This window comes from Mirounga angustirostris, unplaced genomic scaffold (assembly GCF_029215605.1).
Source record: "Mirounga angustirostris isolate CCGP_5_RB_7025 unplaced genomic scaffold, mMirAng1.0.hap1 SCAF_9, whole genome shotgun sequence".
In the NCBI taxonomy this organism is placed as follows: Eukaryota; Metazoa; Chordata; class Mammalia; order Carnivora; family Phocidae; genus Mirounga; species Mirounga angustirostris.
The window spans coordinates 9,845,183-9,914,720 of NW_026991717.1; the positions used below are offsets into that span (position 1 = coordinate 9,845,183).

Genomic DNA, 69,538 nt, shown 5'->3' on the forward strand with positions numbered 1-69,538 from the left:
ACACCGGCTGGACATCAGAACCAGGCCCCCCTCCCCACCTCACTGAGGCTCCTTTGTTTTGGAGATCTTGGTTGGTTTCAGTAACTGACCATTTGGGCCACTTCTTTTTTCTCTTCCCGCTCTTTAAATTCCAGCTTTTATGTTTGGAACTTACCAATAAAGAGCGAGCCCATGAAACCCCAGGCCGCCACCCTGGACCCCAATAAACACAGAACCCCTATGCTTGCTTGCACTCACACTCTCTACCTGCAACCTCTCTGTGTGGCCCCAAGGGTGCTGTGTAATTTCCATGTTTTGCAAGTAATAAACTTAGGTTTTTAAAGTTTCCTGATGGTTGTGGCTGAAGGGTATCTTGCCACAAGGGCCATTCCAACCATAACATTGGGAATTGACAGGAGGAGCAGGGTATGTTTTGCAAGGTAGTGTAGTGGGAGCTCAGCGGGGGCATGTTAGGGTGAGGTGCCCCTAGACATCCAAGCCGAGACATCGAGTAAGCAGTTGTACCTGTGGGCCAGGAGTTATGGAGAAGTTGGGGAGGGAGTACAGATTTGGAAGATCCCAGAGTTCACACGAACAGAAGGCACATGAAATCACCTAGAGTGTGAATGTAGGTAGAGAAGAGGTCTTATCTTCTGGAGGTGACTCCAATACCTGGTCATCTGGGAAGTAAGGGGGAGTCAGCAGAGGAAACTGAAAAGGAACATTCCAAAGACAGAAGAACCAAGAGTTCAATTGCCTACTAACAAGTTTGCATTGCATTCTGCACATCATCTCAGAATTTCTAAGACTTCAGATTCTGAGCCACCAGAAGACTGGACAGATGACAACGACAGGAGAAAAAGAAAAAGGTGTTGGCTGGAACTGTCCCTTGACATGAAGAACCTATTCCCTCTTTTCTTTCTTGGTAAAAGACCCTTGACTGTTTTGAGAGGCAATACGCTCAAACGTAAATGGAAGTGCTTGTGGGACTTCTGCTTAAATGGAGCTAACACGGTTGGGAGGTACACATCTGCTCTTCTACTCTATCCCCTCTTGCCTCTGAAATGTGGATGTTATGGCTGGATTTCCAGCATCCATCTTGGAACATGAGGCAACTGGAAAATGAAGCATTAAGGTTGGCGGGGTGGAAATATAACTCATGTGCTTGATAATGTGGAGTTGCCTACCAGTTCCGGATTACTTAACTTCAGATTTATTTTGCATGAGCAAGAAACAAATTTCCGTCTTTTTAAAATTCACAGTTATTTTGGGTTTTCTGCCACATGTACCAAAAGCTAATTCTAACTGATATGAGATTTGTTCATAGGATTTCAAAACTGTGTAGACAACTTGTGAGAGGAAGCAAGGATTCAGAGAAGTCATGCTCCCTGCTCTCCCAGAACTCCCTGTGCGGTGGGGTGGACTAACAGGTCATAAGTGGGTCATTACAACACGGGGGTAGGGTCAGCTGTAGTGTCAGCCCTGACAGTTGGGTTTTCTCTTTTCTCACTTTGAAGGCAGAGACATCCACTTCAAAGATGGCTATCCAGAATAAATACGTCAGCAGCCACACACCGGCTGGACATCAGAACCAGGCCCCCCTCCCCACCTCACTGATGGTGGTGCTTGAAGGTGGTTATGCTCCTGGGTCCAGAGTGAGGACTGAGACAGATGGCAAAGCAAGCTTCATCTCCTCTTTTCCTCTCAAATCATATCTAAATTCAATAACTCAACACGTGTTCTTGGTCTGATTTTGTTCCAATGCCGGCATTTGATTTTAATATATTCCAGTACCTAATTTAAGCTGTGGAGTTGAGGAGGGGGCGAATGATAATGCAAATTCAATTTTATTTTTTGTATTTCTTTTTCTTTTTAATTAACATATAGTGTATTATCTGTTTCAAGGGTACAGGTCTGTGATTCATCAGTCTTACACAATTCACAGCGCTCATCATAGCACATACCCTCCCCAATGTCCATCACCCAGCCACCCTATCCCTCCTACCCCCCTCCACTCCAGCAACCCTCAGTTTGTTTCCTGAGATTAAGAGTTTCTTATTGTTTGTCTCCCTCTCTGGTTTCATCTTGTTTCATTTTTCCCTCCCTTTCCCTTATGATCCTCTGTCTTGTTTCTCAAATTCCTCTATATCAGTGAGATCATATGATAATTGTCTTTCTCTGATTGACTTATTTCGCTTAGCATAATACCCTCTAGTTCCACCCACGTCAGCAGACTCGATTTTAGATGCTTGGCACTTATAAACTCTCAGAGAACGCGAACGGAATAATAAACAATGGTTATGAGCTTGCTAGGAATCCATTTTGTATGTGGAGCTTCATCCAACCAACAATTATATAAATACTCTAGCTCTAGAAAATTGGTGGGATGCTAAAACTACAAATGTGATCTGTGTCATTTCTCTAATGGGCCAATTATTTTGATGCCTCCTTTTTCCCTTGGAGGCACCTTAACAGTACACTTGGCCAACTTCTTACCTCTGGCCAACACTGCTCTTAAATACCAGAACCCTCCTGTCTTAACCCTCTCCAGATCTAGGCCAAACAGAGACACAAACCTCTACTGAGCACTGACTAGATGCCAGACCCATTACATATGCTCTCTTATTTAATCTTTTTTTTTTTTTTTAAAGATTTCATTTATTTATTCATTAGAGACAGAGAGAGAGAGAGAGGCAGAGGGAGAAGCAGGCTTCCAAGGAGCAGGGAGCCTGATGCGGGACTCGATCCCAGGACCCTGAGATCATGACCTGAGCCGAAGGCAGACGCTTAACCATCTGAGCCACCCAGGCGCCCTCTTATTTAATCTTTACGGTAACCCTGTCATAAGTTCTAGAATCCTCCTTTCACCAGTAAGAATCGGAGCCTGAGCAATCTGCATCCAGCCCTCTCCAGCTCCTGAGGGTAGAGTCAGGATCCAAATCCAGATCAGGTTTCCTCTGCTGTCCTCTCTGTCTGCAACATATAGTTTCCCCCAGATGTCTTCCCTGGTGCTACCTTGCACCCCGAAATCTCTTTTGTCCAAACAGCTCTCTAGGCAGGGGCTCTCCTTCCCAGCTTCCGCCAGTCAAAATCCCACCCCTCTTCCAAATCTTCCGTGTGCTCCCCTCCCCCTCTATAAACCTTCCTCAGACCTCCCGTCAGGTGTGACCTCAGCCTCCTGGGAATTCTCCCCGCCCCATAATGGGCTCCTACAGCAGTTGGGACTTCCACTTTACCGGGGCTTTTCGTATCCTTAAGTAACCTATCTTATTATCAATTTTCAGTAGAAGAGAGAAATGACATTTATTGCACACTTACCTTGTCATAGGAGTTCGTGTTCTTTAATTCCGGAAATAGGACTTTTTTACCCACCGCGTTACAGATGAAGAAATTAGACGCACAGCAACCTGAAGTCGTGGAATGAAATGCAAAACTAAAAGACAAGACATAGAAATTATAGATCATTTCTCCCGTTCAGAAACAAGCATATCGAACAGGCGTGAAGCAAACGTTTGTGGAATGAATTAATAAATGGGTGGATGAATGAATGAATGAATGTATTTGAAGCCTGGCTTGCATAAAGAACTTAGTGAGAAATGGTATGGGTTGGAGAGCTGAAGTCCCTGAAAAATACATATTCCAAGTACCCAATGGGGTTTAGTGGCTGCAGAAAATCCCAAACATTGAAATAAGCCCAGAGTAAAACGAAAGAGTTTCCCTAACACTTCCACAAGGAAAAGTGTAGCTCCGCACACTCGGTAGAGAAGAGGCATTTGCGATCTACAAAGTTCCCTCCCTCGGAAAGCTCTAGAACCCCGGAGGGTTTTGTTCCTAAACTTCGGCCGCGGGGTGGGGGGGGGGGCGGCGGGCAGGGCGGGCAGGCGCCTGTCCCTTTAAGAATCTGGTCAAAGTCTTTTCCCTCTCCCCGCCCCGCCCCCTCGCGGAGCCGGCGCGCCTGGGCGCCCACCCCCTTCTCCCGCTGCGGGCTGAACTACGGGTTCGGCCGCCCATCCGTCACAGAGGCGCCGCTTCTGATTGGCGTCGCGCCGGGAGGCGGGGCGGGAAGGCCTGAGAAACTAGTTTGTCGGTGGCGCCCGGGCTGTACCGCAGCGGCAGCGCGCTCCGGCTGTGGCGAGCCGGGGGAGGGGAGCGGCGGCAGGGGCGGCGGCGGCCCGGGCTGTGGAGCCTTGCGCGGGGCCTCTGAGCGCGGCGGCGGACGCGGGGCGACTGGCGCGGCGGGCGGCGGCGCCCCGAGCGGTGAGTGGTGAAGCCGGGCCGGGCTGGGGGCGCCGGCCTCGGGCCGGGCTGGCCGCGCGCGCGCCCCGACCTCTGGGCTGGCACTTGTCACCCCCCCGGGCGGGGACCTGCGCGCCCCGCCGTGGGAGCCCACGGCCGAGAGAGCCCCCGCGGGGGCGCGTGTCCCGGGAGCAGCGCCGCGGTGCGCGGGTCCCCGGACCGCCCCGACCGCCGCGGGGTCTTGGGGGCTGGAGTCGGGGACAATGGTGCGGAGGGAGGGGACTGGAGTCGGCCACCTCCTCTGCAGTCCGCGCGCCTGCTCCCGCCCCGCGCGTGCCTGGGGACCCGGCGAGGGTATTTGCAGAGAGCTCCGGGCGAGGGAATGAATTGCTTTTGCAAATGGATGTTGCGCGCGGAGCTACAACTCTTTTCCCTCGGGAGTGGTTGATTCATGGAGTCCGCAGACTCTCTTTAAAAAATCGCTATCGATCCTGGAAAGAGGAGCTGCTGGGTTGGAGGATGTGAGCGGCCGGGCTCTGCGCCCGGGTTGGGCGAAGTCCCCGCGCCCTTGACGCCGAGGGCCAGATGGCCGCCTGTCTCGTGCGGAGCGAGGGCCGGGGGTTCACCGGGGCGGTGTCGTCCCCGCGAGCCCGGCCCGCGTCCGCCGCCCCGGTGCCCCCGGCCGTCCACGTCCCGCCTGACCGGGCCCCTGGTCTCTGCTGAGAAAGCCGTGGAGCAGCGGAGCAGTGGTCACACGCTGTTAGGCCCCGCCCACCGCAGCAGGTCCCGAGCGAGCCTTCTCCAGCCCCACAGTCCCCTTCCGCACATCCTGCCCTGGCTCCTCGACCGCATTTGGGCACGCCCTCCCCTCCTTCTTGTCCTCCTCTGTTGCTTGAGAAGCTTTTCCTTTGAGAGACTGTACCCCCAGGGGCAACGTACATTTTTTTGTACCGCTGCCTCAAAGTCCCCAGGGGGCAGGATCACTCTCTTTGTGCGAAGAAAAGTCTTTCTAGAGACCTGATCAAAGGGATTGGGGTGGAGGGCAACCCAGGCCCCTGCAGGTTTAAGCTGGGCACTCTTGGTTCCTGCCCACTTGCTTTGAGCAGGGGAAAGGCTCCCTGAGCTTTGGCCCTTCCTGGTGAGTCAGGGCGGAGAACACCAGGTGTCTGGGCCTTCTGGTTTCACTCTGGCCATGTGAAGAGTGAAGTTGCGGGTGGCACTGGGGGAGGAGGCAGGAACCCCCCGTTCTTATCATAGACCAGGCTATGGCGACAGTGATGTGGGGTCAGGCCCTTTGGGACCCTGGACCTGTGTCTCCCCCTGCATCGGTGGGACTGATGCTCAGTGGGCCCGGGTGTGCTCTTAGGGTTCCTAGGGGCTGTTGGTAAAGACTTGCATTTGGGGGCTGGGGGCGAGTGGGGAGTAGGACATAAGGTCCACCCCACCGGGGGCCGATTTGGTATCCTTCTGAGACCAGGGGTCCTGGGGTCCCCATGCTGTGCCTGAGGAGGGTGATGGAGTCAGACCTCTGGGTCTGGCAGCTCTCTTGGTTTGAGTCATTCCATTTGTCAGGAAGTGACTCCAGGGAGGTTGTTAAAAGGAAGGTAGAGAGAGAAATGGTAGAAACCTTCATCCTGGGGCTGGGGCTGCAGCTGGATTTATGTTTGTGGTGCAGAGAGAGGAGCTGTGGGTGAGCTGCACACTCAGCATCCGAGGCAGCTTCTGCAGCCTGATGCTCCTTAAAAGCCTCTCAAACCTCTGGGCACCCAGTGTGGGCAGAGGAGAGCAGGAAGACGAGGAAGATTACCCAGGCCTGGGACTTGGTGGCCTGCAGCAAAAGCCGGCTGGCTTCTTCCCTTCTGCCGCTCTGATGCACAGGGGGGCTGGGGAAGGAGTGTTATTTAGTGAGTGGTCTGTTCATTCATTTGTTAGTTGACTAACTGAGTCTTTGAAGGGTCTTGATCAGGGCCCTGTCTTCTGGGAGCTCCTAGCCAGGGGTGTGCTGGCACGTGGATAGGGGCCCTGCCACATGGACACACAGGTGTGTACACAGAACCCCAGTGATAGAGGCAGCAAGGGGAGCTGAGGGGAACGGGTGGCAAAGGCTTTTTGGAGCCATGATGCCTTGACAAAGTAAAGATGAGAGTGGCATGGCGGAGCACTGATTCCGAGCCCCAGGCAGCGGCCTTCTCCCACCACCCACCCGCACTTCTCCCAGAAGCCAGGTGCAGGTTGAGGTCAGGGAGCATGCAGATGGGAGGTGATAGAAGGGTTCATCTGAGACTGTGGAGTCAGCAGCCCCCGAGTCTCCAGGAAGAGGGATAGCTTCTGGTTGCAGCCTCTCTGCTCAGGGGGTCCTGGGAAAAGCCACCCCACCGGCCCCGAAGACCAACCCATCGTCTAAGCCCTCATCCATCTGGAGCAGCCTGCAGTGTGCATGTGGCCTGGCCAGGGAGGGGCAGACAGAACTGGGAGGAGGAAACAGAGTGGCCAGACGAAAATGAATTGGCTGATTGAGCTGATGGTTTTCATCTGATGTGGTAAATTTCGTAATTGAATTGCCTCAGGCAACCAGAGCTATTGAAGCATTTTCCCAGCCAGAAAACACTTAGTTTGGGACAGCTTGGGGGGGGGGGGGGGCGCCACATGTGCATCCACAGCTTTTACTCACCTCATCCCAGTAGGGCTTTCCCCCTTAGTAATCTGGGTCTTTCCCCAGGTGATTGAATCCAGCCCAGCCTCCACAGCAGGTTCCAGCCTTGTTCCTGGACCACCTGGCCCCTGAGCATCGAAAATTCGCGAAAGCTGATACCTGTCACCTGCAGGCACTTGCCTTGCGAGACTGACTCCAGGTCCCTAGGCTGTGAGGATGGGGATGGTGGGAGCAGAGAGAGAGCTCAAAGATGGGAGGGCTTCCTATTAAGTCTGTTCAAGCACAAGATTGGGGAAAAGAGCATGGCCTCGGGAACCAGACTTGAATTCAGATGCTGCTCGTGTGTCTGTGATCTCTTGGGCCTCAGCCACCTCCATCCACCCCTTTCCCCTCCCTCTGGTGCCAGGAGACTCTGTTCTTTCTCATTGCTGGACCTTTCCTTCTAAGCCCTGTCCTTGCCCTTTGGAGGAACAGAGGTAGGCATGTGTGGCTCATTGACCTGTTCTTTGAAGCGCTGGCTCTGCGACCTGAGAAATCCAGTTTAGTTGGCGGATTTCACCATATTTCCTCACAATGGTCTCTTGCACCCTGCGATGCATACGGAGTCTGGAAGCGGCTCTCCGGGCCATACTTTGTTACAATGTGACTGAGGCCCAAGGCCAACTCCACCTCTTCACCATCCTACAACAGGTGGAGCGCTCACATCTGGAACCTGTTGCCAGAAAGAGCGCTTAAGTGGGGGGTCTGAAAGTCCTGCTGTGCCTCTGTGTGTGCGATGCCATGTAGGTCCCCTTACCTTTGTGGGCCTCAACTTGCTCTTCTCTAACATGTGTGGATGCTTTTCTGTACTATGCTTCTAGTAGATGTTTTGCTATAAAATCCCAGAAGTCCTTGCAGCCTCTGATGTCATGTAGTCTTATAGGCTTGAGTTATTTGCCTAGCCCTCTTGGGCAGGAAGAGAGAGAGAGCAGCCAGTGGAGTGTGGAGGGGCAAATTGGAAGTGAGGAGTCTAGACTTCCTGCTCTGCCTCTGATGTGTGCTGTGGGGCTCTGGGTAGGTCGCTTTCCCTCTCTGGGCCCTAATTTTCCCTCCTGTAGAACGGGAAAAGTATACAGTAGGCAAGCTCCAAATTTTCTTTCCTTTCTTGGTGAGTGGAAACTGAGTCAGACTTTCCAGTTTCTCAGGCCTCCCTCGGCTCCCTGCCTCCGCCCACTGCCTTGGAGTCCAGGGCCCAGGTGTAAAGGGCCTGCAGGCACTGGTGCCCATGGATGAGGGGCTAGTGACGGCAGAGGACTGGGTCAAAGAAGAACAAAGCTGGGCCCAAAGGAAGGTGGCATGTGGATGACTTACTTCCCAAGGTTGCTCTGGTTGGTCCGAGGCAGCCTAAGCTGACACCCCCGCCCCAATCCCAAAATGGATAGGGTGGGACCTAGCCCACAGGTGTCCCCAGGGCCACTTCCAAGAAGAGAGATGGGCACAAATCTGCCAAGATTGGTAGGGATCGTGAGGGAGCCCAGGGAGACAGGAGGACGCGAGCCTCCTACACACCAGACTTTGCCAAGGAGGTGCCTGCAAGACCAGTTGGATCGCTCCTCCCGCAAGAAGGCGGGGGCTGAGCAGGGCCGTGGGAGAACCGTGTCTTTGTTGCCAGAGGGAGGATCACGTTCGCCTTGGGTGTCACTTCCCACCCACCTCTGCCTGCCAAGAAGATACCTTCTGTCAGCCAGTCCATCAGAGTAGGATGCAGGGATAGGATAGAAACAAAAAGCCTTGCTTATTTTCTGCCTGTTCTCGTTGGGCCCCCAAGGAGAGGCTGACCACAGATCAATCTAGGGTGAATGTAATTAATTCCCTAATTATGATAAGAGGAGCTTTGCTCACTCAGTTCCAGGATGAGCTGCCTGCCAGGTTTACAGTTGGCCAGGCCAGATTTGTGTGGGCAGGAGCGAGGGCCAAGAGACACAGGAGCTCTTTTTCTAGAAAGCCATTAAATCCAGCATCCAGAGTTCAAGTTCTGCTGCATGCTAGCCAGGTTTATGAGACCCTGGGCCGCGAGTCCCTTAACCTGTGAATGCCTCTTCTCGTTCACAGCTTTGAAAATCCAAGGGAGAGAGCAGCACAGCTCCATTCATGCAGCAAGCTTTTATTTAGCACCTTCTGAATGGCTCATCCTGGACTAGAAACTGGGAAAAAGAAGTCACGTTCAAAGAGAGTCCTTTCTTGGAAGTTTGGCCTCTGATGTGTGAGGCAGACAGGTAGTTGGGTCATTGTGGCACACTGCTAAAGAGTGAGTGGCATGTCAAGAGTCTGCCTCAGTTTCCCCATTGGAGGGATGAGGAAGTAGACTGTTTCTAGCATCTCCATTCCAAATGGGCCCAATGAATATTTTTTGCCATCTGTTCTCTACCAGGCTCTGGGATGCAGCAGAAAACGAGGCAAGGTCCCCACCCTCCTGGAGCCCCTATTCCACGGGGGCCAGATAGACAAAATAAATACAACTGCCATTAGTGGATGAGGAGGAAAAGGTCAAGGTGGGGGACTGAGGGGGCCTAAAGAAGGCCTCTCTGGGCTGGTGACCTTTGAGCCAAGACCTGCAAGACTGGACTGGGGCTCCCATGGGAAGATCTGAGGAAGGGCATGCAGGGCAGGGAGCAAGCAAGTGGACAGTCTGGGAACAGCATGGGCCGCGGAGGGGGATCTAGCCAGAGATAGCGGCAGCCATCACCCGCTGTAATCTTCTGGTTCCCAGGGAGGCCAAGGAAAACACGTTCCTTTAAGTTGTTTGTTTCCTTTAACTTCAATAACACATCAGTAGATTCCTTTATAAACAGACAACGTGAGAGAAAATGCAACATGGCCTGGAAGTCCCCCTCGTCCTTGGTATCTGTCGATGGTTTGGTGCATACCCTCTGGCCGCCCTCTTTCTGGGTTTGTGGCCCAATGTGTGGTGGCGCTCCTGCCCATCTTACAGCTGCATGACACTCCCGTGTGGCCCGGTCACCAGCTTTCATCTCAGCCCCCTGGGGGAGACCGTTAGGTCCTATCTGATCCATCCCCCTTCATACAATCCAAAAAGTCGTGTATGTGCTGGATTGTGCATCTTTCTGATTTTTAAATGTTCACTGTCAAAGCCGAATGCCTTTCCCAAAGACAGGCAGCTCACTCACGCACCGATGGTGTGTGGGAGCTCATTTGCCCACACCCTCACCCATAATGATAATACTTGATATTTTCCACATTGTCACTCTTAGCTCATGTGATGGGGGGGAAGGGGGTAAAGATCTCATTATTCCTTTAAAACAAGCAAACAAACAAACAAAAAAAGTGATCCAGGCTTCCTCTTTTTGTTTTCATTCATCTTTGTTTTTTTTCCAGAATATCGAGGTTTAGCAGTTGCTGGCTCTGTCTCTAACTGGTCTCCTGACCTCCAGCGAAGCTTCATCTGTAAAATGAGGCCCTTTTAATCCCTGCCCTGCCCCCTGCCAGGCTGCTGTGCATTGCTTGTGGTGCATGGGAAAACATTCCTGAAAGTTCATTTGATGCTGAAAAGTTCTGCAAACATCATGGGTTTTACTAGTGAGAGCCCGATATTTGAAGCTCAGAACATGTGAGTGAATCCGAGTATTTCTGAATGGCCAGTGTGTCTAGGGGAGGGGCTGGGGTGGCATTAGGTGGGATGTCTGCCTGGCATCCCTCACCTGGCCTGAGAGAGAAGTCAGAGGGCTAGCCGAGTAGGTATGTTCCTCCCTGTCTCACCTGCAGGAATGAAGGAGTGAGCCAGGAGGGTAGAGAAAGATCTCTACCCCATCCATAAAAAGGCTCTGAGAGGGGCATTGGTCACCACAGGCTATCCCTCTATTTAGCTGCTGGTTAGACCAAAAGCTAGAGCTCTTAGAACTTTATGGATTCCCACGTTTATTACTTTGGGGGTCCTTGTCTGTTTTCCTTTAACAGGAGGCTTTAAAACAAGCAAAAGATCGACAAAAGGGCCCTTGTACTTGATTCGGAGACAGAAGGATGGGGAAGCTCTGGAGATTGGTAGAAAAGGAAAGGAGGAGTCTGGGGCCAGGGAAAACCACTCCCATGTGGTTCCTGGGTGGCATCAGGCCCTATGTTGGGGGACCCAGGAGGCTGGCAGCCCTATATCCTGGGCCCCTGGAGGAATTCATGACTGCCGGGATTCCGGTACCTGGGGACACTTTAGCCAGGCTCTCCTGTCATTCCCCAAGTGGGCTGTAATACCTCACCTCCTCTGCTCAAGGGGCAGCATCCAGGCTGGCCTGAGCCCTGCTGCCCCAGGGATGACATAAGCCCTGGTGGAGACTTCGACTATCCCCCCAGTACTCGACCTGGTTAGGGCAGCTGTAGGGGACAGGAGGCCACAGAGAGAGAGGTAGACAGACATGGGAGAGGGTAATAAAGAGCAGATGCACAAGGGGACCGTGGGACCCCCCAAAGGGCCTTGGTAGGGGGCCTCCCCTCTCTGTACTTCTGCAGCTAGTGAGCAGGAGGGAAGGAGGCTGGGGAGCCTGGCTGCTGGCAAGTTTGTACATTTCTCAGACATCCCCTGATGCTGAAGGTTGGGATTTTCATGAAGGGAGTGAGGGGAGCATCTTGGGAGCTGATTTGAGGGTGGTCCACCGGGGGCAGCGGCACGAGTGGGCTGCCCTCGCTGGGTGCCACCTGCTGTCAGCCTGAGCCCAGCTCGCAGGCATTTCCCGGAGCTAGCGTGAGACCAGATCACCAGGTTTCCTTTCAGGCCCTGAGACAGACTGGTGTATCTGTGCTGCAGGAAGTCTCCACTGCTATTTTTACCACTCCAACCAGGACTTTTTACTGGAAGGTACAATTACAAGCAAAATGTCAAGGTTTGGTTGGCCAGTCAAGCTGTGGGAGGCTGCCACAGGCTGAGACAGGGGCCACGGCACGGTCGGGTGGTGTGTAAAGCAAGACCCTTTACACGTGGACGCCTACCTCCCCTGGTTGCTGAGTGGCTTCCTCTGACCCATTGCAGTGTCTGGAGTTCTCCTCTAGGCCAAGAAGAGGCCTGTGCTCGGTTTTGCCCAGATAATTGCACCTGAACACCTTGTAACTGGCTGGTCATGGGACTGAAGCTAACCAGCTAAGCCATTCCGTTCCTGAGTGTCCCGGAAGTTGACATTATTTTCGGTGAACGTATTTTCGGTGAACCTTCTATATGATACCTGCACTACTAAGTGCTAGGAGTAGACATGGGTAAGATGGTCCCCAGACCCTTTGGACAAGCACCTGGTATGTTTTTCCTCCATATGCATTATGGTTTGAGGCCAGGCAGGGCTTATATTAGATCCTGTTGCTGCGTAACAAATCACCACAAACTTAGTGGCTTAAGCTGTACCTATTTATTAGCTCATAGTGCTGTAGGGCAGAAGCATGAGCTGGCTGGACTGGGTTCTCTGCTTAGGGTCTTGGACCAGAAGTCCAAGGTCAGTGTATTGACTGAGTTCTTACCCTGAGGCCCTTGGGGGAGAGTCTGCTTCCTGGCCATTCAGGTTGTTGGCAGAGTTGAGTTCCTGGTGGTTGTAGGACTCAAGTCCCCCTGTCCTCTCTGGCTGTCATCTGGATGCTGATCTTGGCTCCTAGAAGCTGCCACATTTTGTGCCACATGGCCCCCTCCATCTCCAGACCCAAAGTGGGGATATCAAATCCTCTCCTGCTGGAAATCTCTGGCATCCACTTCTATGATCCGATGGAGAAAACTCTGCTGTAAAGAGTTCCTGTGATTAGGTCAGGCCCACCCAGATAACCTCTCTGTTTCTAGGTCACCTGAGGAGTCTGCAACATCATTACTTATATCTGCAGATTCCTTTGCCACGTGGGTAACGTGGCAAGCATACCATGTGGGTCACAGGAGTAAGGCCAGGGTGGAGCTCAGGGGACCGGCTATCTGCATGTTCCCACCACGGGGCTTATGCCTCCAGGGGCTGCACCAACAGTATGAAGAACAGCAGCTCTCACGAACGGAGTGAATTTTGTGTGCCCCGTTGTGCTAAGCTCTTTACCTGGATTCTCTCCTTTCATTCCCACGATAGTCCTTTGACGTCGGGACAGTTATTTTCGCCCCCCTTTTCGAGATGAGAAGACTGAGGCTCAGGGAATGGATGTATCTGGGGCCAGTCATACAGGTACAAACAGCAGTACTGGGATTTGGAACCAGGGGCTTAGAGCCTAGCCGCCTCGTTCGTTGGCATCTCCAGTTTGATTCCTGCGATTTATGGAACACCGTCCAGGGCAGGGTTGAGGGTTGCTCTTTCCCATCTAGCACTTGAAATATTTAAATATGAAACATGTCAGTCATATTGCAAGTTAATTCAGCAGACAGCAGGAACCTCTCACGTGGGTTTGACAGATGTCTGGATCTTTCTGATTCTTATTCCAGTGGATGTTGTAGTTAATCCATTCCCCTTCGGCCATATTTACTAGCTTTGCATATACTCTAGGCAATAAAAGTGACACAGATTACTGTCCTCTAGGAGTTGGAAATTAAAATAAGGGCACGATATACAATGACCTGAAGGAATAAAGAGTGCCAGACAAGAAACACCAGAATGCTATAGCAAAGAATCAACGGGTATCAGAATGTTAACTTCAGGAAACAACACAAAAATGTGCATTTACTCACTGCCGTGTCCCTGGTACATAGCACAGAGTCCTGCACATAGTAGATGCTCAGATTCCTTATCTGGGTAATTTTTTGAGTATCTTGTGTGTGCAGGGCCCTCTGCACACCAGCTGCCAAGTCCAGAGGGGGTGTGATGGTGAGGTGAAGGTCTCATGGAGGAGTTGAGACTTGAGGGCAGAAAGGGGAGAAGGGAGAGCTGGAAAGGCCAGGCTGTGTCTGTGCGCTTGGTGGCGGGGAGAGGGGCTGGGGTGGGCCATGAAGCTGGAGCCGGGGACAGACTAAATAAGGCTTGGATGGCCAAGCCTCATTGAAGGCTTTCTGAGCAGGAGAGACTGGTGGTCCGGAGCAAAGCATTTGGCCTCAGATTGTTGGGGGGGACACACTGGGGACAGGGGCCCCTCACAGTCCAGCGTGCAGTGGGGAAGGCCTCACCTTGTCTCCAGCATAGGACTGGTGACACAAGGAACCCAGAGGAAGGAAGATTTAATGGAACTTGGTGGCCAAGCGATGTGCTAAAAATGTATATATGAATGAATCACAATTTCTGGGCACCGATGTATTTGGCTATAAATATACACACATATGTAATTTCAAGAGACCAAGAATTATCAGCTGCAAAGCCCAAAGGCAGCAGCCCATGCATGGCCCCTGTAGTTTGCTGTCTGAGGCCCTGCCCAGTACAAAGTACCCAGATCTGTTATTTTGGGGGAGAATGAGGGGGTCCTGTGGGAAGAAGAAAGTGGCTAGTAATGAGGGGAGGAGCAGGGCAGGCCAGAAGGGAGGTGCCAGGGCAGGTGGGGAGGCCAGCCAGCCGCAGGGTAGAAGGTGCTGGCCCCTGTGACCGCACCTCCATCACTGCCCACCGTGACTGCAAGCTGGGGAGGGGACCTAGACCCGCAGGGTCAGGTGATCCTGCGTCACCCACCCTGTACTTTCCATAGAAGTTTTCCTCTGACTTCTTAACAAAAACGTGGCTAATGTGGAGGGTAAGGGAGTTCTTCTGCTAACCTGGTGTTCTCAAAGTGTGGTTAGGAGGATCCCTGAGTTTCTTTTAGGGGTCCCCAAGGTCAAAACTGTTTTCATGACAATACCAAGGTGTTATTTGCCTTTTTCACTAATCTCTCCAAGTGCATGGCTTAGTGAGCTGATGTTTTCCAAATGACCATTGCACGGTGTTACCAAAGCATGCATGGGTGAAAACTCCATTCAGAGTGCGAGATAGACCAGGACTGATCGGAATGTCACAGTGTACAAAAGTTCACAGATTCAGGCTCAGGTTCCACAGTGCAGTTAATCTTTAACAGGCTCCTGCTTGTCAGGTCTCGGTGAGATATCAAAGAAGAATACCCTAAATTATCTGAAAAGGCTCTTACAGTTTCCTTCCTTTTCCGACAGGTCATCCCTGTGAGGCTGGATTTTCTTCACATTCTTCAATGAAAACATTTTACAACAAACATTTTGAGTGCACGGTGCTGCCCAGAGAACCTGGGAACCTGGAACCTGAGCCTAGCTCTCTACATTAATTCCCCCTTTAGTCCCTCAGCAGGCAGGTGAGGTGGGTGTGATGATTTGCATGCCCATTTGACAAATGTAGAAACAAGGGCACCGAGCATTTGAATACCAGCACGGGTCTCACATCACAGACAAGGCAGTAGCAGCCAGAGGGGAGGTCGCAGACTGATGGTGGCTGTTCTCCAGGCAGGGGGGAAGCAGGTGCCTGACAGAAGGCCTGTATCGCAGGTCTGGTCTGTCCCCAGGTCATCCGCTGTCCTCTGTAGCAGGCACTCTTCCTGGCAGTACTAAGCCTGGCAGGGAGACACACCTGCGCACGCTTCCTCCTTTCCTGATGCCCAGGAGGGAAGATGCAGGTTTGCTAAGTGGAACGGGGGGTGCTCGAGATATCAAGGGTTTTCATTTAAAATACCATCTCCTGTTCAGCTGCACACAGTATTTGTGGCCAGGAAGGTTCTTTGTCTTCATAAATAACCCACCTTGTGCTATTTGAGCAGGGACTTGGGAGCAAAACAGCTTTGAATACTGAAGATGTGTGCACATAGTTTCTTTTTTTATTTTATTTTATTTATTTATTTGACAGAGAGAGACACAGCGAGAGAGGGAACACAAGCAGGGGGAGTGGGAGAGGGAGAAGCAGGCTTCCCTCAGAGCAGGGAGCCCGATGCGGGGCTCGATCCCAGGACGCTGGGATCATGACCTGAGCCAAAGGCAGACGCTTAACGACTGAGCCACCCAGGCGCCCTGCACATAGTTTCTTAATCTTCTCTGAGCCTCAGTTGGCCCATCTGTACAATTGGGACCTTGAAGAGGTGTCTGAAGGATTAACTGAGAGAATGCATTTAAAAGCACCTGGCACAAAGGTTCGTGCAGGGTTTTGAAAAAGTGATACTGTATCTGGCACAGAATTCAGTTCAGAGGGGTGGGGGTCTCCCCTGTTGTCAGTGGTACTGCTGTCAACCAGTTTCAACACAGCCTCCCAGAGGAAGTCTGTGCACATACCCACGGGCGTGTGCATAGGTAGTCTGGTTTCCAGCAGACATAAAAGCCTCCAATTCACAGCATTTCTTATGGCAGCATGGAAAGCCACCTGCTTTATATATACGTGTATGTATATATATTTGGCTTTATATATACGCGTATATATATATATTTGGCTGCATCGCATTGCACTGTGAATGAACCAAGGTTTATTTGACTAGGACTCTTAGTTATGAACATTGAGGTTGTTTTCCAGCCTTTTGCTTGCAGCCAAAAGCTCATGTGCAAATGGGACTGAGGGCAAGGTTCCCAGGCGTGGAAATGCTGGGGCAGAGGGCACCTGCATTTGTCATTTTGAAAGATACTCTGAGTTGCTCTCCATCTACACTCCCCTGCTCTCGGCCCTCAGTGGGAAGAGAAAAGACAGCTTATATCTTGGGCTTTAGGAATTGAGGAGCATTCTGATTCCAGTTCAACACTCACGCTGACAGCCTGGAGAAAAATGAACAGGGAGAAAGACCCACTACGAGGAAATGGCCAGTGCTTTACTCTTGGTGTTTTGTTGGTTCCCCCCCCCCTTCTATTCTGCATATTCATTTTCCTCCAAGACTGTTGCTCCAGGTGGCTCATTGAAAGTGAGATCTAGGCCAGAGTGCTTTTAATGGCTCCATCTATGGGGCTCTGCGAATCTTTTAAGGGACCAGACAGGAAAAGAGACCGCCTTGCTCCGGGTCCCCAGCCCCCCTCTGTTTGCCAAAGGCCAGGCCAGTCCTTCTGAAGAGGGAGGAACCCAAGACCATGATGCAATGTTTGCTTTGGAGGGGACTGTTCTCTCTGCCCCTCTTTGTTTCTCTCTGTCTCACTCTGCATCAGTGAAAGGAAACAAGTTATTTCAACAGATGGGTGAGCCTGAGTGCGCTGTTCTCTGGCCCTTGTCTGATTAGAGCAGTGGTGTCCATTTCATTGGCCCTGCTCCCAGCTGCAGCAACAGCTGGGCTTGCAGACTCCCAGCTTCGGGGGCCAGAGACGGTCCAGGCGGCCCCCAGTGAGCTGAGGGGGAGCAGGATGTGGTAACTTCTGTCTGTCCGGCCCTGATGAATTTGGTGCTCTCTGCACCACTACCCCCCTTAGCTGTAAGAAGGCGCTTTGTTGCAGAGGCAGTTTAAGCGTGGTAAACAGAACTTTTAGGACAATAGGACATCAAACATCTGTGATTCTTCTCCATAGATTTTATCCCTAGAGAATACAGTAATTCAACATAAGCAAAAATGTTATTCTTTGGGTAAAAATTTTTAAAACTGGATGAATGACCTAGACAGTCCTTGTATGTTTCACAGACATTGAAAGTTACATTTGGCAACCACAGAGAGACCCTGGGCTATTTGATGAGGATGCCAGAAGGCTGTGGGTCCCAGTGCCTGTAGGGAGCAGGCACTTAATTAACCTTTGCTCAATAGTGAGTGAAGGATAGGAATTTGGAAACTATGTAAATAGGTAAAAACAGTGTAAAATGGGATTCCATAACTGCAACAATGTAAACTGTTTGGGGATAAAAGGGGAAAATAAGCCAAAGTGAAAATAGTTCCCAGTGTTTCTTAACCTTATGGCCTTCCCTCAAAACCTTTTTAGACCTTTTTTCCCCAATTGTGCTTACCCCCTCCCATAAATGTTAATACCAGATGTACTGTAAGTCAATGTACTGTGTGTGTATCTGTGCCTTGTATATAAAAAGAACAAGAGGGGCGCCTGGGTGGCTCAGTCGGCTGAGTGTCTAACCTCAGCTTAGGTCATGATCCTGGAGTCCTGAGATCAAGCCCTACGTTGGGCCCCCTGCTCAGTGGGAGTCTGCTTCTTCCTCTGCCCCTCCCCCTGCTCGTTCTCTCTCTCTCTCTCAAAATCTTTTTTTTTTTTTTAAGATTTTATTTATTTGTGAGAGAGAGAATGAGAGACAGAGAGCATGAGAGGGAAGAGGGTCAGAGGGAGAAGCAGACTCCCTGCTGAGCAGGGAGCCCGATGCGGGACTCGATCCCGGGACTCCAGGATCATGACCTGAGCCGAAGGCAGTCGCTTAACCAACTGAGCCACCCAGGCGCCCCTCAAATAAATAAAATCTTAACAACAACAACACGAGATTTTTATCCAAGAACCAATTTTTGCCCCTTAGGGCAGTGTCCTCAGCCACAACCTCCCTATCTCCCACCCTCAGGAAAACGCCAGTGTTCAGGGTTGTAATTCCGGGGGATTTACATCTTTTGTATCTTGTGCTTCACTCTTACCTTGTCTTTTCAGTAAAAATGACTGAGCTCCTGGGTGTGCCTCTTGGCCTGTCTCACTTGGTCCGTGGAGCTCACACCGTGGGAAGACAGGGCTCTGGGCAGAGAACTGGGTGCCGACTGCCCAGGGCGGTAGCTTCTGTGGGCTGCACATGTCGCCCAGACGGTCTCTCCTGAGGGTCTGCTGCTCTCCTGAGCAAGATGGCTTCTCCTAAAATGCAGACCCTTGCTGGTGCGGAGCTGGCAAAATCCTTACATTGTCTTGGAGTAGCTGGGCAAGGCATGGGAGACTCCTGGATCCTTTCCCTGAGGCAGCCTTGCTCAGCTGGGTGTCCTCACCTGAACAGGACCCACAAAATGACCCTAGAGGCTGTTTTCTCACTTGGACCCTTTGCAGCACATAGCAGAGAAGTTAGTTCGTTGCCCACATTGGATATCTTGGGGCACGGAGGCTTCGTTCTCCTCACGATGGCACTGCCCCAGGCGCACGGAAGCTGGTTGACAAGGGGTAGACGGAGACGAGAGTGCCCGGTGGCTGGAACCCGGGCTGTGGCCCCTAGATCTCTTCTGTCCTTTGGTGCATGGGAAAGAGTGACAGGGATCTGCACCCCAGCAGCCTTGTGACGTCGGGCGCACAGAGGACAGTGGTGGGAGCTCATCGCCCAGTGTCCAGCAGGGGAGGTACCCAAGGCTGCGGGGAGGTGGATGAGTTAGCACAGAAAGCACGCGGAACAGTGCCTACTACGTAGCAAGTACTCGAGGACTGCGGTTCAGTACTCATAGTACTGTTCCTGCCCTGAATCCCAGAGCTCCTGTTCTTACGTCCAGATGACAGAACTAGTGGGGCGTATGGCGGGACTGTACTTCTGGTACTCGTGGGTGAGTGAAGCTGTGGGCCTGGTTTTGGCCAGTGAGATGGGAGCAGAAGTGCTGTGTGTCTTCCAGGCCAAGCACAGGGTGGTCGGTGCTCACGGTCCAGAGCGCTCTCCCTCTTCCCATTGGCACTACCGACTGATGACATGGTGCTGCTCTGTCCTCGGGGGTCCCTGGGGCTGACGGTGATGACAAGAACACTCCCACACTCCCCTCCCCACCACCACTGAACCACGATGCATGTAGTATGAGCAAGAGAGAAACCTCCGTCCTCCGAAGCTGCTTACATTTGGGGCTATTTGTTGATGCAGTGTAACCTAGCCCGTCCTGATTAAAGCGGATGGTCCTGATCGTGTCAGGCTTGGTTGTGGGGATCGCACCTTCTGTGTGAGATGCCCAGCACAGCAGAGGCCCGCCGTAGCCTTGCGTCTGGTCTGGCTCCCCTCCTGGCCAGAATTCCCTGCTGAGGCTTTGCAACAAGTGTTGCTTCATCTCTCAGCAGGGCTGCACAGCCTTGACCCCTTACCGCCTGTCCTGTGCCTCCTCTGGGAAAGCAGAGCCTTGGCCCTGGGTAAGCCAACACAGCACAACCCCCGAGCCCTTCCCCAGGCAGTGTTTCCACACCAGTGGAGTTGGCGTCCATTTCAAATGCATCTATCAACTAGTAATAATAGCCCCCTGGCTTCCTGGCCAGCAGAGGCTGCAACAGCCTGGAACTTGGCTATCAGTCATGGAGGCCAAAAAGGCTGGCCTTCCTCAAGTGTGCTTAACATTTGCGGGCATTAAGTAAAAAGGCTGTAACAGGTGGAGAAGGCACTGAAGCCTTTGCCCACCCCTCTTGGCCTACCAGGACCTCCCTTCCCCTTCCAGGCTTTGGCTGCAGGGGGACAGGTGGGCCATGTGTAGGGAAGCCTGAGGACTCACTACCCAGCAGGGCACACACTGTAGGGGGGAGCTGGGCACGTTTGAGAGGGTACAGTGGCAGTGGTGATCATGATCTCGGAACCACAGACGAGAGAACCAGTTTGTCTCATAGTGTGGTCTGCCGGAGATCTCCAGGGTGGCTGGGATTCTGCCCTGTGGGGAGATGAGCTCAGGGGCAGGCTGACCTGCTGTCTCCCTTTCATGGGGAGCCATCGGATGCAGGGTCATGTTGGTACTGCCTAAAGAGGAACTTCATTTGTAACCCAGCGCTGTATGAAGCAACACCCTCACCCCTTCCCTGGGCCATGCTCCGTTCTAGAACTGTCCTTGTAGCCAAGCCATTCCCCTGTAGGAGGGACGGGAGTGAGGCTGTGGCCTGGGGTGGGGCAAAGTTGCATCCAGCCGACTAACCACATTGAGCAGAAGGTGTGTATTACACAATTGTGACTTTACTGCAGGTTTGAGATCTTTCACAATAGAGATGGAAAGCAAAATCAAAATAGAGACAGCAAAAAATACAAATAGTTCTAGTCCTTTGCGTTTTAAATTAAAAACAGGATACGTACAAGTTTTTGAATGTGTATAAAGTTTTATTTTTTTAAAGGGCTCTCGAAAGGCGGAGGCATTTAGGGAAAGGACCCTTTGTCTGATGATGCACTTGTATCTAGAAATGATCTTTGCCTCTGATTCAGTTACTGTGGTCATAGTGATTTTGCTTTCAATTAACAATTAGATCTGTGTGCTTTGTAAGGTGCTTAGTTTGCTTTCCACTTGAAGATGGAAGAACGGATAGCCCTGCGCCCTGCGGGCTCCCTGAGGTGCTTGGGTCCCCAGACGTGGGGGTGGGACGGGGCAGGGCAGGCACTTGAGCTGCTGCATCACGTGGCCACCCCGAGATCCTGGCCTGGGAAGTGTATTGCATCATACATCCCAGCGCATATGTGGTGTTTAATAGCATTTAACTCCTTCGTTTTTACGGTTCCCGGAGACACCCAGATGACATACACCTTCGGTGTTTTTTCTGATCGCAAAAATATGGCATAATCATTAAAAAAATCAAACAACTTATAAATGAATAGACAGTGAAAATTGCCTTAATCAAAGCAGAGGGCAGGGGCACCTGGCTGGCCCTGTAGGTGGAGTGTGCGACTCTTGATCTCGGGGTCGTGAGTTCAAGTCCCATGTTGGGCATAGAGCTTACTTAAAAGAAAAGCAGAAAAATGGTAGGGATGGAGTAAGGCGCAGGGGTGTCTGCTCTGTTCTTTGTTTGGTGACCGTGGTAATGGAGCAACGATACTGAAACAGCCCACGGAGAGAGCGGACCAGGCCACTCGAAGTGCGCATCATTTACTGTCTCGTTTGTCTCTCACTTGTTCTCATCTGTGGTTGAAAAAAAAAAGCACCCAGAGAGACGAATTAACTTTCCCAAAGGCACACAGTAAGGGCTGCATGGTCTAACCAGTGGCCTGGATGAGCTTTGGTCCCTCCTCCTCTTTGTCACAGTTCTCAGTATGGCTGAGGCAGAATCCCACCGGAGAAGCGTCTTCAGAGTCCTTGCTGCCTCTGCCCACCCTGGCCCTCTCCCATCCTGCTCGCATGATTGCCTTTGTGTGGCGTGTGTTGCGTGGCCCAAGAGCTAAGACCTCGCCATCTTGGTTTTGGGCCTTCGGCATCGCCTGGGATCCAGCAGGTGCTCAGTCAGGATTTGTCTCGGGTTTTGAGATTGGGTGATGTGTGACCTTTGCAGTCACTGAGGTCCTGTGTCTGTCGCCCCAGTTCGGACTTGCTGGGCTGTGCGAGGTGAATGCCTCACTCACGTGTCTGGCACTGGCGTTCAGATGGCGGCCAGATGGACGGGGAGTGGCCGGGCTGCTCACGTCATCTGGCTTCCCCTCGAGTGAGCACCGCGAGAGACAGGGAGCGGAAGCCTCGCTGGGCCCAGGCTCCCTTTGGCTCCGTTTGGTCCGTCACAGGCAGCCACAGAACCCGCTCAGACAGAAAGGAAGGGGACATGGACCCCACCTGTCGGTGGGAGCTGTGTCACAGTTCGTGGGCATCTTTGGTCCCCACCAGCCCCACGTGACTGTGCCCCTGGCCTTTCTCTTCCCTGAGTGGGGCCAGCCTTGTTTCTGCCCAACCTTTGTGTTTGCAGTTCCTACACCTAGAACCTTCCTTTTCCTGTCATCACACCCTGGCTCTGGCTCATCAGTGAAGCTTCAACTCACATGTCCCCTCTTCACAGGGGCCTAAGTGACCCCACCGTCTTGTCACCGTGGCCCACTCCTATTTTCCTCATTCACTGACCTATTTCCTCATTGCTGGTCTGCCCCCCCCCCACACACACACACCACTGACCCCAGAGCTGCAGCCCCGTGGGGGCAGGAACCTGTCTCTGTCCATCACCTCCTCCCACGCCCAGTACGTGGCATATGGAAATTGCTCAGGAAGCTTATGGTTGATGAGTGAGTCAGAGCCACATTACCTGCAACCCAGCAACAGGGCCCTGGGCTTTCCCACTCCCTCTGGCCTCCGGTGAAGATCAGTAGCGTTGACATTCTCATTTTGAGGAGCGCAGACTGCTGGCTGGTGGAGGGAGGTGGGGAGGGGGTTAGTGCTGCAGCCAGATGCAGTCAGGCCTTCTGGGCAGGGGTACCAACAGCTGGTTGTTGTTTTTGTTTGTTTGTTGTTTTTTAAGATTTATTTATATATTTTAGAGCGAGAGAGAGCATGTGGGGAGGGGCAGAGGCAGAGGGAGAGAGAATCTCCAGCAGACCCCGTGCTGAGCACAGAGCCCGACACAGAACTCCATCCCATGACCCTGAGATCATGACCTGAGCCAAAATCAGAAGCCAGACACTTAACTGACTGAGCCACCCAGGCGCCTCCTCACAGTAGCTTTGATCGTCTGTGGTGCATTTTTTCTCGGAGAACGGAGACCTTTAGTTTTCTGGGGCTGGGATCTTTAGAGAGCATGGCGAGGTTCTTCTGGAGATCTTACCGCCTTGGCTACTTTAGTTAACTCTCCAAGGATGATGGGAGAAATGAGCTGGGCACATTGTTATTTGGTGCATTTTAAATGCTTCTGTGCAGGTGAGGATTGCAGTGTGGGGAGCGGAGGTGGATCAATACCTCTTAGCAGGATGATAAATTGCTAGTCCGGAGCATGGCTGTTACTTCATGTGCCTTAAATCCATCAAAGCCCAGGATGGCGCTTAGGTAATCAAAATAGTTCTGTGATACACACAGCATGAGAGCATCTGATTTATTATGGCCCCCAAGGCAGGGAGCTGAGGAGACAGCCCTTGAACACACCCTCTCGAACGCTGGCCCCTCCTGCCACTGGACGGGAGCCTGTGTCCCGCACTCTCTGTATCCCCCGCCCCGCATAGGGCTGCGTGTGTAACTGCTAGTGAACACAGAAAACCGTCTCCTAAAACCCATGCTCGGTGTCTGGGGTGGCCTCCCTGTAGGTGGAAAGGGCTGAGGGACCCACACAGTGGAGACGCCCGAGCAAGGAGCACAGCGCCTTGTCACCGATCCAGGGAACTGATGTTAGTGAGCGCTTGTCCTGGTGGGGACTCTAGGTGGCCAGTGACAGAAACCCCTGTCAGACAAAAAGGAAGGGGAGAGGCACAGCCTTCACCGTCCCAGCCTCCAGCTTCTCTGCGTCTGGGCTGAACAAGCTGAACGAGCACTTCATGAGACGTCAAGTGGAGTGAGTTTTGTGCATTGTACATGTCTCCAGTCTTCGTCATTCAGTCAAATCGAGCGGCTGCTCTGTGCCAGGTCCCACTGCATGTTGGGGTCACCTCAGCCCCACACGTGGTCCCCACCTTCAGCAGGTTGGGGAGACAGGAGACAAACGCATGTTACATAGCGGCGGGTGCTGTGATGAGGGCAGAAGTGGGTGAGGGGTGGGGAGGAGCTGATCTCCACAAGGTGGTCAGGTCACCCTCTGAGGAGGTGACAGAGCGAGCCATGCAGAAAAAAAAAAGTGACAGGCAGGGGAGCCTTCCAGCCAGAGGACCAGTGTGTGAAAAGGTCCTGCAGCCAGTAAGAAGTCCAGTGTGGCCTGAGGGGGCAAGCAGGGTGGGAAGTGGCAGGATATGAGGACAGAAGGCAGCCAGTGAGGAAGGGTCAACTCACGTGGGGCCTGGCAGCCACAGTGACAACTTGGGATTTCACTGAGGGTGCTGGGACCACCCCCTGGTGGGTTGTGACTGGGGGTGATGGGGTCCAGGTGATACTTTTGGAGCCCTTTGGAGGGAGCCCAGATCACCGAGGGCAGAAGCAGAACCGGGTGGGGGGGTTCCAGTAGTCCAGGGGAGGGATGGAGGCGGGGAGAAGGGTCAGACTCAGGACTCACTTAGGAGGCAGAACCACAGGACTTGTGAGGGCTAGATGTTGCTGGTGGGAGGGATGGGGGGAGCCTGGAGATTGGGCCCAGATAAGAAGGAGCATGTTGGTGCCATTGCCCCTTTTCCTGGGCTGGGGGCAGCAGGTTCGGAGGAAACGCTGAGCACTGTCCTGGACATGTTATGGTGGAGGCGACCAGCTTCCAGATGTTTTGTGGTTGAGGTGAGGAGCCTGCCATAGGGCATGTAGCACCGCCCCCCCTCCCCCCCGCCGGCTCTGAGGCCTGTCCTCCTGTGCCGGCCAGCCCAGAGCAGAAGCACAGCCCTGGGGACCTGTGGGCCCGGCCGGAGACTTGCAGCTCTTGTGATTCCCTTCTTGTGTCTGGGCCTCAGCATCCTCATCTGTAAACTGGGGTAACGAGACCCTCCACCTCCTGGAGTCATGATGCTTCTGGGACAAGATCACCTTGCCCCAGGGTCCAGGGCAAGTCAATGCATGCCTGGTGGTTGCTGTCACCGGCAGACTGGCTCAGAACAGGCACTGTCCAAAAGGAGGTGGTACAATCTGGGGAAACAGCCAGGCAGGTGCCTCTGCCCTCGGCACGGAGATGCCCGGACAGGCGGCTCTCCGGGGCGGGAACCTGCTTGGGTGTGTGCGCCCATGCCTGGCTCTTCGCCTGTGCAGGGGATTTGCGTCAGTGGGCAGGCATCTTGGTGCTGAGCAAGACGTCAGCCAGCTCTGGAGCCCTGGGCTGCTCACTCAGCATTGGCCTTGGAGAGGTCACCACTTGACCTCATTCTCAGGGCAGACTCGGCTGCTCCGCTTGGGTTTGCCCTGCTTTTTGACGCTTTCTTATTCTTTGAGTCCTGCTTGGTCCCGCCCTTAGCCCCCTCCATAGGGAGTCTCCACCCGGTTCCCTGAATCGGAGTCCTTGGAGCATAGGTCAAAGGCCATAGCTCCTCTTCAGCCCAGGCACAGTGGGGACGGGATGGATGGAGTCACTCGATGAATGGCCACATTTGGGAAAGTGTCTGTGAGCAAGATTTGGGGAAACGTGTTGCAGTGTCTGGAATTCGGATCTGGGCCGAGTACGGAGCTGCCAGGAAAGCCTCTGTGGGCTAGGCCACTGGAGCTTCTCGACCTCTGGGCCTCTTGGTCCCAGGGCCAGGCTCAGAGGTCGTGCTCGGTAAATAACTGCCAACAACTGAGTAACTCTGAGGTCCCAGCAGGACAGGGACTTTGTTTCACAGAAGAGAAAATGGGGTTCGGGGGAGAGGTGCCCAGGGTGGTGGTTGAACGGGCACCACCCGGTCCAGCCTGGACCTGGGCCCAAGTCTCTTACCCTCATGCCGGCTGCACCTCCCACTCCCGTGGGCTAACCTCATAACCGAGAGCCTGGTGGCCTACAGTAGTACGTGTGCATAGCCACGTCCCTGGTGGGTCAGCCGCCTGGGGCTTGGGGGCCAGGAGCAGCAGGGCCAGCCCCAGCCCCTGTGCCTTTCCTGCCCGGGCCCGGGAGCAGGGGCCTTGCCCAGGCAGCTCAGATCACGTCAGTTTGTGGTTTCTCTGGTTCTTTGCCAGGGGAGGAGTGAGTGAGAGAGCAGAGCACTTGGATGCTAATTTACAATGTCACTGAAGCATGAAATCGTTTCCTTCCTTTACCAGATTATTACTTAAGCAGAAAATTGACTTGGAGTGAGGGTTGGGGGAGTTACATACTTTTGAAAATTAAAAAGGAAGAAGAAGAGGTGTGGGGTTTTTTGAGGGAGGGCTCATTACCAGCAGGAAGAACTTAGCACAGGCTTTGGGGGGTCAGGATGCTAATGCAGAGCAGCCCTCTGAGCCCTGAATCCTGGCCTGGCATTGAAGGGCACAGTGGGGAGGCAGGTAAGGTTCTCGCTGTGGCCCAAGATCCTGGAGTCGCCTGTAGGGACTAAGGAGGCTCCTTTGGTTGCGGGTTTTCCAGTTGCTTCGGCCGAGGCAAATCTGGACTGCTTTAGTGGTCTGTACCCGGCTCTTCTTGTGGCTCTCTTGTTCGGGACCTCAGAATCAAGCAGGTGTCTTGTAGGTGAGCCACTCACTGATCAGCCAGCTTTGCCTCCAAACCTTTGCTCATCCCCGCTGGGTCAGGAAGCCTCGGAAGACCCTGGATTTTGGAGAACATGTCTACACTGAGCCCTTGGGTTGTAGCGGCAGCTCTTGGGAATTTTCCAAGGGCACGGGAGATGAGGGACTTCGGCCAGTGCTGCTTGGAGCCCAGCTCAGGACAGGTCCCACTGGGAGCACGGGGAGGGCGTAAGGCTCTGCTTGGGGTCTGTGGCTCCTTGGGCTCATTGTGTATCCAGCCTGCCACAGAAAACCCTGAAAGAATCAGTCTCGTTGGGCCCGTGGAGAATAGAAATTGGGCCTGGAACTGGAGAGCCCATGTGGGAATCCTGGCTCCGGCACTTTGGGGCAGCCGCTTTGCTTCTCTGAGCTTCCCCAGCTGTAGAATCAGGCCACCTGAGCCGTGTCCCCAGAGGACAGCTTGAGAACGGGATGTGGCCCAGGGCACATGCTACTTAGCCCTGCTGTGACCTGAAGTGCGCTTAGTGTCCCGAGGCCACCATATACGTGTTCCCTTGACCGTGGGAGGCAGCTGCAGCTCAGACTCACTCCGAGGGGGCTCATTTCCAGGCCAAAGACGTTTGCTTCCAAAGCTGGCCTGAAATTTAAAAAAAGCCAGTTTCTGAAGGGCGGAGGTAAAAAACCAGCCACTACCGCCCACACCGTCCCTGACCACGTGGCCGAGGGGAGGGGCGGGGTGAAGGGGAGCTGCCCCGGGGCCGCGTGCGGGAGCCAGGGCCTGGCCCCTCTCACCTGTGGCCTTGCCCTGCCTCCCGCAGGTGGCTCAGCATGTCGGTCAGCGTCCATGAGACCCGGAAGTCGCGGAGCAGCACGGGGTCCATGAACATCAGCCTCTTCCACAAGGCCTCCCACCCCGACTGCGTGCTGGCGCACCTCAACACGCTGCGCAAGCACCGCATGTTCACGGACGTCACGCTGTGGGCGGGCGACCGCGCCTTCCCCTGCCACCGCGCCGTGCTGGCCGCGTCCAGCTGCTACTTCGAGGCCATGTTCAGCCACGGCCTGCGGGAGAGCCGGGACGACACGGTCAACTTCCAGGACAACCTGCATCCCGAGGTGCTGGAGCTGCTGCTGGACTTCGCCTACTCGTCCCGCATCGTCATCAACGAGGAGAACGCCGAGTCGCTGCTGGAGGCCGGCGACATGCTGCAGTTCCACGACGTGCGCGACGCCGCCGCCGAGTTCCTGGAGAAGAACCTCTTCCCGTCCAACTGCCTGGGCATGATGCTGCTGTCAGACGCGCACCAGTGCCGCCGGCTGTACGAGTTCTCCTGGCGCATGTGCCTCGTGCACTTCGAGACCGTGCGGCAGAGCGAGGACTTCAACAGCCTGTCCAAGGACACCCTGCTGGACCTCATATCCAGCGACGAGCTGGAGACGGAGGACGAGCGCGTGGTCTTCGAGGCCATCCTCCAGTGGGTGAAGCATGACCTGGAGCAGAGAAAGGCCCACCTGCCCGAGCTCCTCCGGAGCGTGCGGCTGGCCCTGCTGCCGGCGGACTGCTTGAAGGAGGCCGTCTCCGGCGAGGCCCTCCTCATGGCCGACGAGCGCACCAGGCTCATCATAGACGAGGCGCTCCGTTGCAAGACCAAGATCCTGCAGAACGACGGGGTGGTCACCAGCCCCTGCGCCCGGCCGCGCAAGGCGGGCCACACGCTGCTCATCCTGGGGGGCCAGACCTTCATGTGCGACAAGATCTACCAGGTGGACCACAAGGCCAAGGAGATCATCCCCAAGGCGGACCTGCCCAGCCCCCGGAAGGAGTTCAGCGCCTCGGCCATCGGCTGCAAGGTCTACGTGACCGGGGGCCGGGGCTCCGAGAACGGGGTCTCTAAGGACGTGTGGGTGTATGACACCGTCCACGAGGAGTGGTCCAAGGCGGCGCCCATGCTGATCGCCCGCTTCGGTCACGGCTCAGCGGAGCTGGAGAACTGTCTCTATGTGGTCGGGGGGCACACGTCCCTGGCAGGTGTCTTCCCTGCCTCCCCTTCGGTCTCCCTGAAGCAGGTGGAGAAGTACGACCCCGGGGCTAACAAGTGGACAATGGTGGCCCCGTTGAGGGACGGCGTCAGCAATGCCGCAGTGGTGAGCGCCAAGCTGAAGCTCTTTGTTTTCGGAGGGACCAGCATCCACCGAGACATGGTGTCCAAGGTCCAGTGCTACGACCCCTCGGAGAACCGGTGGACCATCAAGGCTGAGTGCCCCCAGCCTTGGCGGTACACGGCAGCTGCCGTGCTGGGCAGCCAGATCTTCATCATGGGAGGTGACACGGAGTTCACGGCCGCCTCAGCCTACCGCTTCGACTGTGAGACCAACCAGTGGACGCGGATCGGGGACATGACCGCCAAACGCATGTCCTGCCACGCCCTGGCCTCGGGCAACAAGCTCTATGTGGTGGGGGGCTACTTCGGGACCCAGAGGTGTAAGACCCTGGACTGCTATGACCCCACCTCGGACACGTGGAACTGCATCACCACCGTGCCCTACTCGCTCATCCCCACTGCCTTTGTCAGCACCTGGAAGCACCTGCCCTCGTGAGGAGCACCAGCAGAGCCCAGCCAGGTGAGTCCCCAGCAGCCCGGGGCCTGTTCCCACTCAGGGTCAGGGTCACTGTGTCCTCCAGGGAGGGTTGGATGGGGCAGCAGGTGGCTGGGTGCTCTGGGAGCCTTTTCCAGATCTGACGCTAAAGCCTGGCTCTGCCCGTTACTTGCAGTTGACCTTGAGCAGAGTGTGTAAGCCCTCTGCCAAATGGGAACAACCACCTGATGGGTGCAGTGTGTCCCAGACGCAGCTGCCCAGCAGAATCACTGAGGGTCTTCTGACAGCACTACGTGGGGGTTAGGCCTGCCGGCCAAGTCGAGCAGCAGTCTGCCCACAAGAGTATCCTCACGTCTGACGCCGCGGCAAGTTAGGGCTTCCCCAAGTTACTCTCAGATGCGAGTATTCACTGGAGGGACTCACAGAATGCACTGCAGGCTGCTGTGGTCACGGTCATGGTCTGTTAGAGGAAGGGATACAGGTTAAGATCAGCCAAGTACAGATGACTGGGGCAGAGCCCTCTGCCCGTGCAGTCCAGACAGTGTTACTGTCCCTCCGTCAGTGAGTGACCGGGGGGACGCTCACACAAGCTCTGGGGGCCGGAGTTTCTCTCGGGGCCCCATCACGCAGGCTCGATGGATTACCCACGGGGTTCCTCTGCAAGTCCAGGTCAGCTGGTACAGCGTGAGCCAAAGCCCCTACCCCAAGTCACACGGATGTGCCCACCCCCGCCCTAAACAAGGACAGTCTATTGGGAAGGACCGATCATCTCCCAGAAGCCAAGGGCAAAGGCCAGACTTCTTTACGACACTGGTGCTAAAGCCCACACCACACCCAGGACCAGGTGAGTCCAGGGTGCATCTGGATGAGAAACAGGGACGGTGGATGGGAGAGCTCAAGGGGCAAGCGGGCTGCTGGAGCCGCAGGGCAGGCACCCTGTGGAGGCAGCGGGGTGCTGCTCCCGTCCCGCCAGGTGGCGAGCAGGCCTTCCTCAGAGCGGGCGTCCTGGTGAACGGGGGGCCCCCGGGCTGGGCAGGGACTGCGGCAGAGGACTGCCCAAGTTACTGCTCCTGCTCATTGTTCTTGGGGCCGTTATGATGTGAGGTCCTTACCCAGAAGGGGAAGGTGACAGTGGATGCAGGGAGTTAAGGGACACCGTTAGGTGCTCTTTGGGGTGATGGAGGGATGGGGAGGCAGAGGAGGGACTTGCCCAAGGCCTGAGGGCAGGTGCAGAGTCAGCTGGAGGGAAAGACCAGCTTATCCAGACAGGCCTCTTCTGAGTGTGGGGTGGGGTCTCTCCTGCAGCCCCTCTGGGGCAGGAACAGCGCCAGAACTGCGGTTGGATCAGGGTGTCCTGAGCCGGCCCAGCAGGGAGCTCAGGAGTAGGGGCTGGAAAAAGGGATGGTAGATCTGTAGGCACCAGGGAAGGGTTTGTGTTCTGGTCCCACCCTCTTTGGTCAGGCCCTGGGGAAGCCAGGCTGTGTGTCCCCACCCTTAGCCCTCAGCCCTCCTCCTGGGCCCATCACACCTGGGGCAGGGGCAGCAGGTCCTCAGCCATTAGGACTGAGTTCTGGGGATGCCAGGGTGGGTGGGAGGGAGGGAGGCATGGGTCCCAGGGACTCTGAGAAGCTGCGGCATGGGGCGAGAGATCCCAGGCTCTGTCTCCAGCACAAGAAGAGGCCATGCAGCTAACCTTCCCACCCGGGAGGGCTGGTGACCAGCCCCAGCTCTGAGAAACTGGCCCTCAGGCCAGGCCCTTCAGGTCACAGAAGCCCCCTCAGGAGCCAGCCTGGGTTGAAAACCTGATTTCCTCGCTGACGTGGTGGCTGCTGGGACTGCCCCTCCAGGCAAGCACGTGCTCCGACCGATGATCCGGTCGGCTGGGCCGGCCCGTGAGGCCATCCAGGCCGCAGCCCCTCCTACGTCCAGGGTGTTCAGGCTCCTAAAGGCCAATCTAGGTAGGAGGGGGCTTTGTCCCTTTCTGAGGTTGCCCTGTTTTGTTTTAATCTGCTCTTTCCCTCTTTGGGAGAAAAGTCTGTGTAGCCCAAGTTGTTGGTCCCCTGGGGCATAAGCTTTAAGAGATAGTCGCACCTCCTCATGGCCTCTTCCTGCACTCAGGGGTGGTCACATGTGGGGCCTGAGGGCTCCTTTGCTGGTGCTCGCCCCTCCCCATGACCCTGGACAGTAGTTCAACCCCACGTGGGAGGGGTGGGGGCAGGCCAGCGGACCTCATGAGCCCTGTACTTTTTCAGGAATTTTCCCCCATTCCAGGGACGGGGAGGTGGAGCATGCGTCACTCTTTGATTCTGGCTCTCACTGGCTGCTTGACCCTCTTATGGCGCTCCCCTGAGCCCAGCGTTGACATCTCGAATACAGGAGTGAAGATTGTATGATCCCTAGTGCTTGTATAGGTCAAGTGAGGAGCGGGTTCAGGGTAGGTTTTTATATGAGGTGGTGATGCGGAAGGATGGTGGCAGTAATGGCTTCGGGTTGCTTTGGGCGGTGGGGGCCGCTCCACGTCCCTGGGCCAGCCCCTCCTTCTAGAAGGGTCCATCACCCACAGGAGGCAGTGGGGTGTGCCCGTCTGAGTGCTGCCGGGGCCTTGGCCCTCCAGCCGGGCCCAGTCCATGGTGGGGGTGCCGTTGTCAGCCCCATCTCAGGGAGGAGGAAGCAGGTGCAAAGGGACGCAAGATGGAGCCAGTCCCGCATCCCCAGGGAAAGCCATGCCTGGGCCCCGCCGTCCCAGAGCCATGCCCGCACGTGAGTGTGTGAGCGTCCCCAGCACGGGTTTCCCCAGCTCCTGCACCAGCACCAGCACCACCTGCAGCAGAGGCAGAGGGTCCTTCAGCTGTTGCCCTGTATCCCAGCCATTTCCTTCTCACGGGCCCCCGCAGCCAAGCAGCCCCCTCCCTGCGGCCCCCCTTCCGCCTGGGAAACCGGCGCTCCCGTGGCTCCGTCCCACAGGTTGACCCGGGGTTGTTCCCACGCTCTGCACAGCCCTGCTTCCCTCCAGCTTTGCCGGCCCAGGACGGCTTGGAGTTCTCCAGATCTCTTCAAAGGCCGGGGCGTAAACGGGGCTCTCTGGGGAGGGGCCCGTGACCCGGCATCGTGCAGGAAATGGGGCTGCAGCGGCAGGCAGGTGGCCCTCCGGGGTGGCTGCTGGCCGCCGGCCCCCCCGCAGTGCTGCAGGCCCCGGGCTGGAGGGGTGGCCCTGAGTCAGGGGCAGCAGATGGGGGCGGTGGGAGCGGGGCTGGGACAGCAGCAGTGTGGGGGAGTAGGGGGAGCTGAGCCATGGCACCCGAACGAGGCGCAAAAGGAGCCCAGGCCGAGCACCGTCCACAGGGAGGAAGGACGGGAAGAGCAGAGGTGTCCATGCCGGCTGCCTCCCCTTCCACCTGCGTGGGCATCCGCAGTGGACTGTGGCGCTTTCCACTGAGCCTGGCTGCCAGCTGGGAATCTCCAGCCCGGTGCCGGGGCCAGAGCATGGCTTCCGGATTCCCACGTTCACCTCGCTGTCCCTGCTGGCTCGGGGACCTTCCTGCCCCTGTGCCTGGAGTGCCCCTCTGTCCGGCCTATGAGACTCCGACTCCAGGAGCCAGCAACCAGAGGTCACCTGCCCTCTGCAGCCCCTCAGCATCACGCCAGGTGACGTCCTGTCTCGGCCCCCAGCCTTGAGCTCTTGGTGGGTGCCTGTGTCTACAGCAGAGTGATCGGATCTCATTGACTCCTCAGAACAAGTTGTCCTAGGTCCCACTGTTGCAAAGGGGGCAGCTGAGACAGAGGCTACATCGTTGGCATCAGATAAACAGCTAGGAAGGGTTGGAGCGGGGTTCGAGCCCCAGCCGTGCCCCACGCCTGTGGGCATCTGGGGAGCCAGGCCCCGGGTCTCCTCTGTCTGTACCCTGGCACCGAGCATGGGATGGGCACGAGTGGTAGGGCTGATTGCTGTGTCGGAAGCTCAAGGCCAGCAGGAGCTCCAGGACCAGCCCCTGAGCCCCAGTGTCACAGCCAGACCCACGTAGCTGGGTGATGGCAGCCAGCGGCAGCTGGGAGGCCATTGGAGCTGGGTTACCCTGGGTTACCCGCGAAGTGCAGACTAGCCATGAATGTTCTTTTCTCTTTTTCTCTCCCACTGAGCCCCCCTGCCCCCCATCAAGCTCTGTAAAGGCCCAGCGCCCTCGCCTCTCCTCCCTGGACCCCCACCCAGCATGCTGGGCAAGCATCCAGGCCACCAGGAGCTCATCTCTCCACAGTCATTGTTGGGACCCAGCCACTTGGGATGTGGGGGTGGAGGGGCCTCCAGTCCCAGCTCTGGGAAAGGCTGAGCCCGTTATTCCCCCGCGGGGCCCTGCAAGGGGTTCAGTCACTGCCGCAGGACGGGCGACTCAGCACATCCTATCCTGCCTTAAAAGACATTGCCACCGAGAGGAAATCCCAGAGCACAGATCTACACGATGGGCCTGGTGTCATGAGAAAGGTGCCCAGGCGGGAGTTCAAGCCTCTTGGAACACCCCAGCTCTGTCCATCCGTCGTGCACCCACAGTCTTGTGCTCGGCGGTGTTCACCAGGGTTGGCCACGTGCCAGGCCGGGGATCAGGTGCCAGCTGCCTTCCCTTGCGGCAGTCCTGCGGGGCAGACCCCTCACCCAACCCACAGGACTGTGAGAGCAGTAAGGGGCTTGCCAGGGCCAGCTGCACGCGGGCAGCGTGGGGTGACCGCAGGCCCCACACCACTCTGCAAGGTGGAGGGGTGTCCCATCTCACAGATGGGGAGCCTGGGCCTCAGACAGGCACCTGCCCCAAATTGCGGTGGCCCAGACCGGGACAGCCGTGGGCTGAGCCTGAGGGTGGCTGTGAGCTGGGAGGGAGTTCAGGAGCCGGGCAGTGGGCTCCCCAGTTTCTCCGTCATAAGAGTGCCTTCAGCGACTCGGGACAGGTCAGGGTCCCACAGCCCCTCACCGCTGCCATGGGTGGCTTTGAGGTTTGGTTTGGGGCAGCGGCGGGGCCTTGTCTCGGGGGGGAGCCCCTTGTCTGCCTAGTGTGGTGGGAGGGTGTGAGCAGAGATGGGCCCCGGAGGTTTGGGTTGGCTACCTTGGAGCGTCTCGGGATGTTCGGGGCTTTGTGACCCAGCTTCTACCTTGTGAGGGGCCTTCACCGACCCCCCTGAGGACAAAGTGGCTGCCCTGCCTTGCATCTGGGGGCTGCTGACCCCCTGGGAACTTCCCCCTGTGTTCAAGCCAACCTTCCAGAAGCCTTGGCAGTGAGGGAGTGAGGGGCATACCCGACTTGAAGGAAGAAAGTCCCACAGATTGCAGTGCTGGCTTGAATTTTTAAATGTTACTTGAATACGTGCAGACCTACAAGTGGTTCTAAGCCACCACGTGTGGAGGTGTTGTACGCGGACACGAGCACTCAGGGGGACTCTAACCAAAGCTGGGACCCCAAGAACGGCATCGTCATTAATTGTCCTGCGGAGACGGTCTGGCCTGTTGGCATCTTGGCGGACCCGCAGGTTTCCTGGAGCGCTCTGCCCGCCCGTGCCGAGGGCCCACTTCCCTGCCCCTCTGCAGCCACCGGGAGACTCCTTCGGGCAGCTCAGCGTGCTGGGAGGACATCCTCCGTGTCCCCTGGCACACAAGCGTCTCCATGGTTAAGGCCACCCCGGAGCCCACGGCGCTTCCAGTGCTGGCCAGAGTGTGCCCCACGAGCCGGGTACCTGGAAATCCTCTGGGAGAACTCCCGAGAATTCTTACAGCGCTGCCCCCGCCCCCAGGGTTCGGCTCCATGTGGAGGCCAAGTGCTCAGTCCCTGCCATGCTGTCCTGAGTGCTTCCTCTTTCCTGCCCAGCCAGGCCCTTCCTGCGCACCACCCCCGTCCCAGGTCCTTTGTCCCCGTGGTTCCAGCCATGGCTGTCGCCCCCTGACCCTGACACACGTCCACAGCCACATCTCCACGTGGACTCAGGCAGCGCTATGCTGAGCTGTCGCGGTGGGTCAGGCTTTAAAATCGACCGTGCTGGCCCAGTTGGGTTAGGTCAGGTGCTTCAGGGACATCCTGCGCGAAACCTCTCCCATGCGGTGGACCACTCCGTCCTCCGCTGGGAGGCTGAGATCCTTCCCTCCTCTTCCCCGGACAGCAGGAAGCTCAGAGAGGGCGGACGCTGCACTGATGGAGAAGCCAGGCTGGAGTGTGAGCTCGCTGACCGCGGGCTTGTGCTCCCTCCTTCACCACCGTCAGCCCCCAGAGCCTGTGTCAGGGCCCAGCAAATATCTGTGGAGGATACGGACGAATGGCTGGCTGGCGTCCCCCCCTGCCTCCCTGCTCTCTGTGTCTACGCCTGTCCTGTTTCCACCTCACCGGCCTCATTTTCGATTTTCAGACGCGCCAGCTTCCCACCTCCGGACCTTTGCACATGCTGTTCCTCCTGCCTGCACTGCTCTTGGCCCCTCTAGCAAACTCCTGTCCCTCCTTCAGGTCTCAGGTTAAATATTACCATCTTCCCACACCCTCCACCAAAATAAAAAGTCCTGGTTCTTCTACTTTTTTATTTTTCACGCATAGCACCTCTGACAGCAGGTGATTGCTGTATGCAGTTACTGGTACGAGCATTTGGGGTCTCCCACCGGGGGACGATCCAGGGGACAGTCGCTGTGTCTGTTTGCCCTCCTGTCTCCCGAGCGCCTAGCGCGGCGCCTGCTGGGTTGCGGGGCCTCAGGCCATGTAGCTGGAGTGGCTGGAGGGACGGGGGGGTTGCCGCGTTCCGGGTGAGGGAAGCAGGGCCCAGGGAAGCGGCTGCACTGCTGGTAAATGGACAAGCCACCTTCTCACGCCCCGGGCTTCTGCTCTCGGGGCCTGACTTCCAGCCCCTTAGTGTGGCCTCCTGATTCTCGCTTCCTTCCAGGTTAGGACAGAGCCATGTGGATGTGACTCATGCTCTCTCCCCCTCCCTCTCTCTTCCCCTGCAGACTCTGTGTGTCTCTCCCACCCCTGCGGCTGCAGCCCTCACTGTCCCAGAGTGGCCCTGACCCCGCCGGCCGCCGCAGGAAGCTCAGCCCGGCCCCAGGGCAGCACTCGCGGTGGGAGCAGCGGTCTCGGGGGCTGTCCTGAGCTTCAGACAAGAGGAGGGAAGCTGTCTGGAGTGCCCTGTGTGTCCGCCCGAGGCCTTTTCCGCTTTGCGGTGGTTTGTAGGGGAGAAGACCTTCCGGAGGCGCACAGACCGACCTCAGGAGTCCCTCAGCCTCGGGGAGAAGACACATTGCAGAGCCTTGAGGTGGCCTGTTGCAGCAAGTCCTGTTCGGGGGCAGGGAGGAGCCCCCCGTGGGTTGGGGTGGGCGGCACTGGGAGGCCTTCGGGTCACGCAACGCCGACAGCACCGCCTTGGCCTCGCCCCTCCCTGTTGTCATTGTGATGTCACCCACCAGAGGGTGTCCCGGGCCTCAGGGAAACGGGGTCCACCGGGCCTGAGAGCACAAGTTGCCTGGGAGGAAATCGAGGACACGTTGCGTCACGGGCAGAAACCCATCGGGTGACCTCAGTGGCACCCACAAAACTTCATTAGCAAATGACACCAAGACCCCCAGGGTTAAAGAGGAAACTCTTGTGGGCCCCTCCCCAGAGTCAGGCCCGCTGGGCCCGGGTGCACACGGACACTCATGCCCTGTCACAGCAGGACTTGGGGGCTGCCCATCTCCTCAGGGCCCACACCCCAAGAGGTGGCAGTGATCCCATCTCCTGACAGGACCATACTGGCCCTCGGGATGTGGCCCTGCCCCCCAAGCCTAGGGGCAGGTAAGAGCTGACGACCGCAGGGTTACTCCGGGCACCCATCGAGATCCCAGCAGGCCTGGCCGCCTCAGCATGGAGGACAGCAACAAGGCCTGTGACCCCGGCCCCCAACCAGCACCAGCTGTCCTCTGGCACCTGGGCCTTCCAGCTGGCCCGGTCACTCCCTGGGCCCCAGAAGCAAGAATAGTCCCCAGAACTGCCAGTTCTTGGCTCATTTTCTCCACCCCCGAAGTCAGTGGGTCCCTCATCAGTGTATCCCCAGTGTCTGGGGTTCTGGAGGGGTCAGCTCACACCTAGTTTTCGGGTTTGCAGTGCAGCCCTTGCCACCTGCGGGCACCGCTGTGGGGGACGGGGCCGGGGCCAAACCGGTGGCTTCCCTGGCCGCCTGCCAGCTACCTGCCATTTGCTTGATGCTGCTCGGCTGGTCCGGGGCTGGGGCGCCCCTGTGGGCTGCCCTGTGGTGGGGCCGCGTCACAGACCCGCCGCTGTCATCCTTCCGCGGCGCCCCCTCGCAGGACCTCGTGCTGCCGCTGGCCCCGTGGGCGTCTCTTGGGGTGGGCTCTGGTCCCGGGGGAGGGGGCGGCGGGGGCGGCGGAGGAAGCCGCTCACCCCGAGGCCCAGGCTTCTGGACGGCCGAGGTGGGGCACACACAATTGTCACGCAGCATCACGGGCCTCACAGTGGTGCTTCCCCCACGAGTTGTGTTCCTTCTGTTTCCAACTTAATAAAGAGCTGAGAAAAACCGTGCTTCCCTTGGGGCTGGGGACCCGTGTTGGGCAGCCTTGGAGTTCGCGCCACCAGCCAGGGCCGGGGTCTGCCCCCTGACCTCTGCCCCTCCGCTGAGTTGGGGGGCGGGGAGACCTCCTCCCCAAGGACCCCCCGGCACCCAGATGAGATGGCTTCCTTTCCTCAGACTGTCCCAGCAGCGAAGCCTTGAAATTGACCCTTGACCCTCGTAGAATCCAGATGGCTTTCCTGAAAAGCTCCTGCTGGGGGAGCTCGAAGTTCAATGTGCTCGTCTGTGCGGGAGCCCCGGCTGACACTCATTTGTGTGACCAGAGGGAGGCGGGCCAGGTGGCGCAGTCGCCCCCAGGGGCCAGCATTAGCACCGTGTGGCCTCAGATGCTCGTGTCCCCTGCTGTCCCTTCACGCCCTCCACAGCCAAAGCAACTCCCAATTCGGGAGCGTGGGCTCAGGGCGCCCCTCAGAGCGGGCGGCCCAGCGTGGCCCCCGCCGCCCGTGTGCTCTGAAGCTCCACGGTGCGCAGGCCCCCCGAACCCAAACTGGCCTTGAACCATGTGAACAAGTGGTTCAGATGCTGACGGCGTGATACGGCTCATTTCTCAACACCTCGAAGGAGCATCATCTGAACGAGTGAGTCGATCTCGAAAGTGTGATGCGCTCAGAACTGCCAAGCAGGGACGCCCTCCCAGCTCCCTCCACAAACCGCCAGGCACAGCCCCTCGCGCTGCTTGTTCTGCCCCTGGTGCTGGGAGTGACAGGCAAGCACCCCCCTCGCAGGCCTGGACACTGGCCACCAGAAGTGGGGGCGGCCTCCTATTAGGCTGCAGTAGAAGCAGCACAGATGGTAAGCAGAGGCGTGTTTCTCCTTATGCAGCCTGGATGTGAGTGTAAGCGAGCCAAGGCCGGAGTAGGATTGGGCCCCAGCCTCCTATCTTGTTACTCTGGCAGCTTCCATGCAAGGCTTCTGTCTCCTGGCCCAATGTGGCCACCCCGTTCCTGCCATCTCGTCTGCATCCCAGCCGTTGGGAAGAGGAAAGGACACGACCAGCAAACCTCTTTAAGGGCATGCCCCCCAACTTGCACACGTCACTTGGGCACACTCCCATGCGAGGCTGGGCATGGCAGCCACAGCTCCAGCCGATCACTGAATAAAGGGGAGGTGGGTATTGGAGGGCAAGGAGCAACCTCGGCACCGGCCCGCCTGACCTGGAGTCGAACGGAGCCTGTCCACCCTGGCCTGCCTCCCCTTCTCTGGAGCCGGTCAAGTGGGGCGCGCAGAGAGCCTCAGGCCTCTTCAAGAGCCTGGCCCTGTGTGCGCGCCAACATTGGGGAGGCCCGCCCGTGCTGCCACCGACCAGCGCTTTGCCTGGTTGCCCCCGTGGTCTGCACGGTGACCCCAGGAGGTGGGCCTTCTCGTCCTCCCCCTGCTGCTGAGGAAACAGGCCTGGAGGATAAAGCTCTGCCCCACCCGCCCCGCACTGGTCACACCGGCCAGAAGGAACTGGGGCTGGTGTGCGTCTGACTCAGGGGCAGCAGGGTTCACGAGGAAGTGAGGTTGGGTTCTGTGCAGTGCTGAACGCCAGGCCGGGCACCCAGAGAGCCTTGCGGTGACGAGAAGGGCCGCCATCATTGCGGAGCTGGAGGAGGGAGGGAGGGAGGGGTGCATGCCCAGTCACTGGCCAGCACGCCCACTTCCACGCTTCCTGGACCCCCAGGGGCCAGGCCGTGTCTGGGGTGGGGCTTTGGGAAGGGAGCCCCGGAAGCGCTGGGGTAAGAAATCCCTGGGGACCTTGTCCCAAGGGGGCCCACAGAGCTCTCGTGGGTTATAGCTCCCGAAGCTCGGGCCACTTGGAGCCTTCAGCACCCCCGTGAGCCCACCTGGGGGCCTGCATTTCCCAAGGCCAGGAAGGGGGTCCGATCGTCCCTCCTCACTGCTCCTCAGCCAGGTCTGCCTGTGTCCAAAGGCCCTTCCCTGGTGTAGGAGGTGGTGAGGGGCCAGCCCAGACCATCCACCCCAGTGGCCTGTGGTCACCATCCCTGCTCAGCACCCAAGGCTATAAATCCTGGGGCGGGGGGAGAGAAGGAGCCTTGTAAGCAGCCATTAATTGTCTTTAAGGAGGCGGCTCAGAAAGAGCCTTTGGTTCTTCTGGGTCATCGGTGGGTGGGTATTTCGTGCAGTGAGAAACGAACTGCCTCATCCCAGCCCCAGTGTCTCCACGAGCCTCTTGCCTATGGGAGGGGGGAACGAACGTTCTGCCACTTAGAGGTGGCCGGCCTCCCCCTGCTTCCCTGCCCGTCAGGCATCTGGGCCAGAACGGGCCCCACCTGACCTCCCAGCCTCCGGGCTCGCAGCACCTGTCAGCGTCGGGCCCTGCCTGTAGGCAGGTGTGGTTGGGGTCCCTTTCCAGCAGGGACGCACAGCTGTCCTCACCTGTTTTGCCGCCACCTTGGGCTTGGGCTTGGGCAGGTGTACTTAACCTGGGATTCAGGATTGAATTCAGGGGTCTGTGCCCTTGAATGGGAAAGCATTGCACCCTTCTCTTCAAGAACCTCTGACAGCATTTTCTTCAACTGGGAATGTAGGCAACCACCCCACTGGTATCAGCCTCTGTGACTGACTCCGGATGTTCTCGTGGCATTATAGTCGTCCGTATCTTGAAATACCACAAACTCGTTACTGTGTCCAAATTACAATCATTCTCAGACTGGCCACCAATCACGTCACTAATACAGAAGCGTGGACGTTACAAGACATAAATTCGGTTTCTAAAATATTCTGTGGGTGTACAGGAACTCTGTCCCCAACTCCTATGTTGAAGTCCTGACCAACCCCCAGTGCCCCAGTGTGGCCTTTTGGGAAACAGGCCCTTTGCCGATGTAGTCAGTTCAGGTGAGGTCATAGCAGAGCAGGCTGGGCCCCTAACCCAACCTGACCAGTGTCCTTAGAGGGGAAATGTGGACGCAGACACGCACCCGGGAACGCACGTGGAGACTGGAGCTTTGCTGCACAGGCCAGGGCTCTATCAGGAGACAGGCCCGGGACAGAGCCGGCCCCAGTGTGACAAGAGCAGCATCCGGCCCATCTTGGACTTGCCTCCAGGGCTGGGGTTCCAGCCGGGTGGTGCACTGTGTAGGGCAGCCCCTGCCTGCTGATGCAGTGGGTTTCCTCCGCTAGCCTGCATGTTGTAGCTTACGTATTGAAAACAAGGGGGAGGGGGACATAAATAAAATAAAACCATTCCCCTGCGGGGTCCGCAGCCTTCCCCAGCTGACCAGAGGGACCAGAACCCTGAAAAGGTTAGAGGGCCTGACCCACCACGCAGACAGGGTGCCGAGGCTCTCTGCTCTCTGGAGCTCCCCCTGCGGCTGCAGGCCAGCAAGGGACCCCCGGCCTGGGACCCTAGCTGAGCACGGCAACCCCGCACCTTCCTGGGGTCCCGATCCAGGGCAGGTCAGGGCAAGAGTAGGGGCGGGGGACTCCCCTGGGGAAGCTCTCAGCCAGGCCTCACTGGCAGGGGGGTTGCCATCTGGCCCCCCAGCTGCGGTCACATGACTCCGGGGCACCAGCCACTCGGGCCGGGCCTCAGAGCCACACTCCCCAACGGAGTCTTCCCCAGCGGAAGCCCCGCAGAGCCCCCGGATGGCTGTGGAGAGCTGCCCCTGGGGTTCACTTCCGACCTTCTCCTCCCCAATGATAGGAGGCTGGCCAAGGGCCCTGGGTCGGAGAAGGGCTGCCTGAGCCTGGCAGAGCCCTGAATGCCAGGCACACATTTGTGATGCACGTCCCCAGAGGCCAGGATCCCATTTCCCGGATCCAGACAACGGGGACACTAGGGCCACAAGCCCCTCCCTCCGACAGGTGGCCAGAACCGAGCAGCGGGGGGCATTGTTCTGCACCCGCTGAGGCCCATCCTTTTGTATCCACGCGCCTGGCTGCCAGGTGGGCACCCAAGCCAGGACTTCCCGGCTACCTTTGTGAGAAATGGTTGTAAAATCTGTAGGTGGAGCGGAGGGGTGGGGGAAGCTCGTGTACACCCAGCTCACTTCTCATCCCTCCAGCTACCCACCTGACGCCAGGCCCCTCGGGTCTCCATGCTTCAGCGGCCATGTGTGTAAAGGAGACATCACAAGGGGCCATGTCAGCGGGTCCCCAGGAGAACTGAACAAGGTAAGGACACATGAGTGTCTGGTGCGAGGTGCTGAGCAGCCCTGGCCCTCAGGAAACACCCGGCAAACATCATCGCCACGTGGTTCTCCTTGGTGGCCCCCGGAGAAACTTCCATGTGCAGAGACCGCACTCCGGCCCAGCCGCTGCCCCAGGCGGAACCAGCGGGCCGGTGCCTGTCTGTGCTTACCGGTCCATCACCCAGAACGTCCTAGTTCATGTCGTGTTTTCCTTCTTGGGTCAACGCTTTGAGCCATGTTACACCCCAAAGTGGTTGTTGAGGTCAGAGGGCAGGGTAGTTGTCCTGGAAAGGACACGGGCTCAAGGTCAACGGGCAGGGTCTTTACCAGGTGACTGCAGTTTCAGAGCCAAGCAGATCCAGGTTACCATCTGGCCTGGAGCGAGGGAGGCGTGCTCACCTGGGCCGCCTCCCTGGAAGCGCAGTCGAGGGGCTGAAATGAGGATGAGAGAGCTCTGAGGGTGAGGAGGGTGGCGTGAGCCGGGGGCCCCCCGTCCAGAGCCGTCTCAGCCTCAGGCTCTGAGGGGCACTTGGGAAGCCCCATGGACGCAGCCGTCAGGGAGCATCCTTGGCCCCTGGGACCAGACAGCCCTCCCCGCCCTCTCTGGTGGACATGTTTTGTTGCTGGGGTAGGCCTGGGACGCTGGCCCGCGGAGGCCAGGGTGGCCTTCGGGGGGAAGCGGAGCAGGGCACATCGGTGGTGAGCCACCTGGGCGGGGACCGAGAGCCTCTGCGCCAAGCGAGGAGCCGGACCTAAGTTCCCCCACGGGCCCTGGGGGTGGGTTAAGAGAGCCCAGGGACCAGCGCCCCGGTTGGCCCGGGCCTGAGCGAGCGGTTCCCGGGATGGGGGAGAGAGTCATGCAGACCAGGACGCGGGCTCGCCCCACCCGCGTGCCCTCTGCTAGCCCCCAAAGCCGAGGGGCCTTGCGCTGGGGTTGGCTGGAGCTGGAGGTGAGCAGCAGGGGAGGGAGCAGTGGCTAGCCCCCCCGCCAGGCCGGGCCCACTCCCTACCAGCAGTGTGTTGTGGGCAAACCCCAGAGCCTTTCAGATCTCGCCTCTGTCGGGAAGGCTGGTCACCCTCTGGTGGGGTTCATTACACAGGCTGTCTGCAGGCGGTCCCCTGCATTGAGTCGAACTGGGTCGGGCTGGACTGTATTCCCCGCCAATTACTTCATCTAATTTCTGGAGCGCCAACTAGGTGCCAAGCACTGAGCTCCTTGCTGGCGGCCGCCATCCCCCCAGGGTCCAGCGACCCAGCCCTCCCCGTGGGTGCCGAGGTCCCCCGTGCTCGGCAGCGGCCTCCCAAGCACCGCCAGCCCCCCGGGCCAGGGCAGGGAACCGGGGAGGTGGGATCGGGAGGCACTCTGCTGCCCCTGTCCCCTGGGGTGAGCCTCGCGCAGAGCCAGCTCTGAGGACGAAGCACGCTCCGAGATTCCATGCCGGCGGGAGCTCAGTCCCACTGCCTGTGAACTTTAAAAAGATAACTCTGCCTTCTGTCCGCTTTGTAGAGCAGACACTGGTGCTCTGTGTCACATCTCTGAGCTCCTGCTAGGCCTTGTCACACACTAGGGACACTAGGTTTGGTCTCCCTTGCTCTCCTCTCCCCGCTTCTCAGGGAGAGAAATGAGGTTTTTTTGTTTGTTTTGGGATTTTTTTGTTTCTTTGTTTTAATTAGAGAGAGCGAGCGAGCAGGGGGAGGAGCAGAGGGAGAGGGACAAGCAGACTCTGTGCTGAGTGCGGGGCCCAGTGAGGGACTTAATCCCACAACCCCGAGATCATGACCTGAGCCAAAACCAAGAGTCAGGCTCTCAACCGACCCAGTCACCCAGGCCCCCCAAGAAATGAAACTTTAACATGAGAGCTGAGACGATACCCTGCAGCCCAAGCTGCTGAGTTGGGCTGTGAGGTCCCTGTCGTAGGGACCGCTTGGGGCTCCAGCTCCCTTCTGCTCACCAAGCTGGGTGTGCTGGCGGCGGCGGCTTTTTCTGACTAGCCCTCGCTGTCCCTGCCTGGGAGTCTGAGCCGTGCTCGAGGTCAGGTCGGGCCGCGATGGGCCTCGGACCGCACGCCGTGTCCCCACGAGCTGAGCCTGCAGGTTGCCCAGGGTGGGGTGGTGCGGACGCACTGGGAGTCAGGCCCACTGGGGCCCAGATTCCAGCCCTGCTCGAACCCGGTGGGGGTGGGGGGTGTTCTCCCTGGGGAATGTCGCTTTGCTTCTGCAATTCAATTCCTCATCTGCATCTAGAGGGGGCGGGGGCAGATAATATTGGCTGGCGTAAGGTTTAAACTGAATCTGGTAGATGAAGGGGTTGCTGGGCTTCCTTCCACAGTGGTCATTTCCTTTGCTCATATAAGGTTGCCACTGAGGAACGTGTGCATGTCGGAAGAAAAATTCACTAGAAAGACAAAGCACGCCAGATTCCCTGGAGAGTCAAGGGAAAGTCCATGAGAAAGACACATTTCCCTTTCAGCCCTGGCTGCCGGGAAACCCAGGGCCCACTGCCCGTTCCAGCACTGAGACCACGATCTCTCTCCTCCGGGCCCCACACTTCCTCCTCCTTCCCCCCCGGATGTCCCGTTCACGAGCCCCCTGTGGAAATGTTTAGCACCATCACAGGACCTCCGCTTCCAATTAGAAAGTGCACAGAGTCCTGAGAGACTTGCTTGGGCTGCTGGATTTTGAGACTTTCCTCCCTGGGCAGCTGACCGCATCCAGGAAGAGTGATCTCCTGGGCTGTTGGCAGGGATGACCCCCTCCAGGTCCAGGCCTGTGTCTGGCTAGAAGAGGTGTGTTCGGGTCTGACACCGCTTTGCGCAGTGCATGCCAAGCATCGAGGGGCCGGCCGGTCGCTGGGGGTGGGCGGTGGCGGGGGGGTGGGTAGGCCTTCCCCCAGGAGACCGAGGCTGTCGCTGGGTGTGAGCAAGCTCTCCAGGCCTGTCGGAGCAGGGGTCAGGGCAGGCCACTGAGGAGGGGTTTTTCTCTCTGCAGCCTGGTGGTGACCGAGGAAGGGTGCAAGTCTCCGCTGGGAGCAGTGCCCGCTGCACAGGGTCCAAACCCAGGGAGGCCTGCAGTGGCCGCGCTGGGACAGTCACGGGGCGGCTCCCGTGCATTGCTCTCTCCAATCTTCCCCACCCTCCATGATGGAACGCCCCTGCACCGCACAAAAGAGACACCCCTGTCCTGTCCTGAGACCCATTCTGTCCCACCGCCCACAGTGCAGACACTTCCTGGCCACAGAGGGATGTGCTAAGGACGGGCAGCACTGAGGGAGAGGTTGACAGCAAAGCCTAAGGCCACCAAGGAGGAATTCCACTGACACACGCATCACGGCTCTGTGTCTGTGTGTCCATCTGTCCTTCCGTCCATCCGTCCTACTTACCTCCCTGCCTACTTCTCTGTCCAGCTCTTAGCTTGAATCATAATTCAAAACCAAGAGTTGTCCCCGGGCCGACCGTTTTACTTAAATTAAAAAACAAAATCGTTTTGTTTTTTTGTTTTTTTTTCCCTGATGGAAATGAATTCTGAATTGGCCAGTTTGCCAACAAGGACTGGCTTGGCTAATTGGGTTCCACAGTAGACATTTTCTATACATTGAACAACTTAAATCCTCATCCCCAAATCTATTTAAGGCATGTAAATAATATGTCCCAAATCAAACACTTCGTACCTATTAAGTTTGTGATACCATTTTGGAGATCAGTTCAAAAATGCAAGAGGTAGGGGGTGCCCGGCTGGCTCAGTCGGAAGAGCGTGCAACTCTTGATCTCAGGGTTGTGAGTTCGAGCCCCACGTTGGGTGCAGAGATGACTTAAAAATAAAATCTTTTTTAAAAAATGCAAAAGGTAGATGAATGTTCAAAATTATTCTGGGGGGGTGGTGGCTGGGGGACAGCACCTGGCTGGCTCAGTCTGTGAAGTATGAAGACTCTTGATCTTGGGGTCATGAGTTCAAGCCCTGTGTTGGGCGTAGAGCTTACTTAAAAAGAAAAGCAAAAACCAAAGAGCTGAGCATGTAAAATTATTTTAGGGGACACATGACTGAGAAGTTTGATGACCACTACCAGGGCCTGGCCAACACTGGGCTGGGACTAGGGTGTCAGTTTGGGCCTGTGTGAGGCCCAAGCTGCCCTGTGGGGGAGGGGGCAGGACACCACCGCCTAAGACCTACTCAGCACCGGGTGCCAACCTGGGCCAGTAAGAGGAGGCAGGATTACCAGGAATGAGCTGCTGGCCAGGGGCTTGTTCCCACGGGCTCCCTGCCGGGCAGAAGCCTGACCTTCTGAAGGCTCCTTCCAGAGGAGGCCAGGCTGCGGAAGGACGGGCCTGGAAGTCTATACCACTTCTGGTAGAAAGGGGGGCCCCGCACCCTGAAGGCTCAGTGGTCTCACTGTAGATATCCCTGTTTGGAACACGTTAACTACATTACTGAACATAAAATTCCGTGTGGCCATTAAGCATCGTTATTTAATGACTTGGAAAGTTGCTCCCGATCTATCCCCATGTGGAGAAAAGGAAAGATTATCCCATTTTGTAAAAGTGTGTGTGTTCATAAAGAGATTGGAAGGACAGATAAGATAATGTGAATGGTGCGCCTTTCTGGATGCTCACTGTAGCTGATTTTTAGAAACAGCTTTATTGAGGTATAATAGATGTATAATAAACAGCACACATTTATTTTTATTATTTAAAAGATTTATTTATTTATTTATTTATTTATTTATTTATTTATTTATTTATGAGACTGAGAGAGAGCATGAGCGAGAGGGGGGAGGAGCAGGGGAAGAGGGAAAGTCAGAATCTCAAGCAGATTCCCTGCTGAGCATGAGCCCCACACGGGACTTGTTCCCACGACCCCAAGATCATGACCTGAGCTGAAACCAAGAGTCAGATGCTTAACCGACTGAGCCACCCAGGCCCCTAAACTGCACATATTTAGAATGTACAGTTTTATATTTTTTTTCCCCACCTTTTAAGTGCACTTCTTAATTCCCACATCACCTGTTTCCCCCATCCCCCACCGACCTCCCCTCTGGTAACCATCAGCTTGTTCTCTATAGTTAAGAAGAGTCTGTTTCTTGGTTTGTCTCTTTTTATTTTATATTTTATTTTATGATGCAGACTCTGTCCCTAATGTGGGACTCAAACTCACAATCCCCAGATCAAGAGTCGCATGCTCTGCTGACTGAGCCAGCCAGGCACCCCTCCCCCCGCCCTCTTTTTTTCCTTTGCTCATTTCTTTTTTCTTAAATTTCACATATGAGTGAAATCATACGGTATTTGTCTTTCTTTGACTGGCTTATTTTGCTTAGCATTATACTCTCTAGCTCCATCCATGTTGTTGCAAACAGCAAGATTTCATTCTTTTTATGGTGGAATAATATTCCATTGTATATGCAATGCATATATAGAAGTACATACAATGGAATGCATATATACATGCATATACAATGGAATATATATATCTATAAAATATATGTGTATATATATATTCATACACACACACACACACACACCATATTTTCCCTATTCATTCATCTATCGATAGATACTTGGGCTGCTACCATAATTTGGCTATTATAAATAATGCTGCTATAAACATTGGGGTGCAGGTATCCCTTTGAATTAATGTTTTTGTATTTTGTGGGTAAATACCCAGTAGTGCGATTACTGGGTCATAGGGTAGTTGTATTTTTAACTTCTTGAGGAAACTTCATACTGTTTTCTATGGTGGTTGAACTGATTTACATTCCCACCAACAGTGTATGAAGGTTCCTTTTTTCTCCATCCTTGCCAATACTTGTTATTTTTAGTCTTTTTGATTCTAGACATTCTGTCAGGTGGGAGGTGATATCTCACTCTGGTTTTGATTTGCATTTCCCTGATGATGAGTGATGTTGAGCATCTTTTCACGTGTCTGCTGGCCATCTGGATGTCCTCTTTGGAGAAATGTTGATTCATGTCTCCTGCCCATTTTTAAAATTGGATTATTTGAGTTATATCAGTTCTTTATATATTTTGGATACTAACCCTTTATTGGATATGTCATGTGCAAATATCTTCTCCCATTTTGGGAGGTTGCCTTTTAGTTTTGTTGATTGTTTCCTTCACTGTGCAGAAGCTTTTCATTTTGATGTAGTCCCAATAGTTTATTTTTGCTTTTGTTTCCCTCACCTGAGGGGACCTATCTAGAAAAATTTGCTATAGCCAGTGTCAGAGAGATTACTGCCTGGGCTCTCTTCTAGGATTTTTATGGTTTCAGGTCTCACATTTAGGTGGTTAATCCATTTTGAGTTGATTTGTGTGGGTGGTGTAAGAGAACGGTCCAGTTTCATTCTTTTGCATGGGGCTGTCTAGTTTTCCCAACACCGTTTATTGAAGAGACTGTCTTTTGCCCATTGGATATTCTTTCCTGCTTTGTTGAAGATTAATTGACCATACTGTTTTAAACATTTTGAGGTATGTATACACCCATGAAATGGTCACAATCACTGTGTTGATATATCCATCACCTGGGAAAGGTGCTTCATACCACATTGTTAATATATGTAACAGCTTTGAGATAGAACTCACATACTATACAATTCACCCATGGAAGGGTATGATTCAGTGGTTTATAGTATGCTCACAGTTATGCAACCAGGACCACAATCTATTGTAGAATCTTTTCATTCCCTCCCCCAAAAGAAACCCCATACCCATTAATAGTCATTCCCCATCCCCTACAAGTGCCCCCATCCTGGGCACTTGAAAGAGGACTCCAACTCCATCTGTACTTTCTGATTCAGTTCTTTCCAGCTTATCCCTTAACTCAGGCAAAAGGCTCCGTGGGCAAAGCCTCCCATTATGGGCACTGAAACTCCCCTTCAAGCAGTAAGGACTGTCCTGAAACCAGCAAGACCCTGCGTGATTGACCCCAAGACAGCTATCGACTTGACCTTCACTACCCACCTGCACGTACCCGCTGCCCTTGTCCCACATTCTCCTGGGAGTATCTTCAGCACTTGGGCGACAGTCTTTGAGACTCGGGTCCGCCGTCTTCCTGGTCCTGGCCTCCTGGAAGTAAACTCCTTTCCTGTGTCACCTCCACTTGTCCCTCTGTCTTCGGATTCTGTCAGTGGCGAGTGGCCATGCCTGGTCTGTTTGGGGGCCCCAGAGCCAGGTGCTCGCGTACCCCTGCGCCCCAATGACCAAGCTACTGTCTCTCTGCATTCGCCTGTTCTGGACAGTTCGTATACATGGACTAAATGATGTGTGCTTCCTTTGTGACTGGCTCCTCGACTTTTCGTCGTGGTTTCGAGGTTCATCCCTGTGGTATCAGTACTGATGTCCAACCAGCTGAGGAACCGTCAGAATGTTTTCCAAAGCAACTGCGTCACTGTATTCCCCTGAGCCCCGTGTGAGGGGGGTTAATTTCTCTATATCCTCACCAACATGTGTTATCATCTTCTTTTTAAAATTAGAGCTCCTGGTTGCCTGGGTGGCTCAGATGGTTAAGCGTCTGCCTTCGGCTCGGGTCATGATCCCGGGGTCCTGGGATCGAGCCCCGCATCCGGCTCCCTGCTCAGCGGAGAGCCTGCTTCTCCCTCTCCCTCTGCACCTCCCCCTGCTCATGCTCTCTCTCTCTCTCTCTTTGTATCTCTCTGTCTCAAGTGAATAAATAAATAAGAAAAATCTTAAAGTTAGAGCTCCCTATTGAGTACGAATTGGTGTCTCATTTTGGGGGGTTTGATGTGCCTTCTCTGACAAAGATGCAAACATTTTTTCACATGCTTACGGGCTGTTCATATCCTTTCTTTGGAGAAATGTCTTCAGATGCTTTGCCCATTTTAAAATTTGGTGATTTGTCTTGGGGGCGCCTGGGTGGTGCAGTCGGTTAAGCCCCCGGCTCTTGGTTTCAGCTCAGGTCGTGATCTCAGGGTCAGGAGATGGAGCCCCATTGGTCCCTGCTCAGCAGGGAGTCTGCTTGGGGACACTCTCTCTCTCAAGTGAGCATCGCTTGGCTGTAGGTGTGGGGAACCCCACTCCCAAACACACAGGCCCTTTGGAATTGGCCTCAGGACACTTATTTAGTGGGTGTCACAGAAGCGGGGTTTGCTAGATGGTTCCAGGCTCCCGGAAGCATGTGGTTTGGCAAGAGAAAGGAAGAAGGGATTCCTGGGTGGCCGTGTGGTCACCCCTGGGATGAAGCAGCATCTGTGTGGCCCCCAGTGGCTAGAGGCAGAGTTACCAATGGAATTGGGAGGTGAATCCAATCTTCGGGGGGCGTGTCACCGGTTGCCTCAGGAAATGCACACTAAGAAGAAAAAGGTAAAGTATTGTTCCCCTTGGTTCTTGTTACCGCTAACAGCTGCCCCTGAACGGAAGAGGACGCTGGGTCGGACCCAGATGCTGGAGCAAGCTGGATTTCAGTGAGTCTGAGCTTTGGCCACGACCTCAAAGCCGGCCCCAATGGGAAAGTGCACAGGACAGCAGAAAACACCTCTTAGACCTTGTGTCATAGAGAAGGCGGTGAACCAGAGGGTGTCGTGGGAGGACCTGTCTCAGCCTCCTGGGAGTCCGTACTGAAGTGGCTGGGAGGGTAGCCCACGGGAGCAGCATCTGGTGGTGAAGGCTGCCGGGTGGAGAGCAGGTTCGGGTTGATGCAGGAGCCATGGCTCTCTGGGGCACAAGCACACACAGCTGTGAGCGACCCACTCAGGGCGGTGTTCCCAAGGGACTGGCCAGTCCGGCAGACTGGATCAAAACCCCTGGAAAGCGGGTTTACCCTGACAAGGGGGACTGCCATCCCCCCATAAATACGAGTGGAACACCCCAATGAAGCAGCCGCTGTGTTTTGGGTGCAAGCCCCGTGGGGCTGCCTTTATGTGCCCAGATAATCCCCCGCACAACATGCTGCTTCCCAGCTCGTGGCAACTACTCTGGTTAAGGGGCTCCTTTCATGTGGACCCATGAAAAACCTGTCAAGCCTTATTGTTGCAAAACGGAGAAATCTTTCCCGAAGCCTTATCAAATTTGCTGGCTCAGCTTCCCCTCCGGGCACTTGCAGATGCTAATGAAGACTTTAGGTTGATTAACAATTTTTCTCTCATAAACTTGCATTACTTTGAAATAGGAAAAAAGGTGGATGTTATTAAAGAGTTCTGTGTTACTCATAAAAGGGAGAAGTTGGAAATACCTAAGTTCCTGGAAATGATATCTCTGTAAAGTGGAATATTAAGCAATGTTCATACCAGTGTACATACCAAAATGTGAAATGAGGTAAGTAGGACATAAGTGTCTATATAGAACATGACCTTAATTTTACTAAAAACAACAAAACCCCCCACATACACAGAAAACACTGGGGATCTTTTTTTTAAAAGATTGATTGATTTGACAGAGAGCATAAGCAGGGGGAGCAGCAGGCCGAGGGAGAGGCAGGCTTCCCACCGAGCAGGGAGCCCGATGCAGGGCTCGATCCCAGGACCCTGGGATCATGACCTGAGCCGAAGGCAGACGCTTAACAACTGAGCCACCCAGGGCCCCAGCACTGGGGGTCTTAATGAAATGCTAAGGGATGGTTTATTCTGGATGATGGGGTCATAGTGTTTTAAAAAGGAATGGGTTCGCCAGGTGATGGGTATTAAAGAGGGCACGTTCTGCATGGAGCACTGGGTGTTATGCAGAAACAATGAATCATGGAACACTACATCAAAAACTAATGATGTAATGTATGGTGATTAACTTAATAAAAATAAATAAATAAAAAGACCAATGAAAACAAACAAACAAACAAGTTTTTAAAAAAACAAATCTCAGTACTTCCCCAGCCGGCTGGGTGGCTCAGTCAGTTAACCGTGGGACTGCTGTTGATTTTGGCTCAGGTCATGATCCCAGGGTCGGCAGATGGAGCCCCGCATAGGGCTTCAGGCTCAGCCGGGAGTCTGCTTGAGATTCTCTCTCTCCCTCTGCCCCTCATCCACGCCTCTCTCTCCCTCTCAAAAAAAATCTCAGATATTTTTTAGGGAGTATGAATTGCAGTTATTACTGACTGTAATATTACTGTAATATTGACAATATTACACAACAAGCCCCACCTACGCGTTGAGAAAGCCCAGTCGTAGAGGCTAATGTCAGCCTGGGGGAGGGTAGAGGGGAGGAGGTGGCTGGGCCAGGGAAGGGGGAGCTGCGGCAGGGACCACGATGGCCGGGAACCTTGGGGGAAAGTCATTGAGAGGCTGGCACCAGCATCGGGGACCGCAGCGGGGCTCGGTTCACCCGGAGTGGGCGGGGGGGGGGGGGGCTGCATTCTCTGCCCCACACTGTCCATTGCTTCTGCAAGCCCCTGGTGAAGGCTGCGGGGGGGGAGAGCAGGTTCGGGTTGATGCAGGAGCCACGGCTCTCTGGGGCACAAGCACACAGAGCTGTGAGCGATCCAGACACTCAGGGTGGTGCAGGCTCGGGTGATACTCAGGCTCCAGCTCGGGGGCAGCTGTGCGGCAAGGGCTGCTTGGAGACCCCGGGGGAGGGGGCTGCACCCGCAGAACAGAGCTGCTTTGCGGATCCAGCCTGGGGAATCATCCAACCTGCGCCTCCTTGGCCTCAGCTGCGCACAGGAATCACCTGGAAGCACTGAAAGGTCCCAGCGCCCGGCCCGCCCGAAGGCCCGCGGCGGGCTCAGCCGCAGGTGTGGCCCCAGCGCGCCCCCCAGGTGATCCTAAGGTGCTGCGCCGGCTGATAGGTTTGAGGCCAGCCAGGTCTTCCTGGACGGGGATTCCGAGCTGGCCTGCCACTCCTTGTCCCGGCAGCCCTGGGAGGTGGCATCCTCTGTGCCTCACAGAGGAAGGAAGCAGAGCGCCGGAGGAGGCCGCGCGGCTCTCGCCATGGTTTTTAAGGCTCCTAGTGAACAGCCCCAGTGCTCCTGGAGAGTCATTTGCAGAAGGAGAGGGGCCCGCTTTGCAGAGTGGGAAGGCCCTCGCTGCTCCACGGCGCTGGAATATGGGAGCTCCTTCCGACGTTCCTTCTTCACCTTCGGTTCTCCTGCCCTCCCTCTGGGCCTGCTCTGCTCTGCAGGAGGGGCGGGTGCGCAGGGGGCCTCTGGAACTTAGTATGCGTTTGAGACTCTGCCTCATTAAATCTGGGTTTGGCCCAGGGAGATGTATTTTAACAAGCAGCCCAGATCATTCGAATGCAGGAGATCCAGAGACTGTAGGTTGGTTTTTCCTGTTTTTTGTTTTGTTTTTGTTTTTTAAGATTCATTTTTATTTTTTATTTTTAAAGATTTATTTATTTATTTGAGAGAGCGAGAATGAGAGAGAGAGTACATGGGTGGGGGGGGTTAGAGGGAGAAGCAGGCTCCCCGCCGAGCAAGGAGCCCGATGCGGGACTCGATCCAGGGACTCCAGGATCATGACCTGAGCTGAAGATAGTCGCTCAACCAACTGAGCCACCCAGGCGCCCAAGATTCATTTTTAGAGAGAACGAGCAGGGGGAGGGGCATAGGGAGAGAATCTTTTTAATTTAATTTAATTTATTTGACGGAGAGAGAGAGAGTGCACGCACAAGCAGGGGGAGCGGCAGAGGGAGAGGGACAAGCAGGCTTCCCACCAACCAGGGAGCCCGATGCAGGGCTCTATACCAGACTCCGGGATCATGACCTGAGCCGAAGGCAGACTCTTAACAACTGAGCCACCTAGGCACCCCCTAGGGAGAGAATCTTTAGCACAGACTCCTCACTAAGTGAGGACTGAGATGCGAGGCTTGATCCCACAACCCTGAAATCATGACCTGAGCCAAAACCAAGAGTCGGTGCTCAACGGACTGAGCCACCCAAGCGCCCCCCCCCCCCCCAAAGACTGTACCTTGAACGCTGGTCTAAGGGCAAACCATGGGTCTGCAGGTCAACAGGTGAGGGTTTGACGCGGTCTGTGGCTGGGTCATTTGCCTAATTCCCTGAGCCTTGGGGCAATCATCCACAAGTGGGGAGACTCAGAGCCCCCTTCAGGGTGTCAGGTTCGGTGGGATCATAAAGATCTGTGGGTTTCCAGCCAGTGAGTGCCCCTCGCTCTGTCGGGCCCCCTCTGGGGAGTTCATCCCAAGGAGACAAAATAGTGACAAGCTTTCTTTGACCCACATGATCTGAAACCATACGGGAGCCCTGAAATCGCAGTAAATGCTCACACCTGGCTGGTCCACCCTTAAGGGCTGAACCTACACACATTTCATTGGTCAATCCCTTCAGCCAAGCAGGAAGAAAGGACAATTATTTCTCTTACAAAGGGGTAGGTGCCATCATCCCCATTTGCCAGATGGAAACCGTAGCTCAGAGAGGGTAGTGTGTTGCCCCAGACACAGGAGTGGGGCACCAGGGTGGGAACTTGGGTCTGTTTCCAGACCCCTGCCTTCCCATACCACTCGCATTCCCAGTGGGAGGCGGTGAGAGCCCTCTGGGCTCCCTGATCCCAGAGAGGGGGGCAGTGGTCTGGCCTACTTTTGGCTACAAGGCCCAGTGGGGTTGGGGCTCAGCTGCTTTGTAGGGGAGGGGGCTAAGTGGCCACCCAGGACCTGGGAACAGGACTCTGGACAGTCCAACCGGGGTCTCCCCTGAAACCACTGGTGCTGAGGGCTGCCCTCCAGACTCCACTCTTTGGGTAGACAAGGGGTGGCCCCTACCTGTTTAAGCCCCGGGACACACCACCTGTCCTTATTCCCAGCACCCTAGCCTTGGAATGAGGGTGTGGACAAGGTGACCTTCAGCCCAGTTTTGGGAGCAGGGGGCAGGGCTCAGCCTTACACGCTAGCTGGGGGGAGGTAAGCCCCAGAAGAGCCGGGGAGGGTCCAGCCCATGGAAGAGTAGACTGGTGGGTTCCTGGTGTAAGGCCCACAGGAAAGGGGCTGGGTTTTCCTTGGGTGTCAGGGAAGGCTTCCTGGAGGAGGAGACAATTCAGCTAGGCCAGGCAAGGGTATTGTGAACCAGGCAGAGGCCAGAGACAAGAAGGTGCTCCTAGTGGAGCCCTGTGCTGGCGCCGGGGCTAGATGGATGGAGAAGGCCTGTCAGCCCTCAGAGGCCCTCCTGGTCGGGACACTGTCCAGGGTGAGTTAGGGGCTACCGACTAGCAGGCCCCAGGTGCAGAGACTCGTGCATTAGGCCCAGGACCAAGCATTCAACATACCTCATCAAACCCTCATAGCAAATCTGCAAGTTAGCTACTGTGGGTCTCTTCTGAAAGGGGAAAGGGAGATACTTTAAACTGTTGGAGGTTGGTCTCCCCAGTCTTCGTCCACAGCCCCCTCCAAATGGAGCAGGGCCCTCGCCTGGCCCACTCCTGAGCTCCTCACTGCGCTGGCTCCTGCAGAGAGCACTGGCTCAGATGCTCAGATGTGCAGAGTCCGGCAGGGACTGAGGCCGGGCTGGGAAGGAGTGGTCTAGGCAACCTCCAGCTGCAACCCCCGGGGCGGGGGGTGGGGTGGGAGGTGCAGGGACCCTCAGAGGGAAGGGGAGACGGGAGGGCGCTGTTCGGGGAGCCGCTTAGAGCCAGCCCTGCGCCAGTCGGTTCTCCCCCAGGGGCCCTCCTGGGTCCCTGTCCCCTCCGCCCCCATCCTGAGGGGCCATAACCATTCTGCGGGAAGAAGGAAAGGGTCACAGAGGAGCCTGGGGGGGGGGGAGCCCAAACTTCAGTGGGTGGGACTATTCAGAGCTGTGTCCTGCAGGTGATTACCTTGTGAAAGGAGGCGCGGGGTCCTGGGAGGCAGCCAAGCCCTGAAACCCCCCTCCCCCGCCCCCAGCGACACCTGTCAGGCCCCCCCAGGGGGGGCAGGGCGGGGTCCTCCCTCTGGGTGGTCTGAGGCCCCTGAAGAAGTGGGGGCAATTTGAAGGAAAAGAAAACCTCAGAACCCAAGAACAGGAGGTGTGGGAGGGAGGCCTGAGGGGTGCTGCTCGCAGAGGTGGTATCCGGCCCCAAGGCTGCGCCGGGGCTGAGGGGCCGGGTCCCCTAGAGTGAAGCGAGTTCCCTGTCTTATTTCTGATGCTGCGCGGGCTTGCGGGGAGGCAGCTCCGGCCAGGCCCACGGAAGACTCTTCAGACTGGTGGGTGTGCGCCCACGCCTGCTGCACAAGGGTGGTTCTAGCAGGACCCTCTCCTGGGGCTGTCGGCAGGGGAGTGGCCGTCCGGACCCCGGGCAGCCGTGCCCTCGTGCAGACACCGCGCGGCGGGGTGACAGCAGGCCATGGGGGGCTTCAGCAGTCTCCCCGTGCGCCCCTCCATTCTGAGGTCAGACCCACATAGTCCCCCCGTGCAGCGGGATGCAAATGGGGTTTTTCCTCCCGAATTAGTTGTACTTATTTTTTATTATTTTTGCCCTAAAGGCTTTACAATTTTTTAAATTCTGGTAGAGTTCACGAACAGTGTTCTAATAGTCTCGGTTGCACAATACAGGGATTCAGCACCTCCATACCTTACTCAGCATATCGTGTTGATTGCTTTCCAAATGTTGGACTACCCTTGCATCTGCGGAATAAATCCCACTTGATTACAGTGAATGATTTTTTTGTGTATTGTTGGATTTGGTTTGCTAATATTTTGTTGAAGATTTTTTGCCTCTATTTTCATCAAAGATATTGGCCAGTAGTTCTCGCTCTTTTTTTTGTGGTGTCTTTATCTGGTTTTTGTATCAAGATAGTGCTAGCCCCACAGAATGGATTTGGAAGCTTTCCTTCAATTTTTGGGGATAGTTTGAGAACAATAGGTATTAACTCTTCTTTAAATGTTTGGTGGAATTCCCCTGTGAAGATATCTGGTCCTGGACTTTTGTTTGTTGGGAGTTTTTTGGTTTTTTAAAAATATTTTATTTATTTATTGAGAGAGAGCAAGAGAGAACATGAGCAGGGGGAGGGGCAGAGGGAAAAAGAGAGACAGCATTTCAAGCAGACTCCACGCTGAGTGTGGAGCCTGATGCGGGGCTTGATCCTACAACACTGAGATCATGCCCTGAGCCAAAATCAGGAGTGGGATGCTCAACTGACTGAGCCACCCAGGTGCCCCCCTTGGGAGTTTTTTGATTAGTGATTCAACTTCATTGCTGGTAATCGGCTGTTCAAATTTTCTAATTCTCCCTGATTCAGTTTTGGGAAATTATATGTTTCTAGGAATTTATGCATTTTTTCCCCCTAGGTTGTCCAATTTGTTGGCATATAGCTTTTCATAATATTCTCTTAAGTTGTTTCTATTTCTGTGATGTTGTTACTTTAATTTGTGGTTTTGTTTGAGTCCTTTCTCTGTCTCTCTCTAATGATACTGGCTAGAGGTTTATCACTTTTGTTGATCTTTTCAAAGAACAGCTCCTGGTTACATTGATCTATTCTATTGTTTTTGTTTTTTTTTAGTTTCTATTATTTCTGCCAATCTTTTATTATTTCCTTTCTTCTGGTTTGGGGTTTTATTTGTCGGTCTTTTTCTATCTCCTTTAAGTGTAAGGTTAGGTTGTTTGAGATTTTCCTTGCATCTTGAGGCAGGCCTGTATTGCTATAAACTTTCCTCTTGGAACTGCTTTTGCTGCATCCCAGAGGTTTTGGAGTGTTGTTTTCATTTTCATCTGTCTCCATGTATGTTTTGATTTCTTCCTCTTCGATTTGTTGGTTGACCCATGCAATGTTTAGTAGCATGTTATTTAACCTCCTTGTATTTGTGGTCTTTCCAGATTCTGTGTGTCTGTGTGTGGCTGATTTCTAGTTTCATAGCATTGTGGTCAGAAAAGATGTATGGTATGACTTTGATCTCTTTGAATTTGTTGAGGCTTGTTCTGTAGCCTAATATGTGAACTATTCTGGAGAACATTCCATGTGCACTTGAAAAGAATGTGTATTTGGCTGTTTTAGTATGGAATGTTCTGAATATATCTGTTAAATCCATTGTTGTCCAGTGTGTTATTCAAAGCCATGGTTTCCTTATTTTGTTTGGATGATCTGTCCATTGATGTAAATGGGGTGTTGAAGTCCCCTATTATTGTAATATTGTCTATTATTCCATTTATGTTTGTTATTAATGGTTTCATGCATTTGAGTGCTCCCATGTTGTGTGAATAAATATTTACAATTGTTATATCCTCTTGTTGGATTGTCCCCCTTATTATAATGTCTTTTGTCTCTTGTTACAGTCTTTGTTTTAAAGTCTATTTTGTCCAATATAAGTATTGCTACTCTGTCTTTCTTTTGACATCCATTTGCTTGAGAAATGTTTCTCCATCCCCTCACTTTCAATCTGCTGGTGTCTTTAGGTCTGAAAGGAGTCTCTTGTAGGCAGCATATAGATGGGTCTTGTTTTGTTGTTTTTTTTTTTTTTTATCTATACTGTCATCCTATGTCTTTTGGAGCATTTAGCCCATTTATAGTCAAAGGACTTCTTGATTTGTATTTATTGCCATTTTGTTACTTATTTTGTGGTTGTTTTTGTATTTTATCTCTGATCCTGCCTTCTCTTGCTCTCTCATGGTTTGCTGATTTTGTTTCATGATACGCTTGGATTCCTTTCTCTTTATTCTTTGCAATCTATTTATTGGTGGTTTTTGATTCCTGGTTACCATTAGCTTTGTATCTTTTGCATGTAGCAGTCTGTATTATGTTGATGGTCACTTAAGTTTGAACCCATTCTTTACTTCTCTCCTCCCCATGTTTTAGGTCTATGGTATCATACTTGGCATCTTTTTATTTTGTGAGTCCCTTGACTGATTTTTACAGATATATTTCTTCTTACTGCTTTTGTGCTTCCTATTTTTCTTACTCCTACTTATGGTCTTTCCTTTCCACTCAAAGAGCCCTCTTTAGTATTTTTTGTAGGACTGGTTTAGTGGTCATGAACTACTTTAGTTTTTGTCTGAGAAATGCAAACTGTTTCCTTCAATTCAGATGATAGCCTTGCTGGATAGAATATTCTTGGCTGCAGGTTGTTTTCCTTCAGCAGTTTGAATATTTCATTCCACTACTTTCTGGTCTTTTTCAGTGTTTCTGCTGAAAAATCAGCTGATAGCCTAATGGGGTTTCCATTGTATATAACTGTTTTCTTTGGTTGCTTTTAAAATTCTGTCTTTATCACTACTTTTTGCCATTTTAATTACTATGTTTTTGTGTGGACCTCCTTTGGTTGATTTTGTTGTGCCTCCTGGATCTGGATTTCTGTTTCCTTCCCCAGATTTGGAAAGTTTTCAGTTATTATTTCTTTAAGTCAATTTTCTGCCCCCTTTTCTGTCTTCTCCTTCTGAGATCCCTAGAATGTGAATGTTAGTATGCTTGATACTATCACTGAGTTCCATAAGTCAATTTTCATTTTGTTTTTTTTCTCTCACCTGCTCAGCTTGATTGCCTTCCACTACTCTGTCCTCTAAGTGTCACTGATCTGTTCTGCTTCCTCTGAGTCTATTTATTCCACCTAATGTAGTTTTAATTTCATTTTTTGAGTTCTTCATCTCTGGTTCTCTTTTATGTTTTCTATCTCTTTGCTAAGGGTCCTCCACTCTCAAGTCCAGTGAGAATCTTCATGATCATTACTTGAAATTGTTAGGCATATTACCTACCTCCATTTCACTTAGGTTTCTTGATGTGATTTTGTCCTTTTCTTTCACCTGGGATATATTCCTCTGTCCCCTCATTTTGTCTAACTTTGTGTCTGTGTTAGGAAAGTAACCTATGTCTCCTACTCTTGCAAGTAGTGGAAGAAGAGGTCCTGTAGTGCCCTGCAGTGCAGAACCTGGGCGCTTCAAGGGTGTCTCCTTTTTTTTTTAAAAATTATTTTTTAATTTATTTATTTAGCACAAATGGGGGGAGGGGCAGGAGAGGGAGAGATAGAGTCTCAGGCATACTCAGCGCTAAGCATGGAGCCAGATGCAGGGCTCAGTCTCATGACCCCAAGATCAGGACCTGAGCCGAAATCAAGACAGATGCTCAATTGCCTAAGCCCCCAGGCACCCCCTGAGGTGGGGGGGATCTCTGTGTGTGTTGCATGCAGCCTGTTTTGTTCAATCACCTGCAGTGGCCCTCTTTGCCCTGGTGTGGGCACAGTTTGGTCCCTGTACTGTTAGTGGGCTGCTCCAGGGCTGCCTTGGGCTTGGGCTGAGTCAGACCAGACGTTTGCCAGAGCTGTGGTATCACCAAACTACAGGGCACTTTCCCTGTGTTGTCCCTGAGAAGGTTTTGTTGTTGGGCGGGGCCTGTAGTCAGACCAGATGTCTGTCCCCAGCCCACTGCTGGGGCTGCGGTCTGACTGGTGTGTATGGTTGTCTTTCCCGCTCCCTGGGGCAGGAGTCTCTTTGAAGCGGTGCTGGCTCAGGTCAGGGCTGCCTGCACACTGTGGCTTGTGGCTCTGCTGTGGGTGGGCTCCTGCCAAGAGTGTATTGGCGGGCGTGGATCTACAAAGTGTGCTGGGCAGGATGTGCAGTGTTAGCAAGGTTCGCATGCCAGTCCTCTGTGGGCGGGGGCCTGCAGCCACGGGGACCAAGGCTGGCCAGGTTGGAAGGGACGGATCCGCAAAGTGCATGGCGATAGGACATGAGGTGTTGGCAAGGTTCTCGCAGCCTTCTGGGGGAGGGGACCTGCAGCGCCAGGACTGAGGCAGGCCTGGCTGGAGGGGGTGGATCTGCCAAAGGGCAGGGAGTGGGGTGAGGTGTTAGCAAGTTGGGTAGTGAAGATCAGCTCTCTGGTTCCTGCAGGTGGCTGTGTGTTGATGCTGGGGCAGAGGAGGGAAATGGCATCTGCCAGGTCCTGGAGGAGTCTCCCGATGATCTCTGCCCCTTCCTGCAGGGAAGGTTAGTAAATAACTCTGAGGTTAGTGCTCTGAGGTTAGTAAATAACTCTCCCTCCTGTATGTCCCAGGTGGTTTTCAAACTGCTGTTTCTATACCGTGTCTCCCTGGGCTGTTTGTCGTGCTGTCTCTTTAAGGGTGGGGACTCAGGTTTCCATTGCCATCCAGACTCCCAGAGCCAAGCCAGCTGATTTTTAAGGTTCCAGGTTTTAAGTCCCACTGGTTCTAAGAACTTGTGAAATTCAGCCCTTCTGGTTTTCAAAGCAAAATGTAATGGGGATTCGTCCTGCCCGTGCAGGCTCCCCAGTGTGATGATCTGTTTTTCTCTCCTCTTCTGGGCCCTGTTCGCTCCCTCCCATGGAGGGCTGTGATCTGTTTAGCTCCCCACAGTGTCTCTCCCTTTCCTCCCCTCTTTGATAAGGCCTCATTTCTACATTTAGTTGTGGAGTCAGTCTTTGGCTTGTTTGCACTGATGTGTTACCTAGTCGTGTCTGTGGGACGAGGTGAGCTTAGGGTCCTCCTATTCCACCAGTGTCCCCCAAAGTCCTCTTCCTGGGTGGGTGGGGGGGGTCATATGGGCGGAGAAAGTTGTCAAAGGAAGGCAAACTAACATCAATTCTTTTTACAGAGTAGAATCTTTAGCAAAGGATGATTTTACTGCACTGATCTGCCTGAAAATAGTTTTGATTCCAGGCACAAATCCCATGACTTCAGGGCTGGCCAGTCACCCCCCGGTTTTGCATCTGGGCCCCAGGAAAATGTCTCCGAGGAGCCACTGAGCGCTTACAGACTCTTCCTGACTCCTGTTCCCAGAGGTACATTAGAAACAGAAGTTCTCTTTGGGGAAAGGGCTCTTCTTGGAGTGGGGGGATACCCCTTTACCAGGAGCCCAGAGTATCTTGGGATGCCCTCCAGGAAGCCCATGGGGATAGAATACAACACGGCAACAATCGAGACTTAAAGGACATTTATTTTTTGAAAGGGTGGAGGGGACTTTACAAGTAGAGTCTGAAGCCAGTAACTAAAAAGGAAGATAAATAAAATACAAAGCCAGTATGTTGTGGCAAAATCCCAGAAAACACACTGAAAAAATTTTTTTACAGTTTAAAACTGCTTTACTTTATACATAATTACAAATTAATATACAGCATCTGGGTTTTAACCCCTTTTTATTTAAAAGAATCTAGCACAGAAATGTTCGTCTAGTATTTGAAAACCACAAAAGCAGAGGTATAAGGTGTACGGTAATCGCCCTCCTGCAGGTCCGGGCGTCTCCCCGTGCCCCCAGCGGGCAAGGAACACAGAAACCACAGGCTGAACCGTGACTGTGGGCAAGCTGACCGGGCGGGCCCCAGGCGGGTGGCTGCAGGAGAGCTCAAGGTGGGTGAGTATCTGGGGTGAAGAGGCAGCGCGCTCTGCTTCGAGGCAGCGAGGAGCCCCCAGCACAGGCCGGGCTCGTGGTCTGGGGCCAGAGGGCATTCGCCAGCTGGGTTTGCCCGGCTTTCAACCTTAGCGAGATGGAGAGTTAATTCAAGGCCTGTCGATCTTTTGACAAATTAAATTAGAGGGGTACAAGGACAGAAGCCTTTGTTTTTCCCTTCCTTTTTGCTTTTACTTTTATGGCAGCATTAAAATACTTTTCACTTCGAAACCTGGCCAGCAAGCAGATTCCAAAGCTCTGGGTAACTAGGAATGTCAGGCTACACTGGAAGACAAATGAAGACACAAACCACAACAAACTCTCTGCCCTTCCCTCTGTCTCTGCGTGTCAGGGAGCGGGGCCCAGCACCACCGGCATGCTTGTGTCTGGACGGAAGGCGGGCGGGCAGGGCGCACATGCTGTCTAACCTACAGGGCTGGTTCCGGGCTTCCACAGTCCAAGGGCGTCCAAGCCTGGGGGGCGGGGGGTCGATCCCCTCTGGCAGAGTCTGGCGTCCCCTCAAGCCACCCTGTGGACAGCCACCGAGGCCCACTCACCCGAACAGTGTCTCCGTTCCTCCCAGGGCTCGGCTGGCCTGGGCACAACCAGTCAACACTGGAGTGGACTGCAACCTCCCCACGCCCTCCCGGACAAATACCAAAATCCTTGGGAAGAAAGAACTGGCCATGGAAAAGCCACTGAGAGACCAAGCAATGAAATATCAGTACTTCTGTGAACAGCAACTTCTGGATCAAGTCCTGGCCTCTAAGGTATGGTTCTGCCCTTCACTTAAGGCGGAGCTTACTTTATCAAACCCTGCACCCCCATACCTGCCCCCCTCCTAGGAAAGGGACAACAAACCCCAAGGGTCTTGAAAATTTGTGCTTACTGCTACTAGGGGCTCGGGACTAGAATAAGGGAGAACTATTCTCAAAGAGACAACTTTAGTGGTGCTACCCTGAGACATAAGAGGGAGAAAGGTAAGATTCGTACCTTTTCAAAAAAATAAAAAAATCTTGATAAGGATTTTTTCCCCACAGATCGCTCTCGTGGGGGTAGAGAATGGAATGTTGGCAAAGGCTGAATTATGGCAATTTGCATGTTTTTAACCCTCTCCGTTTTCAAAGAAGAAAACAGTTCACATAGCTGATTGTCTCAAAAATGAAGCCGACAGATGAGAGCATTTAAAGTGCACGTCACCCAACTGGGATGACAACTTCTGAGATGATGGCATTTTTGAGAGAATTTTTGAGCCTCCTTCCAGGAACTTCACTAGACTCTGGAAATCTGGGGACTCTGGCTGGTGTCTCTATCTGTCCCCCCAAAACTTAACCACAACGCCCGGCATCTGCCTTCTTGAGCTTGCTGGAGGACACAACAGGGAACTGCCTCTGGAACCAGAGCGGTTCTCAAGGTCACAAGCACAAGCAGCAACAACCCAGGTAGTTCTCCAAGCATGACAAAGAAGTCCCCGGCGATCAGTTTCCGGGGGAGTGGGGGGAGGGGAAGGAAGACATGTCAAAGCGCGGCTCTTACCAAGCAGTTGTCTCTCTGCACTGCAGACTCGACTTTGGATGACGGTGGGCAGTGGGGTGGAGGCAGGAGGCTACTTTCCAAGTCTGATTCTACACTTGTCCAACCAGAACCTGCCCAAGCTAAGTGACTGGGGGTGGGTGCCGGTGCAGCCTCCATTTAAACACCACCACCAAAGCAACTTCAACCTTAGAGCTAGTTGGGAGTAAGAGACACTTTCAAATTGCCATCAGGCTGGGCGGCCATGGACAGAAACTCGGGGTCCACAGTGTTTTGTTGGAGAGAAGAGGGCCAGCTCGTCAGCACCCCGCACTTCCTGGTGCAGGCACCCAGGGACAGGGTGGCCTGGCCTACGTTTTTTTAATGACGACACCAAGGAAGGAGGATGGGGGCTTCCTTCCCCGGTGCCATTCCCTCCAGCAGCCCACGTCTTGTGGGACGGCGAGCCCAGAGGGGAGCTCAAGTTGGTGACAAGAACAGACAGCCGGGCCCCACGCACATCTGAGGAAAACCAGCGCAGATGTGGCTGTGTGGCCCGAGCGAGGAAGTAACCGTGCTTTTCCCTGTTTAGGGTTCGGGGCGGGGGGGGGGTGGGGTGGTTTACACCAAGGTTCAAAAGATGATTAGCTTAGCTGGTCTTGTTCTTAAAGTGTTTCTGAAGGCTAAGAAATCTCCGTGACAAACAGGTGAGCGTAACTCACAGGTGGCAAGTTTCTCAACTCTCACACAAGGAAGACATTCCTTGATGGAAGAAGGAGGTAGGGGGAGGGGAAGAAGGGAATGGATCCCCCTTTCATTTTCCTTTGGGCCCTCACGCACTTTGACAGACACTGAGGAGGGAGCAGTGCTGTGGCTGGTCACGTTCTGCAAGGATCAGACAGTTGAAACCGTAGGGCTTAAAACACACACACACACACACACACACACAAATAAATAAACAAATCTAAGCTAAAAATTTTAAACCAGACCTCTTTCAAATAAACTGAAAGATAAATATCTCCATCTGCAAGGCCAGCTTGCAATTCATCAACAAGCACCAAGTTACAGATTTCGTTTTTCTAAAAAGTATGTTCAAAGACCCACGCTCCTGATGGGTGAGAAGCAGGAATGAAGGGCACACCGAAAGCACAGACTTCTCCAGGGTCTCCCCTCACAGGGAGTAGTGAGTCCAGCAAGGAGAGGGGGCCTCAGAGAACTCCACGAACCATCCTGCTCCCAGCAGCTGCTCACGAGCCTCAAGCAAAACAGATCACCAAGAGTGCGGGAAAGTGCAGAGAAAGCAGGCCACATCTGGCACCTTCAAGGGGGTGGGGTACAATAACCAAGAGACCTTTAGATTTGGAAAATGGGTTAAGAAATCAAATTCTGCCCTAGCCTCCTGATACCGAATGAGCAAGTTTCCCAGCCACACCTGGGCCAGCTCCCTCTCGGGCTTTCCCGGTGTAAAACTGACAGAGGGGCCGGGGGCCCTGTCCTAGTGCAGGGGTGGGGACAACCTTGCTGTGAAGCAGCGGCTTCCCCTGGGATGGTGCCAGGAGGCCGGGGGTCAGTGACAACCAGAAAGTGGCACAATGCAGGAGTAAGGACGAGGAGACTGCATCTGTGCCCAGAGTATGTGGGCAAACATCTTGGAAAGGCAGTCTATGATTTCTTTGGATTTCATGTTAAAATTAGGTGTTTTTTTTTTTTTAATGACGAACATCAAAATCAAGATGGTACAGATATGTATATACACACACACGTTTGTGTGTGTGTGTATATATGTTTTTTGAACACATCATGCCTTCTCTCACTGGTTTTCACAAATGCTTGCCAGCCCTTCTAAAATGAAATGAGAAATACATGCAGAAAGAGGGGAGGTGTGCACGGGATAGGGTGACAGGAAAACCGCCTTGGAGGACAAGGGAGGGGGGGACGCGCCGAGCGCCCGCGTGCTCCCGGAGCAGGGCCGAGTGGCACCTCCTGCGCCAAGCCGACCAGGCCCCTGCTACAGACGGCGCCTAATTCTGGCACGCACGTGTATATGCAGACAGGTAACTATGTACACAGACCAAATCCAAACTATCTGCTGTTTGACTGTTGCTTGTGTCCCTCAAATAAAAGGCAGGTAGAATTTCAGACCTTATTTAGAAACTTCTCTCAGCCTTTAGAGATTCCTGACATGTCCAAAACCATCGCCTGACTTCTGGGGCCACCTACTTTCAGTGTAACATCCTCAGTAGGGCCGCCCCGAGCCAGGAGCCCTCGGCAGCCGCCAATCCCGGGTCTCCTGCCCCACCCTGACATTCGAGACCATTTGTCCCTCTGGTCCAGGACCTGGGGCAGCTCGGGTGTCCAAGGTAAGAGACCACACCCAGGAACAGCAGGAGAGGCGGGGCTGGACAGGAGGCAGTGGTCATGGCAGAGGGCAGGGTCAGCAGAAGATCTCTTCACCCTCCGCGGGCACTTCTGACGGGGGGCCATCTGGGAAAGGGGAAACCAAGGAGAAAGAACTTCAAAAAAAACCTGCTCTCTTCATTGAACTCCCTTCTCTTCCCTTCCTCCTCAATCCGAGTCTTCTGGGATGCAACAGCTGCTGGCCAGGTGGGCAGTCCACCCCCCCCCCCCACTGGGGCTCCCTGAATGGTTTAGTAGATGAGGTCCTCTGACCCTCTTTGCTGTCCCCTGGTCCCTTTAACTTGACAAAGCACTGGACCTCCTGTTCACAAACAGGCCCAGAGACAGAAACTTCTCTTTGCCCTCCCACAGAGATGAGAGGGAGCAATCCTAAGGAGAAGGAACAGAGAGAGGACTCAGGGGAAAGGGCTGCATAAGCTGGGAGCCTCGGTTAGTGGGGTTTAATCACGAGCTTGGCATCACCTACTTCACACAGCCACTTGCGGGCTTCATCAGACCTTGGGAAACGCTCACCAAGTACTAGTTATACTGATGACTGACTAGACCTACAGAAAAGCAGGGAAGACTTTAGTCGTCACTGAGGTGGGTTTCAGGCCCTCAGCTGGGTAACAACAGACGCCCCCACACGCAGACCTGCGCGCCCTCCTTGGCAGCCGCGTGCACACAGAGGGGGTCTGACTGCCCGGGGGGTCCGTGTTCTTAGTGGGAGTCCAGGCAGCCCTCCGGAGGCCGAGCAAGTGGGCCTGGGGGACGGTGGCGCGGCTCTGACACAGTCGAATGGCACCCTCGGTTTAAGCCTGCCCACCCTTCAGGATCCAGGAGCAACATGGCCGTAGGGAGGCCTGGTGTGTGTCACTCACCACCAGGCTGAGAGCGGCTGCCTTTTTTGTTCTTCTTCTTCTCCTTCTTGTCCTTTGGCTTAGCCAACCCAAACAGGCGGGTGGAGGCGGAGGCGGGCACGGGGGTCTGGCTCTGACCCTCTGGCACTTTGTTGGTCTGGCCGGCGGGACTCAGTATGTGAAAAGGCCCCTTATCTTTGTGTGTCCGAGAGAGGCTGTTCCTTTTTGGGGACACCGAGAGTTCCGAGTCCAGGGATCCTGATTTGGCGACGGAAGGTGCGGATGGCGGGGGGGACTCCTCAGGATTCGGAAGGAAGGATGGGACCCTCAGCAGCCTGGCGTGCTGATGTGTCACCTGCGCACGGTCAAAACATCGGCTCTAAGGCAGGGGCCGGCGGCACCCCAGGGCCTGCTACGTGCTGAGGCCGACAGTGGGGGCCGTCAGCCCGTGCGCCCCGCCGCCTGGACGCCGCGGCCCTCGCACCCGAGGATTCAGGACTTCTGACCAGCCCTCCCCCCGGTACCTGGGAAGGCGCTACAAATGCCACCTTGGGCACCACTCCTATCTTTACTGCACGTGCGCGACGTCAGCAGCACGAGGGCTTGGCAGTGCCTTCGATGAGGCCGCTCGGGGACGCACTCCCACTCCCTTGGGAACGCGAGCGCCGCTTATGTGAACACGGGTTCACAGGGCTGTGCAGAACCATTCGGGCTGAGGGGTTACGGAGCCTGTCGGCGCACAGGGTCTGGGGAGTCGGAGGTGAAGCCAGACAGGGAGGAGCGGCGTCCGATCGCCCGGGGCAGGCGTGGGGGCTGCTTCGGCCGGAGCACCGCTGGGTTACTGGCGCGCGGCTGGAGCCCCCGCTCCCACCTTACAGCGGAACCGCCCCCTGGAAGGCGCTACTTGAGTCTCCTCTCCGGGTCCCAGGTCGGTCGGTCGGTCGGTCAGACACGGCAACACGGGGCAGTCGGTCGGTCAGTCAGACACAGCAACACGGGTCAGTCGGTCAGTCAGTCAGACACGGCAACACGGGGCAGTCGGTCAGTCAGACACGGCAACACGGGGCAGTCGGTCAGTCAGTCAGACACGGCAACACGGGGCAGTCGGTCAGTCAGTCAGACACGGCAACACGGGGCAGTCGGTCAGTCAGTCAGACACGGCAACACGGGGCAGTCGGTCAGTCAGACACGGCAACACGGGTCAGTCAGTCAGTCAGACACGGCAACACGGGTCAGTCGGTCAGTCAGTCAGACACGGCAACACGGGGCAGTCGGTCAGTCAGTCAGACACGGCAACACGGGGCAGTCAGTCAGTCAGACACGGCAACACGGGGCAGTCGGTCAGTCAGTCAGACACGGCAACACGGGTCAGTCAGTCAGACACGGCAACACGGGTCAGTCGGTCAGTCAGTCAGACACGGCAACACGGGGCAGTCAGTCAGTCAGACACGGCAACACGGGGCAGTCGGTCAGTCAGTCAGACACGGCAACACGGGGCAGTCAGTCAGTCAGACACGGCAACACGGGGCAGTCGGTCAGTCAGTCAGACACGGCAACACGGGTCAGTCAGTCAGTCAGACACGGCAACACGGGGCAGTCGGTCAGTCAGTCAGACACGGCAACACGGGGCAGTCAGTCAGTCAGTCAGACACGGCAACACGGGGCAGTCGGTCAGTCAGTCAGACACGGCAACACGGGGCAGTCGGTCAGTCAGTCAGACACGGCAACACGGGGCAGTCAGTCAGTCAGACACGGCAACACGGGGCAGTCGGTCAGTCAGTCAGACACGGCAACACGGGTCAGTCAGTCAGACACGGCAACACGGGTCAGTCAGTCAGACACGGCAACACGGGTCAGTCGGTCAGTCAGTCAGACACGGCAACACGGGGCAGTCAGTCAGTCAGACACGGCAACACGGGGCAGTCGGTCAGTCAGTCAGACACGGCAACACGGGTCAGTCAGTCAGTCAGACACGGCAACACGGGTCAGTCGGTCAGTCAGTCAGACACGGCAACACGGGGCAGTCAGTCAGTCAGACACGGCAACACGGGGCAGTCGGTCAGTCAGACACGGCAACACGGGGCAGTCAGTCAGTCAGACACGGCAACACGGGGCAGTCAGTCAGACACGGCAACACGGGTCAGTCGGTCAGTCAGTCAGACACGGCAACACGGGGCAGTCGGTCAGTCAGTCAGACACGGCAACACGGGTCAGTCAGTCAGACACGGCAACACGGGTCAGTCGGTCAGTCAGTCAGACACGGCAACACGGGGCAGTCAGTCAGTCAGACACGGCAACACGGGGCAGTCGGTCAGTCAGACACGGCAACACGGGTCAGTCGGTCAGTCAGTCAGACACGGCAACACGGGGCAGTCGGTCAGTCAGTCAGACACGGCAACACGGGTCAGTCGGTCAGTCAGTCAGACACGGCAACACGGGGCAGTCGGTCAGTCAGTCAGACACGGCAACACGGGGCAGTCGGTCAGTCAGTCAGACACGGCAACACGGGTCAGTCAGTCAGACACGGCAACACGGGGCAGTCGGTCAGTCAGTCAGACACGGCAACACGGGGCAGTCGGTCAGTCAGACACGGCAACACGGGGCAGTGTCCAGCGGCGGGCCGGCCGGCCACGGGCGTCCGTGTTCCCGAAAGCCCACGAAGCGCCGGACCTAAGCTCGGGGCCCCGCCCGCCGCCCCCGCCCCCGCCCCGCGCTCAGGGCGCTCAGGGCGCTCGGGCTCCCGTTGCCCGCACGCTCG

The 69,538-nt window shown here is 54.9% G+C and overlaps 2 protein-coding genes across 23 annotated transcripts in view; one reads left to right on the top strand and one right to left on the bottom strand.

Annotated features, from left to right (window-relative positions):
* Positions 1 to 4,057: 4,057 nt before the first annotated feature.
* On the top strand, positions 4,058 to 49,349 carry KLHL25 (kelch like family member 25). Of its 5 annotated transcripts, none has more exons than XM_064569912.1 (4): positions 4,059 to 4,236; positions 14,925 to 15,084; positions 27,334 to 29,137; positions 36,078 to 39,265. In XM_064569912.1, the coding sequence occupies exon 3, from the start codon at positions 27,344 to 27,346 to the stop codon at positions 29,111 to 29,113; it is 1,770 nt and encodes a 589-aa protein (XP_064425982.1). In that variant the 5' UTR covers positions 4,059 to 4,236; positions 14,925 to 15,084; positions 27,334 to 27,343; the 3' UTR covers positions 29,114 to 29,137; positions 36,078 to 39,265. The 5 variants fall into 5 exon arrangements, with proteins under 5 accessions (XP_064425985.1, XP_064425982.1, XP_064425983.1 ...); XM_064569913.1 differs by having other exon boundaries at positions 14,925 to 15,079; XM_064569915.1 differs by lacking the exons at positions 14,925 to 15,084; positions 36,078 to 39,265 and adding an exon at positions 48,611 to 49,349 and having other exon boundaries at positions 4,058 to 4,236.
* Positions 49,350 to 61,543: 12,194 nt separating this feature from the next.
* AKAP13 (A-kinase anchoring protein 13) overlaps positions 61,544 to 69,538 on the bottom strand; it is a 321,124-nt gene continuing 313,129 nt past the window's right edge. For all 18 annotated transcript variants that reach the window (XM_064569923.1, XM_064569924.1, XM_064569921.1 and 15 more), the window contains 2 exons: positions 66,802 to 67,135; positions 61,544 to 66,007 (listed from right to left, as the gene is read on the bottom strand). In XM_064569923.1, the coding sequence (XP_064425993.1) occupies positions 65,958 to 66,007; positions 66,802 to 67,135 (384 nt within the window). In that variant the 3' untranslated portion in view covers positions 61,544 to 65,957. The remainder of the gene's footprint in view (positions 66,008 to 66,801; positions 67,136 to 69,538) is intronic.

Coding starts and splice junctions, on each gene's coding strand:
- KLHL25 (XM_064569915.1), top strand. CDS start 27,344: ATGTCGGTCAGCGTCCATGAGACCCGGAAGTCGCGGAGCAGCACGGGG.